The sequence below is a fragment of the Osmerus eperlanus genome, chromosome 13, assembly GCF_963692335.1.
Source record: "Osmerus eperlanus chromosome 13, fOsmEpe2.1, whole genome shotgun sequence".
Taxonomy (NCBI): Eukaryota; Metazoa; Chordata; class Actinopteri; order Osmeriformes; family Osmeridae; genus Osmerus; species Osmerus eperlanus.
In genome coordinates, this window is record NC_085030.1 from 16434028 (window position 1) to 16489968 (window position 55941).

At 42.2% G+C, this 55941-nt stretch overlaps 5 protein-coding genes across 10 annotated transcripts; 4 read left to right on the plus strand and 1 right to left on the minus strand.

Moving 5' to 3' along the window:
- The first annotated feature begins 19078 nt into the window (after positions 1 to 19078).
- aga (aspartylglucosaminidase) lies at positions 19079 to 23148 on the plus strand. Of its 2 annotated transcripts, XM_062476186.1 has the most exons (9): positions 19079 to 19398; positions 19811 to 19964; positions 20349 to 20461; positions 20656 to 20768; positions 21313 to 21421; positions 21615 to 21690; positions 22175 to 22282; positions 22664 to 22797; positions 22885 to 23148. In XM_062476186.1, exons 1-9 carry the CDS (start codon positions 19299 to 19301, stop codon positions 22983 to 22985), a joined length of 1008 nt encoding a protein of 335 aa, XP_062332170.1. In that variant the 5' UTR covers positions 19079 to 19298; the 3' UTR covers positions 22986 to 23148. The 2 variants fall into 2 exon arrangements, with proteins under 2 accessions (XP_062332170.1, XP_062332171.1); XM_062476187.1 differs by lacking the exon at positions 22175 to 22282.
- Positions 23149 to 23284: 136 nt separating this feature from the next.
- On the minus strand, positions 23285 to 27904 carry neil3 (nei-like DNA glycosylase 3). Of its 3 annotated transcripts, none has more exons than XM_062476184.1 (10): positions 27558 to 27904; positions 27328 to 27407; positions 26960 to 27094; positions 26432 to 26645; positions 25816 to 25890; positions 25543 to 25709; positions 24889 to 25058; positions 24317 to 24731; positions 23843 to 24017; positions 23285 to 23750 (listed from the first exon to the last, which is right to left on the minus strand). In XM_062476184.1, the coding sequence occupies exons 1-10, from the start codon at positions 27657 to 27659 to the stop codon at positions 23586 to 23588; spliced, it is 1698 nt and encodes a 565-aa protein (XP_062332168.1). In that variant the 5' UTR covers positions 27660 to 27904; the 3' UTR covers positions 23285 to 23585. The 3 variants fall into 3 exon arrangements, with proteins under 3 accessions (XP_062332168.1, XP_062332169.1, XP_062332167.1); XM_062476185.1 differs by having other exon boundaries at positions 23285 to 23646; positions 27328 to 27437; positions 27558 to 27902; XM_062476183.1 differs by having other exon boundaries at positions 27328 to 27437; positions 27558 to 27897.
- Positions 27905 to 28320: 416 nt separating this feature from the next.
- Positions 28321 to 33046, plus strand: asb5a (ankyrin repeat and SOCS box containing 5a). 2 transcript variants are annotated; one of them, XM_062476188.1, is made up of 7 exons: positions 28321 to 28585; positions 29566 to 29645; positions 29922 to 30029; positions 30473 to 30623; positions 31060 to 31194; positions 31472 to 31663; positions 31894 to 33046. In XM_062476188.1, exons 1-7 carry the CDS (start codon positions 28384 to 28386, stop codon positions 32019 to 32021), a joined length of 996 nt encoding a protein of 331 aa, XP_062332172.1. In that variant the 5' UTR covers positions 28321 to 28383; the 3' UTR covers positions 32022 to 33046. The 2 variants fall into 2 exon arrangements, with proteins under 2 accessions (XP_062332172.1, XP_062332173.1); XM_062476189.1 differs by lacking the exon at positions 28321 to 28585 and adding an exon at positions 28981 to 29196.
- spata4 (spermatogenesis associated 4) lies at positions 32358 to 36761 on the plus strand. 2 transcript variants are annotated; one of them, XM_062476193.1, is made up of 8 exons: positions 32358 to 32449; positions 33078 to 33169; positions 33349 to 33423; positions 33540 to 33669; positions 33795 to 33913; positions 34202 to 34422; positions 35148 to 35258; positions 35412 to 36761. In XM_062476193.1, exons 2-8 carry the CDS (start codon positions 33078 to 33080, stop codon positions 35501 to 35503), a joined length of 840 nt encoding a protein of 279 aa, XP_062332177.1. In that variant the 5' UTR covers positions 32358 to 32449; the 3' UTR covers positions 35504 to 36761. The 2 variants fall into 2 exon arrangements, with proteins under 2 accessions (XP_062332177.1, XP_062332178.1); XM_062476194.1 differs by lacking the exon at positions 32358 to 32449 and having other exon boundaries at positions 33078 to 33423; positions 35412 to 36760.
- A 4493-nt stretch (positions 36762 to 41254) lies between these two features.
- On the plus strand, positions 41255 to 55399 carry gpm6aa (glycoprotein M6Aa). Its single transcript, XM_062476243.1, has 7 exons — positions 41255 to 41686; positions 50183 to 50375; positions 50626 to 50782; positions 51030 to 51183; positions 51525 to 51601; positions 51856 to 51921; positions 53277 to 55399. The coding sequence occupies exons 1-7, from the start codon at positions 41650 to 41652 to the stop codon at positions 53427 to 53429; spliced, it is 837 nt and encodes a 278-aa protein (XP_062332227.1). The 5' UTR covers positions 41255 to 41649; the 3' UTR covers positions 53430 to 55399.
- The last annotated feature ends 542 nt before the right edge of the window (positions 55400 to 55941 follow it).

Below are 55941 nucleotides of genomic sequence, written 5' to 3' on the forward strand. Positions count from 1 at the left end.
GCCAGCTAATCCCTCTAAAAAGCCAACTGGAGGCTATGGGATCCATGCTCTCATCTTCTAAAAGAGGGAAGCAGTCCAACATTACCAAAAGCAGATCAGAAACTCTGAGCTGTGGTTTGCGGCCCTACAGCTCCATAGGGGCCCTGGCCACTGCAGCTCTGACTGGGCAGTTTCTTTCTTAATCCCCCTCCTGAATTTTCCCCACGTCCGACCGCATGCTGCGATGAAGTTATCACGGAGGACAGCTTCTCTCTCCTCAACCAGTCCCAGCCCTGGATCGGTATTATCCACACAGCACATCAAGAAGCAGCCTCCATCAAATGGCATTATCTACATGAAAGGGAACTGCCCAACAATCTATCTCCAACTCTGCCATTCAATCTTCATCCAAGGGCACACAAGAGAGAAGGAACATGGAAAAAGAGGAGGGGAGAGGAGAAGAGGGGTGGGGAGAGGAGAAGAGGGGAGAGGAGAAGAGAGGGGAGGAGAGGGGAGAGGAGAAGAGAGGGGAGAGGAGAAGAGGGGTGGGGAGAGGAGAAGAGAGGAGAGGGGAGAGGAGAAGAGAGGGGAGAGGAGAAGAGGGGTGGGGAGAGGAGTAGGGAGATCATTCTTCTTGGAGCTATTGTAGTGAGCAATCTACTATTTTAGCCTACTCTGAATTGCGATCGTGTTTTCTTTTCCCCCCACAACCCAACAAATTTACATGAAATGATGAAAGTGTTTATAGGTTTTCCAGGCAGGAGAATGTGTTGAAATTGATACCTGTTCTCCTGGAGAAGCTTCTTCAGCTCATATAATGTATGGAAACATCTTGTATTCAGTCTTCATATGAGGCAACGACCAACAACACAGGTAACCGGTCCTGATAAACTACTGTGCCTATATGAGATCCATTACTTAGACATATTTTAAGAGCATTACGGCAAATCTTTAATAAGCCCTTTAATACAGCTTTGGTTTGGCCCCATGCACGTTGCTGTAAACACATGCAGTCTACTGTGCCCTCTGTTGGACGAGTGCCCCTTCAACAGCTGCAGAAATAATCCAAGTGTGATAGCTGCAGCTTAATGTGTGGCACCTATAAATACTCTGTTATTCAACCACTAAGCAGGTGAATTGTTTTTTTGTTTTTTTCCTGAGTGGTAATACCGAAATGAGACATTGTCGGTTGGTGAAAGCCGTTCTGTAGGTGTGGGTAAACTTAGCTAGGAAGGTGTGCTGTATGCATATACAACTATATGAACCAGAAACTTCAACAATTTGAAGCCCAGGAGTATAGCAAACATTCAAGAATAAAGGGTTGCAGCTATATCTCCCAGGATCCATCTGTGATGCACTGTAGATATACTGAATCACAGGAGGACACAGCTTGTACAACATGAACCCTCCTGTGTTTTTTTTTCTTTTTGTGGACAGTATAAAGCAATGTTGACAAATTACACAGACGTTTTTTTGTCACACTGTATTTCATAGAGTGAATTTGCCACGGTGAAATCAAACCGGTGGTGCGGATAACATCATGTTCAGAGTAATGTCTTGTTTTGTCTGTTAAAGAGCAATATCAACAATGGCTATGAACTCCCATATATACAGTGCATTATCCAGACACTGTGCAGAATGTTGTCCTTTGTCAGTACAGTATTGTGCTCCGCAACTAAATGGAAGTGTATAAAAGGATTGGACAGAACCTCTCCTTTCATGTGGAAATGAATTCCGTCCAGAGAACAAAAAAAGCTTTCACCTTTGGTCACAGAGAGGGGATTTGAATTTGGCCCTGAGGAAGAATCCGTCCGAGTTACGTCACTGATGCTAGGATGTCGCACAACTCACAACACAGTTTTCTGAACCTAAAAATTGCTTCTTTTTTTTCCAGAGTTGCCTTTCAGAACAGCACACAGCAGTATGACAGACTACTGTCTGCACACATCTCAAGTCTCGTCTTCGCTAAATGTTAATCAAAAGCATTGTTACAACTTTGGTATGATCCTGTAACTAGTAAATAGTTATCTGCCTTCCTCGGACATTTACATTTTAGTCATTTAGCAGATGCTCTTATCCAGAGCGACTTACAGTAAGTACAGGGACATTCCCCAGAGGCAAGTAGGGTGAAGTGCCTTGCCCAAGGACACAACGTCATTGACACGGCCGGGAATCGACCCAGCAACCTTCTGATTAATAGCCCGATTCCCTAACCGCTCAGCCACCTGACTACATCTGATACATCTGGTGAGAGTGTGTGTGTCTGTGTGTGTGTATGTGTGTACGTGTGTCTATGTGTATGTGTGTCTGTGTGTGTGTGTGTGTGTGTGTACGTGTGTGTGTGTATGTATGTGTGTGTGTATGTGTGTCATAGATGGCAACTGCAAACCATGGCAGGCCTTAGGACTTACACTTGACCATCTGATGGGGTTCCAGGATACATGATACACAACATGGTGCTTTGTAGTGACGTTGAGTCAAATTAGAAAGAACATGATTTGAGTTAATTTAAGTTTATTGGAAAATGTACAATAAATCCTGACGTTTAATCTAAGAAATTAAAAATCCAGTCATGGTGCAAGCAATGCTTTTAGTGGTTTTAAAACCAAAGTGGTCTTAAAACTATTAATAACAATAGTTTAAGAATTTTAATCCTGGAAAAATGCAAACTTGAAATTATTATATATATATAAAATGTTGAACATGAACCTTTATTCAAATATGTACCTCTCCCCTGAGCCAAGATATGTTTTGTGTGTAAACCTTATCAGGACATGTGATTGGCACTGACCTCTCCATTTAAATGTGGATTCCAAGGGCTGAAACTCCACAATGACACTCTACTACTGTATAAATAATTAAACTGCAGTGAAAAGATGTACGATATAAAGAATAACACTGTACACCATGAAAGAAAAGCGTGAATTCACATTATTAAAATAACTGATTATTTTTTAGATGTCTTCAACGTCTTGGCCTCCTTGTTCGAAGACTGGAAACACTGTGAATGAGAAGGAGGCCAACAGGGAATTAAGCGAAAGAAACGATTCTTCGGATTTAGTGGTCCAATCCGTAATGGGGAAATCTGTCAATAAGTAAACGCATGGCTCAGTGAAAAGACCTTTGCATCGGCAAGAACGGTTGAACCGGAGTCTCGCAAGTACACGCCGCACGTGACTGCTAATAGAGCACGAGTAAAAAGGGAAGAAAAAATAAATAAATAAAAGATAGTGAGCTGTTCCGTACATTACGGCCAGAATGAACTGTACTCTTCTCCCACCACATAGCTAATGAAGAGATATGTCCTCCATTATGATCTTCTGTTCTTGCAGCCGCGATTAGAAAGTCTCCAGAGAAAGAGTATCTGAGGCGAACACCGAGTATAGCTAGACCTTCGCAAATCCTCATATCCTGCGCCACGTTTTCATAAATTGAAGTCTAATGAGCATGGTTGACATAACCATGATTTATTTTCTCGCAGGCTTACCAATTTTGCCATGGTGCTGGAAATTATAGATGTCAAGGGTGCAATAATATTTAAATATATTTGCAACACAAGCAATATCGTATTCCATGGTATAAACTGCATGGCTTATATGTCTTTAACCTTTTATAGCCAAGTGTACAGTACAGTCACATAATACTAACATACATAGCACTAACAAGCTCCCTGAGGTGAATGAAAACTGTAAACGCTAAACAATAGTGTTGTGTGTACAACTGCATTTCCATTCCATGGCAATTTATGTGTAATGTTACAACCTATGCTCAAGGAAACCGCCAGTGTTCAGGCAAAAGTTAATACATAAAAATGTAATGCTGTGGACATTCTCATCATATAGTTTCATGTGGATAATTATTAAGATATTTGCATCCAATCCCTGGCAGATCCAGGTAAGAAATAGACCTTCATGCAGACAAGCCAATTGGCCAATTAGCACCTCCCTGCCCATATTACCCATCTTGTTTTCCCACTGTTAAGTATTGGATAGCATTGGATGGTGCCCAGCCGACCTACAAAGAAGTACTGCTGTAAGGGCAAGGAAAGCATTGACAACAGCCTGCGCCCCCACTGTCATGATAGGGTTTCAGTCCGGGGCCATTGCGGCACTGAGCTACAATAAATTGAGACAGATGATCAGTCGATGACGATTTCCATAATCGTTATACCTCCCATAATTCATCAAGGTAATGATACTCGTGTCCCTAATGTCACATTTATTCCATTTTCTGCAGAGCTGTAAGAGCTCTGTGCCGTTTTCTCTCCCTCTGTCTCCCTCACTCTCTCCATCTCCCTTTCTCCCTCCCTCTCTCTCTCTCTCTCTCTCTCTCTCCCCCTCCCTCCCTCACTGCCTCACTCTCTCCATCTCCCTCTCCCTCCATCTTCTCCCTCTTTCTCTCTCTAAAGGATTGATTACACACCAACTGCTTTTTGCCTCTGCCTGTGAGTGCAGGAACAATCTGTTATTCGACCTAAAATAACAATGAAGGGATGGGAAATGCAATCTAATTCCACTCATAGAACTTCCTCTCTCCTGCTGACAGGAAAACAGGACGCCATTACAGCTGGGAACATGCACCATGGCTGAACCAGAGTACAGAAGGACAACTGTTCGTACTTTGGTTTTAGATCATTCGAAATCCCAGTTTTGTACGTTTGTAACAGTCTACTTAACATCGGTGAGGTTTGGTGGAGGTGTAAAGCAATTGTATATGCATTCAAATGAACATTTTGTACCAACAAACTCTGGGTCGAATCATCTTATTGGTAATTGTCCATGTGTAAATATATATGATAAAAATATATGAACATTTGAGATTAAATCGAGCAAGGAACAATTTCTACTGTCCGATGAATTCCGATTGTATGTGAACTGTTATTATTGTAAACAGTACACACACACACACACACACACACACACACACACACACACACACACACACACACACACACAGAGTACATACACGCTCACACACAGCCCTTCTACTTTATCTTCCTGTCCTGCCGTTTGAAGTATGTGACCTTTATCAGGTGTGAAGAGCTGTGGTCTATTAACACCCCAGATGATCACGTCTCCCTGACCCTCCCTGACCCATGCAGAGCAGAACCAGAGAGACCTTCAAGGGACTGACTACTAGACAGTAGGAACAAAGACACAACAGTGGAAGTTGAATAAGCGAAGAAGAAAATAATGTGCTTTGATTCTAGGTGTCATTCGATCTGAGTACACAGACATGAGAAGGCACTCTCTTATACACAGTGTGTGAAGATTTTACCTTAACCCTTGTGCTGCCTTCGGGTCACATGACCCAAAGGTTCATAACGAACCATCGTTGTGTTTACCCAATTTTACCCAATACAAAAACAAATAAAAATAATTATCTTTTAACCTTCGCAATGTGAAGGGTCTGAGACAGCCCAACGGTTAAAAGAAAATGCTTCACTTTGTTTTTGTATGCAGTAAAGTTGTCGAAATACGACGGTGGGTCACAATGACTGATGGGTCAGAATGACCCGAAGAGAACACAAGGGTTAAATAAAACAAACCTGAGGAAAGTGCAGTAAAATAACATCAGTGAATAATAGCATATGATAAAGTGGTCTATAATGCTAATAAATGTATAGTATTTATTCTTGTTATATCAGCTACGGCTTACCTTACCTTTATCATGGTGCTAAAATATCCAAGAAACAACCGTTGAAGTCTGTGTTGCAGGTAAACTCTGTATCATCAGTGTCATCACACGAAGAGCTCTTTCACATCCGTCCATCGCTGTCTCAAACGCATGGAGAGTTCACCAGCTTTGAATGGCACATGGTATTGACTTACTTCTCCAAACCTCAAGACATGTTGTCATTACGCTTGTATGTTTAATGTGACATCTGAGGCCACAGGCTGAGCCTTCTGGAATGACAGACAGGTGTCTCCAAATGACTGTCGCAGGCCGCCATGTTGAAGCCCCCATGCAAAACAACACTCCTCTGACTCCCCAATGGCGCCGTAGAAGTTTAAGTTTGCAATTAAGAACATAATTATCTGGATATCTTTTAAAGATGAGAGGATCTTCACATGGCGACTTGGTCGAACACTACAGAGGCAGAGCAGCAGGGAGTGGAGATAATTGAGTTTAAATTGGTCTCCCATGGCAGTAAAACTTTGTTCAATACAAGACAAGTTTCTCTGTGATTGGAGGACCGAGTTGAGCATTCCGACCATCTATTAGCTTTCCTGACATTATAGCGGGAATATTAATACATCATCCAGGCTTTGCAGGGGGGAAATGATGTGTAGATGTGACATTTCTCTTATGTGTGGATCTTCTCTCCTTTGAAACAGCCCTGTGATATGAAAGTAAACGTGTTTTTGATTTGGACATCTTCATTAAGTGGACACCTCACCCCACGGTTTAAGCCGTATACAATAGAAACGTCTTTAAAGTTCCATAAATGCGCCTGCAAACTCACCAGTCGTCTTTAATAAGCCCCCTCTTCCAGAGGAAATTACCCTCCACATGAAACTAACATTAAAATTGGGTGTTTTACAGTCCTGCAGATTTAGCACTTCGATGCTGCTTGAACAACATTGGTTAGATGGGAGCCAGAGTGAACACTGTTTCCAGCTGAGTTGAAACATTAAACATTATTGGTTACACATTAATACCTCTGTATAGATTTTTGGTTCTGTCCTAGTTTGGGCCCTATCGATGTGTTATGAAACATATTAAATTAATCGTGAATCGATATCCTTCATAATGGTGTAAATAAATGTACTTACGTCAGTTAGAAAATACCCAAGAATGCTAATCTAATTAAAACACTCCACAAGCAAGTTTGTATTCCGAAAATACTAACATATACTATGAAATTAAATAAAACATGACTGTGCTATTACACAACCACATGTCCAATGTGCTTATCACAGAGCATGATATTCATTAAATTAGCATTTCAGAGTTGATTAGATGTTTGGGAAGTTTTTCATGGATTTCTTGGATCAAAATCCACATGTTGTGGAGCAGAGGGGGGTCTGTTCCCAGAGGGGTGACCCCAGGGGGCCTGCATGTGGATCCAGAGATAGAAGCAGGGTGAAGGAGTGATTATTACACATCTAAATCCAGGAGCCGTAATCACCTTTTAAAAGCCAATCAGCCCTAACAAATGTGACCATAGAATTCCCTCTGACATTGTGATCCTCTTCTAGGCGTTCTTTTATCACCAAGAGCCTGAAGGCAGAGATATCTTGTATTTTGGCTCAACGGTATTTATGGTGGTGAAAAAGTATTATGTAGAAGCAGAACTAAAACAATTAGGATTAAAAACGACGCTATTATTAATACTAAGGATGAGAACCACTGCTAATAATACAAAAAAAAAATACTAAATAAGAAGCAAAGTTAGGCTGGTTTGTTGGACATAACGAACAAGTATCGGTGTAATCCTTGTAAACTTTGTGAGATTGTGTGTTGCATATTGTAGTCTCATGCTACAAAACTGATTTGGTTTGATCATTTCTTTTTACCACTAAAGTATCTGCAGAAGGTTAAGAGTCAAAGGAGTTCAGGCAGACCAGCTGTATTGTGGAGTCTGTAGAAAGGGGAATGAAGTTCCTCATGATAAATTCATAGAAGTGACAATGTTGAGTGGTTCTCTGGCTGTGGGTTAATTTGTCAAGAGGCCTTCAGCTTGTACACGCTGTGGCGGTATGACAAAGCAGAACATCATCCATTTCACTGTGGAAGGAGAGAAATAGGCCATAAAATGGCTGCCGCTATCGATGACCACGTACAGTATAACTTTTAAGTTATAACTTAAGTATAATTTTTCCATTTCAGCTGAATTCCATTTTCACACCTGAGTGTATGTGAGTGTGTGTGTGTTTGTGTGCGAGTTGTTTTCCGGGATCAAGGAAGCGAAACGTTTCGATGCAAACAACGGACAATCCTCATCACTAAAAAAGCACTTGACTGTGAAAGAAAACTTTTCGCCAACCACAGGCGTCAGGGAAAAGACCGAAAAACATGTCGGCACTCGGCCCAGCAATCAAAGGTAAACTAGAGGTTGAAGCTGGGACAGTGTCTCTCCGGTTATCTCACATCAAAGGAAGTCATGACGGGCCTGATTCCAATAAACTGCCATCACTGGAGTTCAGCAGAGATAGAGAGCAGAGGGGGTCAACCAAAAGGACCACGTTCAGGGAACATAAACAATGTCATTAGAATCATATGGGATCAGGTCACCATTTTATTCTCCATTGACAAATAGTACTGTAGCTTTAGTATTAATCGATTTGAATGTTGACGGGGTACACAGATTCTTAAGTGATTAATTACAACATAGTTGTGTACATTTAGTCATTTAGCAGACGCTCTTACCCAGAGCGACTTACAGTAAGTACAGGGACATTCCCACCGAGGCAAGTAGGGTGAAGTGCCTTGCCCAGGGACACAACATAATTTTGCACGGACGGGAATCGAACTGGCAACCTTCTGATTGGTAGCCCGATTCCCTAACCGCTCAGCCATCTGACCCTAATGTGTGTGTAGTTTGTTCTTTAAAACTACAGTATGCATCTAAGATTTAAAAGGCATGCCAATTGCTTTCAAACCAAAAATGTCTTATAACTCTTTTACAGTACTACTTACAGTACTACACTGAAATTTACCAACACTGTCGTCCAAAATAAAGATTGACATTGGTCTCTATATTCGTTTTGCCTCAGAGTTTTTGTTGTTTGTATTTGTTGAACTTCTACCTTCCATTGCATGTTTATTGCTGCATAAATGAACATGAATTTGGGTTCACATCAAATGGGTTGTATATTCCTCAACCATTTGAATGCACCTCGCGTCGCTGACATTTACCATTTCAAGACCATAATCGAGTTTAGCTTTGAGGATAATCCTGTTAACATATGCTCTCTTTTCTGAGATTAATATGCATTCATAGCTGTTGTTACGTACAATCATCACACGTCACTATATCAGTCTGTTTCAACTTTAGGCAAAAATAAACAGGCTCTCTTCCCAGAAGCTTCCTCCACCTCCACATTTGTGGTGATTATATTCTGATTACGTGTTTGGCATGCCATCCACGGAGTTGGGGGGAGCATTAAGGGGCTTGGTGGCTGAGGGACCCCCTGCAGAGATGAGAGGGAGGTAAGAGTCTGGTGGAGGGGGTGGAGAAGGGCTAACCAATCCGCTCCGTCATGGCTTCTGCTTGGGGCTCTCTCTCTCCCCCTCTGTCTCTCTCCCCCTTTCCACTATTTCTCTTTACTTCCTCTCTAACTTTTATGTCTCTCCTCCTCCTATTCCATTCCCTCTTTTTTATCACTCTTTCCCAGCTCCCTCTCTTTCCCTCTCTCCCCTACCTACCTACCTCCCTCCCTCCCTCTCTCTCTGACCTGCCCGATGAATCATGGGATTGTGCTTTCGCCCACCATCTCCAGAGCCGCCCCCTCCCTCCATCCAACCTCTCCCCTCAGCCCCCCCTCCCTCCCTTCAACCTCCACCCCCCACCAACCTCTACCCTCCAACCCCCCACCCCGCTCTCCCTCCTCTTGATATTCATCTATCTGCAGTCACTAAGGAGATGCACAGACCATCCATCACAATGCACAAATTCTCAGTGCACAGATTCGGTTGAGTCCTAATTAAAAACCCTTTCCAGTCGTTTTCTTGGGAGATAATTAGACTTTCATCTCACCAGGAAGCCCCTAACAAAGATCCATTCCTTTCTTCGAGGCTTGGAGAAAATACACGGGTCTTTAACCACTTTCCTTTAGGGCACCAGTCAATAATTAAAGATATCTTGGGTTACAAAAAAGTCAGCTTTGGTGGGGTGAAAAAAGACTAATATCTTTAATTCTGCAAGAAAATTCCTTAAATTGGTGAGGGATCACGAGAGAGATTTTCAAAGAGCAAGGTTGGTGCTTGGGCCTCTGAGCTGAGCCATTGATCTGTAATAATAAAACCACAGTACAGTGTCTGTCTATAGGTGTCTGTCCTACGCCTGATTAAAAACCAAGACCTAAATCTAAAAAAAGAGCTTGAAGAGTTATAGAGCTTCAGGCAGGCCTTATATGAGAGACAGCTGGAGGGGTTGAATAATTAAAGACTACAGTCCAGCTCTGAAACACAGGCCATATCCTAGCAGCTGTTCAACATGCCGAGACTGACACTTCAACACACGTCAGGTGTGCGCAGTTAAGTCTCCATCTGTTATTAGGGTAACGAACGCTGCCACAGTCATGGTACGATGAATCATCACCACCGCGATGTGATACACGTGATATATGAAGAAGCCACAGGAATGGTGACGAACTCGCATGGTCGTCGTTACCGCAGTGACGATCGCCACGGTGATGATCATGGTGATGATCATGGTGATGGTGTTGTTGATGAAATGGATGATTGTGGCATGAAAGACCGAACCACATGCAGTGAATATGTTCGCTCGTCGTCCTCATCACAAGTGTACAGGATGTGTTTGTGTACAGTGCCCATACTTGTCACAGCGTGTGTTCCTGCCTGCAGCACCAAGACATCCAGTCATGAATAATGCCAGTGTTGTAATGCTCAACTGTTCCCAATAAACGGATGTCAAATTCAAAACTCATTGTTTTAATGTAGAACAGGCGAGCGATGAAAGGCAATGACAGTGTAACTTCCAAAATCAATAGCGAAGCTGCCTTTCATTTCATAAGTGAAATTTGTATTCATCTCAGAGGTATATATTTATCCCACTTATAGCCTTGGCCTGCGTCCAAATTCATTTAGTAATGATTACCTGACTCAGGTAAAACCAATTTCAATTCACTTGTTACCCAAGTCAGAGATGAGGCCATGGTGAAAGGTCACTTTTCAGCAATTTTTGGATGAGAGCTGATGCCATGGTGTGTGTGTGTGTGTGTGTGTGTAACAAAGGGCCCTCACTTCCGTACTGACAGTCAGGTCTCACTGCCTGTGCTGCTGTACGCTGTTTTTAAGCAATAAGGTACGAGAGGCAGTACTTTACCGCCAATAAAGGGTTTGCCGGCCCTCCGCTGCGCGTCGGGCCTAACAACACCCTTGAACACGTACTTTATTGGCGATAAAGTACTGCCTCGAGTACCTTATTGCTTTTATAATACGGTTGCCAGCGAAATTATAAATAGTAAATAAATAGTAAGCTGCCTTTCAGCACAAAATAGTTATAGACAACAAACATTGTGTATCGCATTTCAGTAGCCGAGAGAAAATAGTCCCTGTAAACAGTGGCTGTTGCTATGCAACGGACAAACAGCATTGTGAACTTCACGTTTGTTAGCCTAGCTAGCTAGCTAGATCTCGCAATTGACTTTGCTCATTTCATAAAAGCTGCCTTTAAAATAACAACAATGACAATGGGACACTTTCAATAAAATAATATTTATTTTAAACATTATGTCTAAACATGTTACGGTTTGCTTATATTGATTTGGATATTTCCATTTATTTTGAAATGACAACAAAATGACAACGACAACCAAGTGACAACGAAAATTACCAATGACAACCAAAAATGTAACCGTTATTTTGAGTGCGCACTAATATGGAACGCTCCATTTTAAGGCAAATGTAAACAGGCGTACTGTAAACACCTGTACACCGTACAGTACTTTATGCTCAATAAAGCACACTCTCAACCAATCAGAATGCTTGATTTCAACCACCCGTATTATAAGTTGGGATAAACACCACCCGGTTTGGTCCACTTTACCATCGCCTTATCGCCCTTGTTCCCTTCATCACACATTCTAACAGTGTCTCTCTCTCTGTGTGTGGGTGCTTCCCACTCCCACAGCACCACCTCAGTCACTGTTATGGCACAACAAAGCAATACGCAATCTAAAATGTACTAATGGACAATTTAAGGATTGTTGAAGAAACACATTTAGTTCTGGTAGTACGATTAAAAATGTGTTAAAAATTATAACTTCATAGAAATAGATGATGATAAAGTTATTTAAGGAATGCGACAATAGTGTCACAAAGGTGTTCACGCCATGTCAATTGTTTTAAGCTACATTAAGTCATTTTTAGCTTCTTTTCTCTTTACTTTTCTTTTTCCAAGAAACTTATTTTCCTGTGATGTTCTTTAGGAGTCAGTGATGGCTCCACGGTATGGGCCCCAGGAAGCTTTTTGAACATGGGAATTTCTAATTTGAATTACTTACAATAATTTTGGAAGATTATGCTGAGAAGTACATGACCTTATTAAGCTGTCATTTTAATTTTATATATTTGTATATTTTTTTTTTTATTTAATATTTTTTTTACAAGTTCAAAATAAACTACTACTACTACTACTACTAATTCTCACCTCTCCAGGCTTGTTCCAGCATGAGACCAGGTGGCAGATGTCTTTGTCTGGGATGCACAGTACTTAAAAACCACAGAGCAAGACATCGCCTACAGTCTCGTTTATTCAACTTCCTCAACAGAAGAGTGGTTAAATGCTTTGTGACAAACTGCATTCCGGAGTAAAGTAATAGTCTGATAATGCAGCGTTTTGATGTCTAATATCAAAACAGCAGTTTATCTTGTTATGACAGTAAATTACAGTTTTTTAGAAGATTAACTTTATGTTTCTTCAAAAAGTAGTTATTTGCTCACCAAGGAGAGATGGTCCCATTATACTACACATCTGCACTGTACCACACACTCAATTATTCAAAATTGTTCGTTCAGTCAACTTATTGTTTATGTAAATGAACCCCTATCTCCTCTCCAGAGACATTGCTTGTGAGATGCAGTTCTCATTAGTAAAATTGTTAATACAGGCAGCATTTGCTTCTATTTAATCCTTGCAGCATTACTTCTGTGATATAATACCTCGTATCCTCTATGAAGGCAAACCCTTTAAATGTTGCCTTCGAAACGTATGCATCTTTGGTATAATTGTGTAGAATCAACTTACTATTCACACTTTTGGTGGCAGTTTTTTTTGTCTAACTTCTTATAGGAACACATGAACCTGTTTTCTATTGTTAATTAGTCACCTGGAGCAGAACATCTTTGTTGCTCAGCAGGGGGTGCAGAGAGGGTCAAACGATGCAGAAAGCAGCCATTTCCATTCAAGACAATCCAGAACAGCAACAACCAAAAAGCATTGCTTGAGTGTTTATCCACAAGAACCAGACCGCAGTTTGTGATAATACGAGGTTCTCTCCGTCAACACTTTTATGTGTGGTTATCATGTCAGAAATGTACCTAACAAGGCACTGCTATGAATAATGAAAAAAACTTTCTTTAGGAGAAGGACGCTGTAACGTGCCAGGCGTATTAGCCTTCGCTTTTGATTTCAACCTCCCTCCAGGGAAAGACTTTCAAAGCGTTGCTGTGCTGCAACGAGGCCTGTTTTCAAAGACCCCCTGTTGCTTGTGTCAGAGCGCGGAATCTCTCTGTGCTCCATAAATTAAATTTATCCAAATGGTCTCATGGAATACATTGTGGCTACATCCCCCTTATCTACAAGACACATTAATGAGGAGGTGACTGAAAGACAAACCCACTGCATCTTTATCAGAAAATTGCTAATTATACTTTTTTGTTTTTTGTAACACGAAAAAAATAAGAAAATACATTTTCTCTATGTATAATCAAAACGGTTTCTAAGAAATGCGTTTGGAAAGCTTGTCAAATTATCAAGTTACTTGCACACCTGTCAAGGCAGGACTTTAGTCATTAGGAATGTTAGTAATATACAAAAAAGTATACACTCTGTAATAGAGTAATTAAGTTGATAAACTTAAACGTTGGTTGTTAATTCAAAACATCTACTTCTGTCATGTAAATGTTTTGAAAGAAATGTGTAATGTTCACACAACCAGCTGTGAAACAAATGCTGAAATTAAATTAAACTTAATTGGAATATTGACAATAGACTTCTCTTGGGAATGTAGGCTACATATCCTCCTATTGACGATTAAGCCCCAGCGGGTGAAAGGATGCATAATACTGTCCAGTGGCCTCTCAACCTAATGAAAAAATTGGCTACAAAAGTAGGCTTCTGACAGGTAAAGTAACTCTACTGTTTAAATCAAATGTCATGACATCTTTGAGTTAATTATCCTTTGTCAGACGAGGAGACAAGTACACATTGTTTTCTACCTTTTGGGTAGGCCTGTATTATACGAGATGTTTTGGATAATTTGCACCCGAGGAAATCGACTTCTATTTTGGGGTGGATCAGTGCACTGACAAGCAATTATAACAAACAAAACATATTCTGTGCTTGATGAGACTGCATGGAAATGTTCAAAACATCTGTGTTTCCACAGCCAGTCTTGTCTGTCTGATATCGTATTCATTATTTAATTAATCTGAATTGAGTATTGGATGCCAGAGAGTTCGAGAAAATTATGCGCAACACATGTTTTATCGAGTAGCCTATCACAATACCGTTCACAGGTTTCTGGCGTGAAAAGAAATTAGCAAAGCTTGTTCTCGTTGTTGTGTTCGCAGGAGCCTATCGTCGAACAGTAACAGAGAGACAGATGTCATGGCACAGAAAGTTAGTCAATCACATTGATTTGTCTACATCTGTTAATCAAAGCGCTGCCGCTGATGACTTTGATGATGACGAACACGGGAGTAAACACGTTTCGGTTATTCGTTTCTGAAGTGGCGTTCGCTTGTGCGTTTCGACAAACAGGCCCATCGCCTCACAACAGCCTAATTTGGACCCAAGTCGATATCTCACTCCCTCAGCCACAAAGAAAAACAAATGATCAAAACAAAGAATACAAAGTTCCTCAAGACCTTTTCTGTTGCCAGGCACAAAATTACCCTTTAATTAATTGTGCTCCATAAAATCTTTACCTGGCAATTGAGTTCTCATTGTCTGTGGGAATCACAACTCAGAAGGGAAAAGAGTTGTCCAAGTCTGATGGAAACTATTTCCAACCAAACAATTTAATTGTAACGTTTGGATTGACGATCTAATTCAATCGCAGCAATAATTCCTCTTACATTTATTCCAATTAAAATCACATTAAGAAGTGGGTGTTGCTTCAAGCAAAAGCCTGTGTGGTAAGTTACTGGAAGACAAGGTATATTTCAGATTAATTAGCAGTTAATGTATTTATTAACTTACAATATCTCTGAAGAGAACAAAACAAATCCTGTTCTAATTTTGCAGTAAACCTAAACAAGAAACTTACTTATTTGACTAACTTTTGCAACTCTCCAAAGTATAATAATGCCCTTGTTTTTACATGTTCTTAAGTATGGTTTTATTGCTGTCATCAGTGAACATTTTCTTGATGAAGACCAAGGGAATTTTGTCAAATCGACAACCTTTTAAAGCAGTTTCAGAACACACAGTACAAGAAAAATTGCGCTCAGTGGAATTCAGACTGTTCTGGGAGGTCTCTGTGAGTTTTATTCTCATGAAAGTGTCAATTTTGAAAATTGTAGCTACAGTAAATGCCAGATAAAGAACCTTAAAGGTTATACTTTATAATGCACAGAGTACAAAGTTGAGATGAGCTCGTGAAATACGAGTTCAACTTGGCTAACAAGGTGTGGGGGATGAGGAGGTGAGACCAACATCCTAGAACTACTGTACAGAAGAACCGAGCAAAAACAAAACCGCAGCTACAGCACAGGTCACCAGATAACAAAGAGAAGCACCAACATGCTACATAATGTGAGACATATGGCAACAACACAACAATAAACATAAAAAGTGTGTTACACAGCAGACAAAGGCAGGAGGAACAGATGGGCTGAACAACACGCAGCTGAAGAAGAACCATCATGAGGCTTTCAAGACACAAACCAACGGCATTTAAAAAAAAAAAAACTTTGATGGTTTCTCACAGTTTCATATTTGTAAGATGTGTTGATTAGGCTTGTCTGTTGTTACGGAAACAAACGAATTGCCTCCCAAGAGCAAGAGCAGCCCATCTGGCTCATGGTGCAGCCTTAAGCAGAGTATTTTTAAATGATTTTGAATACTATGACCCCAGCCCTAAGTACAGTTGCTTGGGCTAAACGTTTTGGGTTTCAGAATGTTCAGTACCATTCGATAACTCTAATCAAATGCTTCACCTCACATTAGGGTAGCTCACATTTCTTTCTTCCCTCAATACAACCTGTCTCTCTAGGCAGTGGGTAAAGGAATAGGTTAAAGAAAACAAGCTTAAGATGGAGCCTCTTGTTGTTCTCTTGGAACTGTTTATTAAGGGCAATCAACGATACTTACATCAACAATTAAAATACCTTTTTAAGATGACACTTTTAAACTTCCTTGGAACAGATCATCTTTTTGTCAAATGCTGATCAAACAGCACAGCTGATGAAAGGGTTATAGTCTGAAAGGTTTGAGTTACGTAATATTATAATATTCAATTACAGCGAGAATTACACATTAGCCATCAGGTTTGAATGGGGTTTGAGACCATAGTAAACAGCTGTCACTTCAGCACCATCCACTGGATAGGTAAATCAATTACATTGTGGCTTAATTTAGCAGTCTTAGATGGTGAATTATGTTTGTAACCTTGTTCTGGGTGTCTTGATTGGATAATTAAGATGCTTGCAGTACTAAATTACCCCTGGAACAATATTCTAAATGTTTGCTGTGGTTGTAAATGCTTAAAATTAATTGATTAATTTGGGGTATCGTAAGGACGACTTAATAGGTCAGTTTTCACGTAAGGACAATTTGAATTCGCAATGTTGTTTTCCAAAAAGTGTGATGAGTGGGTGACAACAGCAGAACTTCACAGAATTACAAACTAACAAAAAAAAGGTGAATTACTGCCACCTAGCATGCCCTACCATACTAGCACTCTCAACTACCACAATAGCTAGCTAATACTTTTTCCAATTTATTAATATAATACATGTATTTATTAACACAATGTGAACTTGGACACAATGCGGACCTCAATCATGTTTACTCTGAATTTTTCTCTCAATTAAAATATACACATTTAAACTTTAGCTAACTGATTAAATATATTTCTAAGTAATATTATTTCAAACCAAAAGTAATTTATTAACTTAGTAGCATGACCCCGTTTCATTTCCAAAACAAAGACATTCCAGTTGGCCATTGGAAAGACACAAGGGGTGGCAATGCTGAACAAATGCTTTCAGCAATTAGCACAGCAATTATTATTTTACTGGCACTATTTAAAAAGTAAAAAAAAATGTTTTGTGCCTTCTGTCATTACTATTTCCCTTTTACACTGAAAATTGCAAAAATTAAATGTAGGGCAAAATAATTAACCAGAGTTTTCGTTTTTTGAAGCTAGATCTGGGCTTCCCTGTGCTTATTCCAATGCCAAATGTAAAGTAAGTATTTTCATCTTCAGGTCCGGCAGCTGCTATTGCTGGGTACCTAGCTGGCGTTTAGCGCCAAACGCTTCCTTTTAACCACTTCTGATCGTCTATCGGACCTCCTAAATCCTGCATGGACTCCTGTGTTTGTGATACAAACACTTGCATACAAAGCCAGGTCTACTGACACATCTCTCCACCATCTGTTTCGACCCAATGATATGACACTAAAAGGAACCCCCTGACTTTGATGCCGTTCAAAAAAATATTAATTAATAAGTCTCCTGAGCATAGTTATGTTCTATAAATTCCTTACTTTCATTTGTGAGGATACACACAGGTAGAAAATAACTAACTTATAACTGACCCTGTCCCAAACAACTACCTAACAAAAACGTATAGCCTGCACTTCTCTTCGGTGCCTCAAGAGGGAAGTCAACATATTAGTTGTACGTTGAGAGTGACAAGACAAATAGAGCAGAAACAACATGATTTACCAACACGATGTGTGCATTCCCAGTAGATACAGCAAGGTGAAGGTTAGCCCTATTTATTTTGCGCTGTGGTAGCACAATCTGATAAGGTAGCACAAAATGTCAGACCACCGGAAATATTTGTCAAAACGTTCACCCCAACTTTTTCTAAAATTATGAGATATTGATGTTGTTGTTGAAACGTTGAGCCATTTTCCAGACTTAAAACATATTTTTTTCTTCTCAGAATTAAGACATAACACCCTAACAAGGCCACTGTGCTGATGAAACTTAAAGTAATTATTTTGTGGTGAAGTTTCACTAATTTAACTAAACCGTAATATTTCATCCAAGAACATAAGTTCATTAACATATGTTCACATAAAGAAGACAAATATCTATTTAAACATTGCTGCTTCGTGCTCATAAGTGCAGTGCCATCGAGAAAGCTTAGGCGGACATCATGAAATTGCCTCAAAGGGCAACTGTGATTGATAAAGTTATTCTTTAAAGGGCAATTCCCTTTAGCAGGAGCTATTTAATTTCAATCAATAACAGGAAAAAGTCATAATTCTCCGTTGTCCTCCTACCTGATCTCCCACAGACGCCTTGTAACAACAGTACTGACTTACCTCGGTTACAGAAATATCAATGAATAAAATATGAAAGAAAATTGTTTTTTATATGAATAATGGAATAGTGGATATAGGCTATTAGAGTTCATTTCTCAAGGTTAGACTATATTGTGTTGTTACAGTCTACCTGGCCTGTGCTTTGTAGCGACGGGTTTGACAGAAATCAGAAGATACATTCATATCGACTGTTTTCTGTTCTCAAGAAACTGACTCCTCCTCAAGGCGATCTTTGAGGTTGAAAATAATGTTCCTTTCTCAGCACGCGCTGATTCACACCAAAGCTACAGAGCATGTGAGTCACTGCCAGACAACGTGAAAGTGTCACTGAATTAGATTAACTCACTGAAAGTACATAGTTTCACATAGTTTCACATGGAACTTTACTGGAAAATCCATATACTATTCAACAGTTAGTTACGTCTACATTTTGGTGGATTTAATTATGGACATCTGTGCAGCAAGTTGTTCATTGACAGTGATCGTTGTAATTGATTGATATCCAGTAATCAACAAAAACAAATTGATCAGCTACGCCATGTTTTTTTAAGCATGACATGTAATTAATTCCAATAAAAACTTGAAAAGCAAAGATCTGTTCCCCTATACCTCAACACCGAAAACTTAAGAGATCGGATTTATATTGAATGCACTGGCCCTTTAATGAAGATGATGATTTCATGTCATGTGACAAAACAAGGAAATAGAAATGGATAAACATGAAATGTACTCACAATTATAATATTTGATCGAGACAGACACTTAAAACGAAAATGTTTCATTATTAAAACTAAACTGCCGTGGACCAGCTTTGTCTTCTCAAGAAGAATAGATCTACCCTACCTTTTAGCCAGGTAGCACTTTCTCCTCCGAAATTTGCAAACTTAAACAAAACTTGAGGAAAATGACTACATTCTTGATTTATATTCTTATGTTGCCGTTTGGACATGCAACGTTACCTCTTGTCATTAACACGTGGCCCTTTCGAGATGCTACGTCCGCAGGTAATGCTAAACTTTCACATTATACACGTTAGTATAGGTTTCTATCTGTATAAAAACCTCTTCATGCGTTTTTATTTATAACCAACAATGAAAAGCAACTTTGGTGTCAAAACTCACAAAAGGATTGGGATTCAACTCTTCCCCCAAATTGTTCTGAAATTGTCTTGGCACTGATTTGCAAATTGCAAGCTGTTCAGCATGTCACCAGTTGGCTTTCTAATCCTCAAAGCAAGCAAACGGATCAGTGTCCAAATGGTGATATGGCACAGTCATTAATTTCCTACAGAATGAGAATCCCTTTAGGTCAAACTGAAGGTGCTGTTGTGTAAGGGCTTATGCAACACACTATATTAGGCCCTGCACACAAAGTTTGGACTGTACGAACTTTTGCTGTTGTTTCTGTCATCCGAAGCGTGGAGCGTCCTGCGAGCCGGAGGGTCGGTACTGGACGCGGTGGAGCAGGGCTGTAGCCGCTGCGAGGTGGACCAGTGTGACGGCAGTGTGGGCTTTGGGGGAAGTCCAGACGAGAACGGAGAGACCACCCTGGACGCCATGATCATGAACGGGTGAGCCGTGAGCGTCACCCGTTCATCTCATGCATCACTGAGAACATTGCCACAATCCAAATGGTTGTTGTCCTAAATCAAAGTTCAGCGAATGCCAGAGTAGGCTATACCCTAAAGTAGGATTTTTTTGGGGTGCTTGGATTTCAATCTCCTCGGTTGGAATTTAATTTGTGGGGTAAAGACAGAGTTCCTGCTGTAAAGAACAGTTTCAGCTGCTTTTGTTGTGTCCGACTCCTCCTGATTTACGGGGAATTGAAATGGAATTGATCCAAAACTCCACTGCGAGTCAATTACAGCCATATAATGGCCTTGGGATTGTAGATGTCTTCCTTTTCGCATGATAATCGTGTGCAGCCACCCGTGATGAACTGTCTTTCTCTGCAGGGACACGATGGAGGTTGGGGCTGTAGCGGACCTGAGGAGAATCAAGAACGCTATTGGAGTAGCCAGAGCGGTGATGCAACACACTGAACACACATTCCTAGTCGGAGAGTCAGGTATTGTAAAAGTTAGGGTGAACTAGTATTCGATGTGAAATTACATCTAGTACGTTGATTCGTAAACGAGTATTTGTTAATAATTAACATTCAAAATGAGTCCTCAGTGGCTATGTGGATGTACTGTATCAAATATAATATGTGGTGTGTTACTGACCTCTGTGAAGTCTGATCTCTGATTGTTTTATTTACAGCTTCGGTTTTTGCTGAGCATATGGGCTTCACAGCAGAAGACCTGACCACCAACAAATCTCTTAGTATTTTCACACAGTGGCTGAAGGACAACTGCCAACCCAATTATCGGAAGGTGTGCATTTCATAGCTTCAGCTTCATACAGTTTAAATAAAGTATTAGGTATAACTCTTAACACCTAATTTGAGATTCAGAATATCATGCAGGATGAATTTCAGTTATCCTCATTTCAATGTTTTGTAATACCGCCCAAACTGTCGAAAGAACGAAGCACCGTACATCCCTCAACAAAACCGTGCAATCTTGTCAGGGAAACAGTAAAGTACATCGCCTCCTATCTTTAAAATCTATGAATAACTCTGACTGCTGGATGAATTATGCATTGACGGCTGCCTGAAAGCGACGACTGTTGATCCCAACATGCTGTTAGCATTGGCACTATCAAAGCCCTGTAGAGATCTGACTCAGCCTCGTCCTCAGCTAGCCTGCATACATTACCACCAAGCTGGGTAGCAGGTCGGATACGTGAGTCACGTCCATGTATACGTTTGTTTTAGCATAACCGACTGCATCAAGTTAAAAACGGTGTGAGTTCAAACTTGTGGCAGACGGTACATTATACATGGTGTGTACATTATCTTCATTTTATATTCAACAGAGTGTTCTTCCAGATCCTTCGAAGAACTGTGGACCATACAAGCCAAGAGCCATGTCGAAGCAAAGACAGAGAGAACGCCAAATTGACATACATGCTCATGACACTATTGGTAAAATATATGATTGGTGTTGAAAACGTAGAAATTTGCTTTTGTATTGCTAAGACAGTATAGTGTTTTTGTGCCTTTTAATCCGATGTTAAATATTATGCATATTTTTAAGTTATTTTATGGTTACAAATAATACTGTCAGATTTAAAATACAATTATTTGTTGATAATTGTGTATATTTCATTCAAAATAGGAATGATTGCGATTGGTCAGGATGGTCATGTGGCAGCAGGAACATCCACCAATGGAGCAAACCACAAGATCCCAGGGTACATCAAAATATACATTTCATACATCCCATATGAGTCGCATGGTGATTGGATGGCCTTTACTACAGTAAATCAGATCCCTTGTTATGGTTATTGTTAGTACCCACACGGAACAAACTAGGACAGTAAACAAATGCAACTCAAATGTCACTCCTCAATACGGGCCATATCAAGATGATGAATCCTGACGAGACGTATTTACAAGAGACATTTGAAGTCAAGACCGTCTTTGTTGAACGCTGGCTAAGTGTAACATTTACACATGCATTTAGCAGACGCCTTTATCCAAAGCGACTTCCAAGAAAGAGCATAGGTCACTGATCATAACAACGAGATAGCCCCCAACATTGCGAGCAGCCAAAACATGAAGCATACATTGTGAAAAAACAAATAAGTGCCAAAGGGAAGAACCATAAGAGCATGCAGTTAAACAAGTTACAGTTAAACAACAGAATGTTCCGGTGTTGTGTGACACGCCCTGTAGTCGTGTTGGAGACTCGCCCGTAGCAGGAGCGGGCGCCTACGCCGACAGCACCGCAGGGGGCGCGGCCGCCACCGGAGATGGAGACGTCATGATGCGCTTCCTTCCCAGGTTGGGCCCGATCTGCTCCAACACCTCACTCATCCAGCACACACACACAGCATGGAAACAACACACCTAACAAAAAGGGAGTTGAGTTGGATGTACTTGAGTGCAGTAGATTGAGTTGGATGTACTTTAGTGATAGGAGACAATCATGGGCCAGAAGTGCAGTTTTAAAAGTGGCCTGAGGAGTGTGGACTAGCGCCAAGGAACTGTCTTATTTGCAAGACACAGCGCAACAGTAACATCTCTCTCGACCACAGCTAAGGCAGAACGGTCAACGCTGAACCAATGATGAGATTTGACAGGGCTGTGGCTACTTCTACCCCTGAGGTGTCGAAGGATATGAAAGCCCCAGTAACAGTCCTCTCTCTCTCTGACTGAGCCTAGTTTCCTTGCTGTGGAGCTGATGAGGACTGGAGCAGCCCCGTCCTCAGCCTGCAAGACAACCATCTCCAGGATCAAGAGGTATTACCCAGAATTCTTTGGGGCCGTCATCTGTGCCAACACAACTGGTCATTATGGTGAGTGGTGTTAGGACTAGCAGAAGTATGTGAGTTACAAAAATAGATGAACTGAGCTTGCTTCCCCCCCCCTCTCGTTTTCAAAAGGTGCTGCTTGCAACAAGCTTCCTGGATTCTCCAAATTCTCCTTCATGGTGTCTGACTCTCAATCTAACGTACCATTACTGAAATCTGTGGACTGTTTTTGATTCATTTTTTTTTATATGTTGGGTTTTATGCTACTTTCTACTATCAATTATGTTAATTGAAAGAATCATCAGACTTGATCTTTTGACAGATATCCTGAATGTTTTCTATGTAGAGATTTAGGAAAAAAAGTGATTAAAAGTTGTGATCAACAATTAAACTGAATACATCTTTTATAGTATTATGACATTTGAATGGACTCACAGCTCAAATGGTATACATTATTTCATAAGATGAAACACCTGAAATGTGGCCTTCCTTAACAGTGCAAGAAAGCCTGCATAACGAGATATTTCTCTCAATGTAAAATGAAATTTTATTCAAGACTGCTTGGCAAATATGCTGTACGGCACACCAGACATAACAAATGCAAAGACATGATCAATGCTACATGAATAAGCAAGCGAAAATATATTAATTGCATCGACCCATCAGCTCTTACCACAAGGAAACATAAGAACATTATAAAACTTGTAACCCTTCCGCTTGAATATTCTTAATCTCTTAAAGTTAGCTACTTGTTTCAGCAGCTTGGCCCATTTCATGCCCATTGGAAGTAGTCACACTGCTTGCCCACAGGAAGTAGTCACACTGCTTGCCAATCAGGAAGTAGTCACACTGCTTGCCCACAGGAAGTAGTCACACTGCTTGCCCATCAGGAAACTGCAGACGTAGAAGTTTCGTCCGTTATTAGGCCCCAGTTTGAGCACAGTTCTCCTGAGACAGCGTTTCCCATGGTTACAGAGGGGGAAATGTAAATCAGCCCACTGAAAGAACCAGAGAGACCGGAGGATTCCGTCACCATTTAGCTGTTAAATCATGTTCATTATATTCAGGGTGTATGTAGATTCTCTCTCACCTCAAAGAAGTTACAGCGTTTGTCTCTGGGGAGCGAGCAGTTGTAAAACTGACGGCCCTTGTTCTCTCCTTCCTTGTTGACCACGCGGAGGACACAGGGACACTGATGGGAAGTACAGCAGGGGATTGTGGGAACACCCTGTGTTTCCTCATTTGGTGCTTTGGTTTGGGAGGAGCTGATGGAGATACAAGGGTATAAGACATGTCTTCATTTCTGCAGCTTCCAGAACCTTCTGTTGGTATTTTCAACGAACCAATCAAGGAGACACCATGTGAACATCAGGATTTGTTGGAGATCGCCCCACACTACTGCATTCCCAGATGTGGCTATTCATCAATCGGCACTTTTATAACAATACCGCATTAAAAATTCCACTGTCGGATGCTTTTTTATCCCACTTACCTCCCCGAAGTCAAAAACTTGCCTTATTATAACTTTCTTACTCATGAATAGCTGAGTGCACCCATCACTCACCTTACACGGCGTGCTCCATTGTGAGCTTTGCTACCAGGAAAAGGACTGTGATCAATTCTCATTTTCTTAGATGGTTGACTGGAGGAGGCCAACGATTCCCTTTTGGAGAGCTCTGTGCTTTTATTCTGCCAGCCACCAGAGGCATAATTGGGACTTGTTGTCCCTTGGCAGACGTTGTGTTTATTTAAACCTCTCTCCCCCGCCAAGGAATTCAGATGACTGCTGGCTGGGGAAAAAGGAGAGTCCGCTTGGTTTGGCTTTTTGCACAAGTCGGTAAAAACAAGGGTGGTGCTTCCAAACGCAGCCTTGCGGTTGACTTTGAGCTCCTCTCGTGGTTTTGAAAAGGCATTGCAAGGGTACTTGATTAAATCTCTGGTGAAGAAAGCCTCCTCAACGCTGCGCTCGTCTGTAGGAACTGGGAGGGAGGAGGGGGCACTAACATCAATTTGTTTCATTCCACCGCCTCAGTGATCATCTTCCTAGTGTCTGAATATCACCTACGAAAGTGAATGGATTGTGTAAACGCTGTTTGAAGTGGGTGGTGCCCGCTGAGGACAAGGCTGACGGCTCACCCCGAGTCCTAGGAGTGAGGCAGGCCTCACAGGTCCTCACCGCTGGCTGGTTCACCAGGGTGCACAGCTCACAGGCCCACTCCTCCTCCTCTCTCTTGGCCACGGCATCGCTGGCTTCCACAGACGCCCGGTAAGCCCAGTCCAGTAAGCTGTTCCTTGCGGGAAGTTTGCTAGAAATGTAAAATCAGGAAGATTAACATGTGTCAGGGAGGATCTGGTGTATCGCACAAATATAATGAAATTTCTTGTGGAAAGAATGCATTTAGCATTAAGCACAGATAATGCTTGAAAACACGCAGAACATTGGAAAAAATTATGAGTTGGAATGGAGATACGGTCCACAAAAGGCTTTATCTGTGAGCTGTGCTGTAGAGCTTTACACTCAAACCCTCTTTAATGCCTTCCTCAAACAGACACCAGGAAGCTCAGAGTTTGCACCTGTCTGACAAGCACAGTCCACACTCGCTATGCACATTCAATCTCTCATCATCACCTCTTACTTCCCAGCAGGCTTATCCACCTACAGTGAATGATAAACTCCAATTACATCAGAGATGACGCAAGACTTCACCGTTTCCCCTCCCCCCATCCGCTCTGGTTGGCTCGCAAACCCTCTGATTAATATTCCCCACACATCTGATGTCACAGGTTCACCTCAGGTCGACCTCTCCCGGGTCGGCGCTCTGACAGCGCGAACAGAAGTACGTCATCCTGCCGTTGTCGCCAAGGCGACAGACTGTGATGGTGTTTCGGCACTGGCCACACTGAGGACGCTTGTAGACTTTGTAGTGTTTGTGGAGAGGAGAGCCCGATTTGCGGCACTTGAACAGAAATGAGAAGACAGGCAGACAAAGTGTTTAAGTGACTGAGTGGTTACGAGACTGGGCCTGCAGTTAGCGGTGAGGAGCAGGCCCGGGGGAGCCCTACCTTATAGAACAGGAGGGTGAAGTCACGTGTCATCTTCACTAGATGGTGGACCTGTTCATCCGTCAGCTGGTTGATCTAAAAAATAAAGGAACTCAGTCATAAATCAATAAAACATGGATCGTGCTATGATTGACAACAAGAGGGGTATGGCTCAGTGGTGGAGCATTTGACTGCAGGTCAAGAGGTTGCAGGTTCAAATTTCCCCTTCTCTACTGCATGTGACTTTGGATTAAAAAAAAAACATTTGCTAAATAAAATGTTACAAAAGTGAACACACAATATACTCTCCAAACGTTTGGGTCGATGTCTTCAGTCACTGTTACGGTGACACATCTGTCTCCGCTTTGAGTCCCTATCAAACCTAAAACTTGTTACATTTATATTTTTGCTTGTATCCAAAGCAACATACAAATAGTGCATATCAAAAGTACAGTAGATCACCAATCTGAAGCACATACTATAGTTCTAAACAGTATTTCAGTCTTCAGAGTCAATCAGCGGTCTGTATTTACCTGGCTGGTAAATGTGTAGTAACCACATCTCAGCAACCAGGCACAGTGAAAAAATAATACAACATTAAGAGTTCTACAGTGCAACAACGACGACAGTTGCGTACCTTTACCGCAGGGTTAAGGCCCGAGTCAAACAAGGCCTCGTTTTTAATGATGTTCCCCACCCCGGGCAGGACGGTCTGGTCCAGGAGCACATCACAGAGCATCCTGTCTCTCTGTCCTCGAACCACCTCCTCTGCACGGCAGGAACTGAACTGGGGTGAGCACACATCCAGGGTCTGCATGGCCCGGAGTCTGTGCTCACAGTCCTCTGTCAGCCTGCACACAAACATGCCTTTAGTGGACAAACCTAACAGCAAAATACAGTTACTCTCAGGTGTGGTGCTGTATTTAATTCACTGTGTTGTCATAACAAAGGTTTCACACAAAACACGACTAACTTTGGGGGGGGAGGGGAATGTGTTCTTAAAATGTATTAGTTTCGAAAGGTTGAAAAACAAATGATAAAAAAGGTTCAATTAAATAAAATCCTGGACAAGTACACAGTCCCAACAGTATCACTATGGTTATTGTCCAGAAACGAACTGCCTCAAGAGGACACGGTGGAACAAACCTTATGCCAATTAGCCTACCTGATTTCAGCTGTGGAGTCGAAGAGGAAGATTACGTCTCTGGTGAGGTGGATCTCCAGCATCGGACTAAGGCTTTTCCTGCCCTGAGTCTTGGCAGGGTTTATACGCATTGAACCATTCATACCAAAGTGAACTCTGTCAAAGACATGAGAGATACAGCTTTGTTTAAGCGGTAAATGATCAGTAGTCTATAGCCTAACATATTAGCGATACTGTTGGTGTAGATGGGTAATTTTGTGCTTTGTGTTTCATGCATTTGACTGCAACTTTAAGAGGCTTTATGTAAACGCGTCTGCTAAATGAATACTTTACATTTATTTCTTAAGTGCATAGCTCCATGATAAACGTAAGTTTAATGGACTTCATACCTCAACGCTCTTTGGCCGAAGTATAAGAACAGTTCCTTTCCCAGGGTAGCAACTCCAGTGTATTTACACCCAGTGAGGATCTGGAACGAGCCTTTATTTGGGTCATATCTCTGCAAATACGTCGTCGGTTGTTTTAGCAACACACATTTATCAGTTAATTCAGCTACTGTAGCCTGCATTACATCAGATAACGCTAGCTATTCTGTCACTTCTTTCATTAGTCTACACACCTGTTTCGTCGTCGGACTTCGGAATTCTTGAACTTTCTGTCCTTGCTGGACCCTCGAACGAATCTTCTCTCCGTTCAGCGTGCAACCCGGCCCCTCAACCATATTCAGAAAGGATTTGTTAGCCAAATGGGATATATAAAAGCTTGTTTCTCTCCTAGGTTTGATATGTTAACAACGAAACCAAACGACCCGCCACATTTCTAAATCCCGCGGGCTCACTGCTGACAGTCGTGGCGCCACGTATCACGTGACATTGTGGAAACTACCTTGATTAACCGTTTGCGTTTCTACGAAAATAATGATCATTGTGAAGATAAACAGCCTGTCAACACCACATCACAGTAAGTTTAATACACTGTATGAGACCATTTGTGTGTATTACTTTGACTACAACTAAATGTTGTGCTGCACTGCCCTCTGGCGGTTAAATAGGTTATTTAATGTTGTGCTTGAATACTACAATAAGTTTAGTTGGTATGACTAAACTCAACCCAATCACGGTTCTTTATCAAACCAACACGTATCCTATTAAACACCCACAAGCATTCATGAAAAAATGTGTACACGATTTAATAATTTTCTCCTTCCATTACTTCTACAGTAATATCCCTCCTGGTTATCACAAATTAAAGTTTAAACCACAGAATATTCAACCCCCTCTTTAGAAATAGGAGAATGCTAAAATATTTTCACACAGGCACAACGGCAGCTGCACTATTATACCAGCTTGTTCAATCAGGACCAGTAGGTGTCTGAGGGGAAACCAGACTGGGAGTCAGTGGCACATGATCCCCTGTGGTAGAGAGACCCTAACTAACAGAGGGCAATGCCAGAGCCAGCAGAGAGTACCGACAAGCCCTTTGTGGCCCAGTTGTCCAATGTTTACCTCAGCATCTTGGCACTGTTCTGCTTCAAACTCTTTGTGAAGATAAGCCTGAACTTGCTCACCTACTTCTACGTCATCCGTGGGAACAGAAAGGAGGCTGCCAGGATATCTGCAGAGTTCTATGACTATGGTCAACGACAGGGTGAGTACAACTGTGTCATGCCTCTGTAGTGTTTTAGAACCATACATATGAAGATAGATCTTGGCACTGGATAGTTCAGGCACTAGGAAGAGAATACATCAGAATGGAAAACACTTATTTTCTTGGTTTTCATACACTGTCACTAATCCCTTCCCCTCATGCCAACAGTAGTTGTTACTAAAGGAATAAGGATAATGTGTAAAAACAAAACATACAGCAGCAGTGGCTGGACATTTAGTCTCGTCCCCCAATGTATTAATAGAATACAGCCATGGGGTCCCACCCCTTGGCCTACTTACTGTTGGTACTCAGCCGGGGAGCTGGAGGGGAACTGGAGGGATTGAGCGACCAGCCCAAAAAGCACGCGCAGAACCAGTCTGTTAGCAAACATGCATGTTCTCTGTGGTGAAGAATGAACAGCTAGCATCAACCTAGATCACGGTTCTCAGATGACGTAGCTAGAGCAATACTGTTGGATAGGATGCAACTCTCCAGATAGTAATTTCTTTTTGGGAAAAGGTTTTAAGGTTATTTGAATGAAATGGAGGGAAATGGCGATGCTGATGATGCTGTCTGGAATGCTTGTGGAGTTATTTTGGATATTGATTCAGGTAGGTCAGTCTGTAAAGTGGAGTTAGCCTACAGTGCTGTTACATAATAGGATGTATCTAATATTTATCTGTAAATATCATTAACTTGGTGATCCATGTGGCTGATTTGACACAATATGTGAGTGAACTGTGCATGGTTAACGGCAGGCTGTAAAATAAATATTTTTTGTTGTTGTTGATAAAATGTTTCTGTTTGATGACAAATGTTTATGTTTGTATATTCACGAAACATCTCTATGGTTGTGTTCGTTTCAAAAGTGTAGCACTCCAGTCAATGACAACAGCTGACGTTCCTCCGCCTTAATTCTGTCAGTAATCAGAGTTAATACTTGTTGTTTGCAGTATTTGTTGATGTTATTCCTGTTTCAGGGTCCTGGGCCGACCGGTCTCCTCTACATGACGCAGCCAGCCAAGGCCGACTCCTTGTCCTCAGGAACCTCATTTTACAGGTCAGATACTCCCGTGAACTGTCAATGTGTGGGATTAATGCTTTCGATCTACTTCACTGAACTGTGAGTCGCTTCCGCCGAATATGTCACAGCTGTGTGTTGCTCTTAATCATTGGTGTTTGACATACGAAACACAAACTTGGTAAATACAGACCGTTCCTTGACTCTGATCCTTGATATTCTGCTGTACTTTCTACATGCGCTTATTGTCTTAAAGTGTCAAAATGTGAAAACAAAATGTGAATATACTTCCATCGTATTTACTTGAATCTACAGGGCCACAATGTTAACGTGCTTACCATAGACCATGTGAGCCCCCTTCATGATGCTTGTCTGGGCAACCATGTAGCCTGCGCCAGGCTCCTCATCGAATCAGGAGCCAATGTGAGTCACAACCCAGACACCAGCAGATGTGACCTACAGCATGTTCATGACACCGAGTAGATTCTCTCTTCATCGAATGGCGAAGAGCAAATCTAAAGAAATTCAGCTGTCTAACACCTGAGTGCTCTCTCCTCTCTGGATAGTCTCCGCATCACGCTTAACCCTTGTGCTGCCTTCGGGTCACATGACCCAAAGGTTCATAACGAACCACCGTTGTGTTTACCCAATTTTACCCAATACAAAAACAAATAAAAATAATTTTCTTTTAACCATTGCAATGTGGGGGGTCTGAGACAGCCCGACAGTTAAAAGAAAATGCTTCACTTTGTTTTTGTAGGAGGTAAATTTGTCGCAATACGACGGTGGGTCACAATGACTGATGGGTCAGAATGACCCGAAGATAACACAAGGGTTAAGTGAAGCTGACACCCCACTCTGTGCAGGTGAACGTCACCACCATAGACGGGAGGACGCCCCTGTTCAACGCGTGCTTCGTGGGCAGTGTGAGCTGCACAGACTTGCTCCTGGAGAGGGGGGCTAAGCCACAGGCTCCGCTGTTTCAGCCCTCGCCCATCCACGAAGCCACCAGCAGAGGTACGCTCCACAGGCAAAGCGACTGAACAGTGCATTTATTCAGTAAACCTAATGGAAATAGATGGCCAAAACAAAAGTACACAATGCACCCAACGAAGCACGGTCACATTTAAGCCCCTGCTTAAAAGAAAAGATGTCTCTATTATTTTACTTTTTAAGCTATTCTAACTAGACTATAACGGAAACAATGTAATGCATTAATTAACGCTTTCATCCATTGCTTCACATAGAAGGGGGATTTGAACCTGCAATCTTTCCATCAGCAGCCAAATGCTACACAGAGCTTTACCCAAACTGAATCTAATCATCTCATACTAAATCAAATCGTATTTGTGTAGCATCAAGAGCCATGTCCCAGAGGGCTTCACATATGTCCATAGAACTGCACCTAAACCCACCTAAATAGGATGTCCTAACTCCCCCTGTCCCTGTGCAGGCCACAGCAAGTGTGTGGAGGCTCTGGTGGCGTGGGGAGCGGATGTGGACATGGACATTCCTCACCTGGGCACGCCGCTCTACACCGCCTGCGTCTTTCAGGAGCTGGAGTGTTCCAGGATGCTTCTGAGGGAAGGTGAGGTCTGTCCCAGGTCGTCCTCCGTCTGCCTGGCATCATAAACGATTTAACTCAGCGCTGTCTGGCTCTGTCGCTGCAGAGCCGACACCCTGTGTGCCTTCGATCCAAAGCTTACCTATGATCTAATGATTTTTTTGGTCGATTAGCTGAATCAGGTTGGTTACAAATGGGGTTGAAGCAATGACAACAACAAAAAACGGCAGAAGTGTAGTTCTCCAGTGTGTGGGATTGAACGGCCCTGATTGGACAGCCCTGATGTGTCTCCTCACCACAGGAGCCCATGTCCAGAGAGGTAAGTACCTGGAGACGCCCCTACACGCTGCTGCCCAGAATGACTGCACAGCCATGGTGAAGATGCTGCTGGATTTTGGGGCTGACATCAATGCCAGGAACCTGGAGTTCCAGAGGCCGGTGGATGTATCTCCTCCTGGCAGCCACACAGAGAGGTTCCTGATGCTCTACGAGGGTCAGTAACCCAGAACTGCTGTTTTTTTTTTTTTTTAAGGAATCCTGTTCAATATGGTTGTTTTTTCGAAGTATAAGGAATAAAAACAGATTTTTATTTTAAATACCATCTCCAGTACTAGTTTGTCTTGACTGTATTTCAGAATAAAAAAAGTAAAAGGTTAAACTTATTTTACCAGTCGATGTTCTGCTGTTCTCCCACTTCTCAGTCATCCCTCTTTCTTCCCCCAGTCACGCCTCGCCTGCTCAGCCAGCTCTGCCGCCAGTGCATCCGAGAGAGTGTCGGCCGTGATCGGTTCCACCTGATCTGCCTACTGCCTCTGCCCAGTCCAGTCAAAAACTATCTGCAGTACAGATAACGCACCAGCACAGAAAAATAAGCATCGTTTTCTGTTTTCGACTGACGGACACTTGAATAAATAATTTGAGTTTTTGTGCAGTTGACCGAAACACTGTATTAGGGTTGGAATTAATTGTCTATATGCACACGACAGTGAAACGTATTTAAAGGGGGAAATAGGCCAGGTATAGAACTTCCAACGAAGTTAGAAACGTGACTTGTGCATGTTGCATAACCCGGGCCGACAATTTCCGGTAGCTAGCAGTTGCGTTAGTTCTTTCACACAAAATGGCGTTTGAGGAGTTTGGTTGATCTTCTCAAAATGACCGAGTTTGGTTGATCTTCTCAAAATGACCGATGTTCAAAGGATTCTATGTTGCTGCCCTTTTAGCAAGAGGGAAAAGGGGTTCAAATTGTACATTTTGAGCTACGTCGACAATTACAAAGGTAAGAATTAAGATATTTATTAACTCACACAGTAAAAGTAGCTAGCTAGCTATGTGATTTTAGCGGTAACATTAGAGCTAGCTAGGCTGGATAGTTAGCCATTTTTAGCTACATGATAATGGAATCAATTATCTGATTGTCAGCTTGCTTGCTAGTCATTAATGTTAACAGATAAATAATTGGTTGGTCATATGTATTCCCTATGGATAATGTAACATTTGGATTTCTAACAAAAATCTGGAAACGGGAGCGATCTCAATGTTGGAGAAGCCGCACAATCTGTAGGGTTCTAGACCTGCCTATTTATTTCCGGGGAATAAGTAGCTATCACTGTCGTGTGCATATAGCCAATTGCTTTCAGATAGGTGTTTTTATTAATAAGGCATAATGCAGTGCTGTGATGATATGTTTCTGCATTCTGGGACTGGCCATTAAGGACAGTATTTGATGAAATAGAGTGCAACAGTTAAATGGTTCATATGTTTATGTATGTGTACACATGCTTTCATAGACAACACACCACCGTTTTGAAAACTGCTGCACGGTGTGGTCACAACATAGGGTGTCCTGGATTTACCAGTAAACCGCTTAAGAACATGGCCATGTCTTGTCTTTATATACCCACTAGATGGCGACAATGCTTATTTTCGCTCTGACGCATTCACCGCGAAAGGTAGAAGAAGAGAGGCCGTTGTCATGGAGTTGTAAACACAAAAATGTCTACGTATCAAAAATGAAATTAGCTGGCTATCTAGCTTTATATCTAGTAAAGATGATTCATTAGTATTCGATTAGTTTACTTAGTTTATCTACAGCTCTTGCGTAGCAAGTAGTTATAGGAAAACGTTTCAACGCAAATATTGCAACTTTGTCATGGCATATCCACAAACTCCTAAAAGGACGGGGCTACCACGAGAAGTACTGAAGTGGATACAAAGCCTTGACTTGTCGTTTTCACCAAAGAATGTGCGCAGGTAGGCACATAATAGGTGATAACATATTCCAGTTTTATATAAAAATTGTCCAGTTACTTAGCTTTATTTAATGAAATATGATCTTTAAGAAAAAAAAAATTCTAATCTCTCCTCAGAGATTTTTCTAATGGCTATCTGGTGGCAGAAATATTTTCCTGGTATTATCCTGAGCACCTTACTATGCACTCGTATGACAATGGCACCTCTATTGCTACTAAACTGGGTAACTGGGCTCAAATAGAGAGGGTAAGTCCAGTGTGAAAGGACAAATAACACTACAATGTAAGACAGTGAACATGGTTGCAAAGCTATCATTTTTCGCTGATGCTCTAGTAGTCCCTATGTGATATAATCCATCTGTGCCTCTGCAGTTTCTACAGAAGGAGAACATACAGTTGCTGAAGGAAGCTATTGATGGCAGCATCCACTGTAAACCAGGAGCTGCTGAGCTTCTGGTGCAAGAGATTTACACAGTATTGACCAACAGGAGGTAAATCTGCCAAGTTAACTGGAGAACAGTATTGCTGGCATGGTCAAACCTGTGATCTCTTATTCTGCAGTCAAATGCCCTTACCCCCCCATTCCCATAATTTAACATTTGCTGCTTAACCCCCCCCCCCCTCTCTCTCTCTCTCTCTCTCTCTCTCTCTCTCTCTCTCTCTCTCTCTCTCTCTCTCTCTCTCTCTCTCTGTCTCTCTCTCTGTCTGTCTCTCTCTCTCTCTCTCTGTCTCTCTGTCTGTCTGTCTCTCTCTCTCTCTGTCTGTCTCTCTCTCTCTAGGATCAGAAGCTTCCAGACGGACAAGCTTGACTTCTCTGACCGAGGGTACCAGGAGCTGCTGCCCATGGTGGCTCGCTCCACAGCCTCCAAGGCCATCAAGACCAACCTGCGACTGAGTGAGCTCATCGCTGAGCCCAGCATCACCACCAACCAGAGGAAGGTGCAGGCCATCATCCACATGCACCTGGAGCAGAGGGCAGCAGAGAGGGAACAGAATCCCAGTGAGTCTGCATGTAGATCTCTGAATCCCAGTGAGTCTGGATGCATATCTCTGAATCCTAGTGAGTCTGAATCCTAGTTAGTCTGGATGTAGATCTCTGAATCCTAGTGAGTCTGGATGTAGATCTCTGAATCCTAGTGAGTCTGGATGTAGATCTCTGAATCCTAGTGAGTCTGGATGTAGATCTCTGAATCTGAATCCTAGTGAGTCTGGATGTAGATCTCTGAATCCTAGTGAGTCTGGATGCATATCTCTGAATCTTAGTGAGTCTGGATGCAGATCTCTGAATCTGAATCCTAGTGAGTCTGGATGTAAATCTCTGAATCTGAATCCTAATGAGTCTGGATGTAGATCTCTGAATCTGAATCCTAGTGAGTCTGTATGTAGATCTCTGAATCTGAATCCCAGTGAGTCTGGATGCATATATCTGAATCCTAGTGAGTCTGGATGTAAATCTCTGAATCTGAATCCTAGTGAGTCTGGATGTAGATCTCTGAATCTGAATCCCAGTGAGTCTGGATGCATATATCTGAATCCTAGTGAGTCTGGATGTAAATCTCTGAATCTGAATCCTAGTGAGTCTGGATGTCTTTTTAGTCAAGTCAGTCACTGATGAAGGTTTCTTTTTCCCCCGTAGATCTTTTAATACGAGCGTGTGAAATGATTAGGAAAATGTCAGCCAGGCTGGGGACACATTACTTAGTAGATACTGTACACTGTGTGCAGAGCGTTTCAACAGGAAGCCCACCTTAGAAGCACTGGTGGCTCGACTGCCGCCATCACGTCGCCACGGAAACACGGACCTGGAGACCAGCGCATCAGTCAGCAGTGGGACCAGTACGTATGTAGGAGCTCAATGTACACAGCCTGGTTTAACTCATTTATACAATTATCTTTTTATGTCTTGTAAACATTTAAAGAGTTATTTCTTTTCTTTTGAGAGTAAAAATATATTTTGTGAGACGATGATTTTCCATTTCCTGTTTTCAGAGTCTTGTCCCTCGTCTGTCAGAAGCAAGCCCCACGTCTATTTCAAGGAGATTGAAGTGCACCAACCAAACAGGCGCTCCTTGTCCAATTAAAAAAAAACACTGAGATTTTACTCCATAAATATCTGGATATGTTACTATAGGTTCACATTGAAGTCCTCTAAAGATTATATAGATATGGTGAAATAATAGACAGTAGTAATTCAACAAAGCCTTCATGTATTATCAACCTAAGTAGTTTACTTTTGTGTGCAGGTTTTTAGACTGGATTTTCAGGCTTTCCGAACATTGTAGATGAATTTAACTGAGGATACAAGATCAAATATAAGATAATATAGAATAAGATAATATAGAATACAATATATTTTATATAAATCAGGTTAAGCTATAGCAGTATGGTGTGTGTCACCAGTCACATACCACAGTTGGAAACAAAAGGATTCTCTCCTCACGACGTTGTACACCGTTCTACCAGTAGGTAGCAGTGCTCTGTCTGGTTTAAATCAAGGGTGTAGCAATCAAAATCGAAGGAAGCATCAGCAATAGATTTGATAAAATGTACATAACTGAATGGCTCTGTTTTTCACATAAAAGATGTGGAGGGATGTTGGTGTCTCTGCATGTAGAAACAGTGCAGATATATATTCTCACATTCTTTTTCTAGTTCAACCGACACTAATTTCACTTGCATGTCAATGTTGTGTCTGATACTGTTGATTACAGCTGGAAGATTGACATCTGTGCTTTGTTTGAAAAGTTGTCAATGGACTTTATTTCAATTTTTCCAACAGGAACAATAAATACTTTGTGGACATTACCTTTATTTAGATTGTCAAGGTCTCCGGTGTACCTGCTATAGCATGCAGGCTATACACATGTGAACACAGACATTCTTGACTGTTGACATCGTAGTCCACTGGCAGCATGTCTCAGACAGTGCCCAGGGATAAGGATAAACCAGGCTTAGATTATCAGGCGAAAAGCCTCTTGTCACAAATGTTTACCTGATCTTTTAACTGCCACAGCTGTCGTGACAAAACCATTTTAGATATGCCCATTTCCCAGACAGCCGTTTCCAAGCCAAATGATTCATCGTGGCGGTAGCTTGCATCATGTTTTAGAGGCATGGGCCATGGGCTGATATCAACTTTAATTAGTGGTAATGACATCTGTTATGTCAATGTTGTGACTGTTTATGTAGGCCTAGCCGGGTCATTAGTACTTGCCACAGAGTGCAATTAACTGTCACATAAACACATTCCGTGCATAGCTTTCATATTTAATTCTGTAGGTTATACTTTTTTGTTTTTTATCACATATCCAATAATATGACAGTCTATTTACACCCATATACGGTAAAAGTTCTAACCTCTTCATATAATGTTAACCCTTGTGTTATCTTCGGGTCATTCTGACCCATCAGTCATTGTGACCCACTGTCGTATTGCGACAAATTTACCTCATACAAAAACAAAGTGAAGCATTTTCTTTTAACTGTCGGGCTGTCTCAGACCCCCCACATTGCAATGGTTAAAAGAAAATTATTTTTATTTGTTTTTGTATTGGGTGAAATTGGGTAAACACAACGATGGTTCGTTGTGAACCTTTGGGTCATGTGACCCGAAGGCAGCACGAGGGTTAAAAACTATACTAAACCTCTCCTATAACCCTCTTAACCCTCGTGCTGCCTTCGGGTCACATGACCCAAAGGTTCATAACGAACCATCGTTGTGTTTACCCAATTTTACCCAATACAAAACCAAATAAAAATAATTTTCTTTTAACCTTCGCAATGTGGGGGGTCTGAGACAGCCCAACGGTTAAAAGAAAATGCTTCACTTTGTTTTTGTATGCGGTAAAGTTGTCGCAATACGACGGTGGGTCACAATGACTGATGGGTCAGAACGACCCGAAGATAACACAAGGGTTAACACAGCTGAAGCACCACACCACAGTTCTATTAAAAATACACGTTTCACCTATAACTCGTTTATAGGTCCTTATCCAAATAAAGCTGATTGATTTTTTCCAGCTGGGCTGAAGGTTTTTAGACTGATGTTTCTCTTGCTGTGTACCTGGGATAGGAGTAGTCCGATTACCGCTAACTGAAAGCATGCCCACTTCTACTGGAAGAGCTCCACAGCTCATCCTGTAAATCTCTCGCCACCCTGTGGTTCTCAATTTACAATTGAGCTGTAAATGTACTGTAAAAACATGACAAGATGATAAGTGTTGTTGGCTGCTGGCCCAGCAGCCCATGTGGTGTAAGAGGTTTAACCTGTAACAATGATGTGTTGATATGATCTATACCAGACTCACCTGACACTGATAATTATCATTTTATCGGGAACACTTTGTTTGAAGTAGCCCCTTGTGAAGTTCAATGGTGCTGTATATCCCAAATCCTCTGTCAGTCAAAGCAAAGGACATTATGGACTTTGGAATTTTTAAAGTCACTATTGAAAATGAATTACTTTAGGCCTACTCTCGATATAAATACAATCTGCAGTAGGCTACTAGGCTATCTATTTAGAAAAAAATGTATTTATACTTCATATTGGCTAAACCTTCATGCCCTGTTTCAAATTTGCGGTTGCCGTATTAACCACTGTGTAGCCATACCATAGCCTATCATTCTCAGTTCCCCTGGTTAAAAACCCACCAGATCCACAAACTACCGTAAGCATTTGTGAAATATTTTATTTTTTAAGTGCTATGCATTTTAATAGATATGCAACGTGACTCGTGTATAGCCCATCTTACCCCCCCCATCCCGGTGTTTTTGATAAGTATCTTTCACTTTCAAACTTGAGCTAAAATAAATCTCCGTTAGACCAAGTCTTGTTGCCATGGTTGTCAAAGGGAACTGCAGTCTTAAGCAGTTAGCTTCTCTCGCTAGTGGGCTGTAAATGTTGACCTCCTGAATCTTCCAGTGTCTGGCTCGTTCGTTGGACGGGAACACACTTTTAGCTCCCAAACACTTCTCTTTATGGTTGCCTAGTTATCACTGTTGGAATTTTATTTATTTATTTTGGGGGGTTGAGTTTAACATTACATTAGCCAATAGCTTAGACCATTGTATGTAACTGCACAATTGTTCAAGAAACCATGCAGTAGGCTAGGCCTATATTAGGCAACATGAGAAGAGCATTTTTCTTCAACAATTCAATGTTGTTAAAAATGAATTCCCTAAACACTAAATAGCCGAACCAATATAATCCCATCTTATTAAATTCGATTTAATAGGAAGATAGGCTAACGTTCTAAATAAAACCAAATTATAGACGATAAAGCTTCTCTATCTCATGTTTTGTTTGTTTCATGTGTAGAGTGAAAAAAGGGAGTGTCCGGGGTTAGAGGGCTGATGTTTTTATTTATTACATATCTGTCCGCCTTTTTCTATTGAACAATATCTGGGGGTCGGTTGCTATGGCAACTAGCGAGTCGAACATACTGGGGAACGAGGAGGAGACGGTAATAAGCTTACTGTGAGCTTCTTTGGCTCCTTCTGTTGATGAGCACAAGCGCTGGCAATATCATTTTACGTACACACAAACACACACAACACTTAGGCCTACAGTAATGAGCACTCACGCGCGCACGACAGAATGTAGTCATGTACCCTTCTCCTGTACGTACACCTATTACGAATTAGAGACGCACATTCACGCTTGATTACACACAAACGCACTAACACAGAGATCATTCCATACGTCTGAGATGCCAGCTAGCTGATGAGAGATGCACTCTACCTAGATGCCCTCACTCTCTGTTTGGCCATCTGGCACCTCTTTCCCTCCGCGGTGCTAGCCAGCGTGCTTAACACAGCAGCAGTCGAGGGAGGGGCGGGCTGGGGGCGCGAGAAGGGGGGGGAGGGGGGCGCGTGAGGGGGGGTCAGAGTTTTATTGAAAGCATAGACAGGAACAAGACTAGCCATGGGGTATTCTGAGGCTTGTGGGCTAAAGGATTCCCCAGAAGAAGAAAAAATCCCCAACCCCCAACAGCAAATCTCCCACCCCCGTTAACAAAGCCACACAAGCCTGTGTGAGGCAGCATTATCCAGGCCACGGGTGGGGCGCTTTGTGTCACTGCATGTGTGTGTGTGCCTGTGTTCTGTGTATGTGTTCTTTGTATGTGTTCACTGTGTGTGTGTGTGTGTGTGTGTGTGTGTGCTGTAGCATCTTTCACAACAGATGCTGCTGTATTTGCTTACAAATAACTGATGAACAGCTCCTGTGCATTTGCATATTTTATTAAATTTTTATTTATTACATTTGGTGAAACAGAGACATACTGTGTTAGTTGGTAGTTACAAGGTGCTCTTAAGCACTCTGAATCTACAGAAGCTTCAGATTTTGGAAATGTTGCAGTCTCACTTGGGATAGTAATAAACAGCAGAATATTGCAGGGATTTGAAGGTTGAGTTATCCTTTTTTATAAAGATTTTCATTTTTTATTTTTTTTTTGGAACGCATGGATTGTTCCATTCATGCTGTAAATGACTGCAAATCTAACATGTGTAGATTGCACAGACCTCCTTTATTAAATCAAATTTCATCAAACCAAAAAATCACCATAAACAACACGACAAATGAATTTGGAAGGAAATGGTCTTATATCAAAATGTTGACAGACAAAAGACAGCTGAACTTGGGCCTGTGGATGAGGAGACCTCCGTGTGACAGTGGCCACACTTATTCTCTCAATAGCAAAGTTATATATAGCCAAGCATTGTGAGGAGCTGGCGAGAGTAGGCCTTCCCTTGCGTGCGTTCTCACTGCATACCCTGCTGTATAAAGGAATTTAGGATTTGTTTACTTGAATTTGTTTACCTTTTTCTCAGTCACCTGTCAGCCTAGTAACAAGGATCAGATGATCTCAGATTTCCGTTTTTGTCTATGATGTAACGTCATGTTACCAAATGCTCTGCATAATTAATAGTTAGTATGTGATCCTTCTACCTTTCGTCACTTGTAATCCATTTTGGTTTCACTTAGTAACAGCAGAGCACGCTACAGGTTCTCACCTTCATGCCTGAATGTCAGCTTGTTGCAACACCTGTACGTCTTTCCATATTATGGCATTTCCTTTAAGACAGGTCAACCTCACCAATCTTTCTCATATTTCAAGAATTGTTAAGTTTTTTTTCTAGCATTTATCCATCCATCCATCTGCTATCCATCTATCCATTCACACATCCACCCTTCCATTCACATATCCATCCTTTCATTCACTCATCCATCCAACTTGTTTTGGGGGGATTCTGTTTCTCTTGTGTTAAGGCAGGGAGAGCCAGAACACAAGTATTTCATTATGTTTTTAATACACAACGATAAAGTTGAAACTTAACTATAACTGTCTATCCATCCTGACATCCCTTCTTCAGAGTAGTGCTGTAATGCACAGTGCTACGTACACTTTATATATACTCAAACTACATCCATCCATCCACACAGACATCCATACATACATGCATACATAAATACATACATGCAAAAACATGATAAGAATCCCATGACAATGTCTTTGTCATGATGTAATTGAATCTGTATGACTAACAAGATTAGGAGAATCCCTTTTCTGATTTCGTAAAATCTTTATTTTTTCCAATGAAGGAGAGGTTCGGTTAATGCAGCAGAACATAGCCAGGGGGGCTGACGGACTTAACCATTTTCTCAGAAGAAGAGGGGTTGTCAGGGTGGGCTGGGTATGGACGGGTGGGAGACGTCTCCAGAGAAACACCCCTCTCTTCTCTGGTCAGAGTGTGAGGATCTGTTTTGATAGACTGTGTTCTAGTCCAGATTCTCTGCTTTTTGTTTGTCTATTTTTTCCCCTCTGAGCACCTGCGCTGGCAACAGTCTCCACCCCCCTCCCCTCACACTCTTCCTGCCCACCACTGAGACCACCCTTCGCACCCCCCCCCCCCTCCCGCTCTCTCCGCTCCTCCTCTCCCTTCCTCCAGTCTCTGCTAGAGACAAGCTTTTAAGCACTCGCCACAGTGGCTCGCGATGGACAGCGTTAGGCAGGCTCAGTGACCCCTCTCACAGTATAGCGACTTGACTGAAATCAGTGCTGACAAACGCTCTCGCCACCGCGTAGAGGGAGAGTGAGAGACAGAAAGAGCGCCCTGTGGACTATTCGTCAGCTAATATCAGAATTTTAAATTACAGGGTTCGAACCTGCAAAGCGAGGAGCTTTCTTGACACATCTCCAGTCGCTCCACATCTAGAATAGCCACGATGGAAGAGGATATGGAGGAGGGGCAGAACCAGAAGGGTAAGAGAGAATGAGCCGATATTTGTAATAACGTGGACGGAAATGCCATTTCAGTAACATGTTTGTGGGGTTTGTCTTTGTGTGTGATTCGTCTCAACATTAACTGCTTCTGGCTGAACAAAACATTGGTTGAATTCTTGAAATATGAAAAGCTGTTTTTTGGGGTGATTCCTTTGTCCATTGAGTGTATGCTTATCGGAGGTGTATGTGTGTGTGTGTGTGTGTGTTACTGCTGTCGAGGCAGTCAGAGGGGTGTGAACAGTCCCTGTGAGGCTTGGCTGTGAATTCTCAGTGAGTGTTGTCTTTGTGCACTGGATAAGGCTGCCATGCCTTCAGATCAGGGACATCAAAGAATAGGGACCTCACTTCAGCCTCTGTACTAATAACCCCCATTGTCTAAAAGTGTATAAAGAAGCTGCTCTGAAATAAGTGGATTTGCATTGTCAATAGAAAATGACGCATGACCGAGGTCTGTTTCACGTTCATCTTGTGAAGCCTGTTTGCAGGCTTTGTGTTGGAGAGATGCTGCTATTTATAATGCAAACCCCAGCCCCCACCTTGGTGCCAGAGTGTTTGTTATGCATTTAGGCAGAAATAGGAGTGTTTTCATATATTAATGTTTGCCAGTGCTTAGGTTTGAATATCTGCATTCTTTTAAATGGCCATATTAGCTCAAATGGTTTGTTGCATGAAGAAAAAAATACATATCTATATCTATACATGCATCTTCCCCTCTCTCCCTCTCTCCCTCCTCCCTCCCTTTCTCCTCTCTCCCTCCTCCCTTTCTCCCTCCATTCTCTCCTCCCCAGGTTTGGTGCATGTGACAGAGCTTCATATGTCTGTGCTTGTCTCCCCCTCTTCCCTCCCCCTCCTCCCCTCCTTCCCTCCCTCTCATCAGTGCTTCACACCGCCCGGCATGGGAGAGAGCTGAAACAGTTGCCATGGCGCTGTCAAAGTCTAGTCATTATCCCTGCAGCTACTCTCCGTCTGCCCGTTTCTGCACATGACATTTTGGTATCCTGGGCACCGTGTAGTGTGTGCATGTGTGTGTCTGTGTGTGTGTTTGCATGTGTGTGTTTGTGTGTGTGTGTGTGGGGGGGGGTTTGTGTTTGCATGTGTGTCTGTGTGTGTGTGTGTGTTTGCACGTGTGTCTGTGTTTGTGTTTGCATGTGTGTGTGTGTGTGTGTGTGTGTGTGTGTGTGTGTGTGTGTGTGTGTGTGTGTGTGTGTGTGTGTGTGCAAATGAGCTGAGAATGCTGGGCGTTTCTCACTTATTGATGCAAACTGCCGCCTGTGTTTTCTACTGAGGTAATGATGTCATTGACATCATCAGATCTTTTTGTTGGCCGTCTCCATGTTTATGGTCCTGTCACAATAGTGTCCTCAAACATAACACAACATGAGAAACAGTCACAGATGACTGTCACATCTTGGATTTAATACCGCTCAGTCTCCCTTTAAAGGATAGGCTGTGCATTCCCACAAACCGTGTCAGCGCTAGCCTTAAATCCATTCTGCCACCGTGGGTCACTTTCCTTCCAAGAATGTTTAACCAACTGAAAGAGGCTATCACGCAAGCTGGCCCTGCCTGCCTGTCTGTCTGTCACCTGCCTGTGAGGAAAATGGCTAACTATCTATAATTACTTAGCTGAACCCTTCTGCGGTGCTAGCAGTGGCCTCCCATGGCCCAAATGTGGCAAAGTGGCACATCCCTCCATCGAACCTGGAGATGGATTCATAAAACATGCAGATGGAGCAGCAGTCTGCTTCGGGCTGAGGGGGCAACGTTAACGTTACTCTCTGCTTCCTCTCTGTGTGGACTCTCTGAAGTGTTCTGGAGTCAGGATTCAAGAGCACAGAACTTGAAGTGATTCAACACTTTATTAAGATAACACTTTATTAATCGCCAGGAGGGGATATTTGGGGAACATACCGTCATCGATGAGGATGGTGGCGGTTGTGTGTTTGTGATGAGAGATGTTTGATTAGATGAAGTCTGCAAGGAGAGTTATTGAATTATCTAACCAAGTACAACAGTCTTTCGAAGTCCAGTGGATGACATGTGGAATCACTGAACACTGTGTTAGGGAAGAGACTATTTATGTAAGTTCTAGGACAGCGTTCATACAGTGCATCTTGTCCACAAGAGCAAATATTTAAAACCTTGTTCGGGGGTTGGTATTTGCAGTTGGGTGCACCCATCCAAACCCAACCACACAAACAAGAAACATTCATCTTGACATAAAATCAAGGAGGGAAACACTGCACGTTACATAAAAAGAAACATTTTCCACCACACCTTGTGTGAACTGCTTTAGCTGTTGGCTTACAGTTGGCTGTTTTTGCTTGAGCGAGCCTCTCTTTCACATCTCCATGGTGAAGCTGACAGATCAGGAGCTGGTGAGATAGGAGACACAGGACAAGATGTTACTATGGAGGGATGTTACCGTTACTATGGAGAGTTGCTTTAACTTTAGAATACACAAGAGATTTAACACCATCCTTTTTGTTTGAACAACAAACGAATGCTTTAGTTTGTCAGGCAAACAAATCAGGCTTTTTTTATACTCCATCCTGAAGGTGTTGTATGTCTTTGGGTTATATCATTAAAACAAATTTGGTTTCGATTTTTCTAATAGTTTACAGGATAAATTCATGCTTATTCACCCCTTTAATGTAATTTACAACAGAGAATCTACCGCGGCCCTGAATGACATGACATAATTACAAAGACAAGACGATTTAGGAGCACTTTCTGTGGGTCGTCCCACCAGGACAGAACCCTGCTACCTCACAGGGTCGTCTGGGGCTCTTTTCCCTGCCAGGTATAAACGAATCAGTAACCAAGCAACCCAACAGTAAAATACCAGTTTAATAGTATTGTCCACTTCCTTGTGTCCTTAAAACTTGTTTTCTGATTTAATACATTTACCAAAAGACCAGACTTAAAAAGGACACCAAAATAGTCAATATGTTGATATTTATTAATCAGCTTAAGAACAAAAATTAATTGTGTGATGAAAAAAGACATGTAGGTGTCCGTGGTAACACACACACACACAGTTTGCTAAGGCCTTCACTTCATCCTCCTCTGAGGCTGCAAATCTCAGATTATGAGTCAGATGCACCAGGTGGGATCTGCTCAGTTCAGCTGTTAGCCAAATGTAGCGCTGCATGCTACGTGCCGAGCTAGTACCTAGCAACAGGGGACAAACCAACACCCTGATAGACAACAAAACCTCCTTTACAGACGTTTTCTAAACAGAAATGTCATCTGACTTGTGTCAATGGTTGTAGTTATCTCTTAATTATCAAGGCAGAATCTGGATGGACCACAAGGTTTATTTAATCGGCGTTTTAGGGCCATTTCCGTTCTGATCTGACTCAGATCCGAATGGAAAAATTGTGAGAGGCACACCTGTTAGCATTGGCCGAGCCAAGAATCCTCTCTGCGAGGGATTGGTTCCCCTTCTGTTTGATCAGTTAGATAAAGCTCAAGGATGTGATGCTTTGATAACTCGCAGCACAATCCAAAGCAAACACAGGCAATATTTTGATTGAAAAACAGGATGTTGAGAAGAAAAGAAAAATTCCTATTTCACATGCACATCTGAACATCCAAGAGCTCCGATTTTGTGTTTTACATTTACATGTAGTCATTTAGCAGACGCTCTTATCCAGAGCGACTTACAGTAAGTACAGGGACATTCCCCCGAGGCAAGTAGGTTGAAGTGCCTTGCCCAAGGACACAACGTCATTTGACACGGCCGGGAATCTAACTGGCAACCTTCTGATTGGTAGCCCGATTCCCTAACCGCTCATTCATCTGCCCCCTTGGAGGCGTTGGTGAGGTACACGTTGAGAATGAGGGTGTAAATGTGGGGTAACTAGTCCCACACTGTGATCTCAGACCAACAGTCTCCTTCCCTGACCCACTCTCCCATGTCCTTAGCTCCTGACCCCCAGCCCAGTTGAGGTCAAGGGAGTTCCACCAATTGTTCCCTCGCTTGTCCTGGATAGCGCTGTCCGGCTTCTGAAGGCTGTCTCATTGTTATGAACAAGATTAGTCACCACTGCAAGTTTAGATTAGATATAGGGGAACAGCAGGCTCTCACAAAACCGGATAATATCTTGAAGGGCTTTTGCAGTCGACACTCAATCGACATTTTGGACCTTGTAGTTAAACTGTGGAGATGTACACTAGTAGAGCTTAACAGTCTCTGAAGACTTCAAAAAGAATTCAGACAAACGCAACGCTAGCCTGATAGTACATTTATCTCTAACACACATTATCTCTAACCCTCGCTCCACGAGGTACATCAGTGCAGACAAAAGGCCCGTCCATGTTAAGTAATCATGGATTGCTTAAACCCTTGAAAAAAGAGAGAAAAAAACCTGAATCAAATCTGTGCCTGCTCCCAGCTCTCAGGCCCCGGCTGTCCTGCCATTCAGCCCAGAGGGCTAATCTGTGTGATGGGTCTCATTCACTATTGTCCCACTGAATTTGTTGACATACAGTAAGTGGGTCATGGCTCTGAAGTGCCCGGCCTATTCTCTAGATTTTGCGCTGCGGTTGACATGGCAACCATACTGGTTGATTAAACATGCTCACAGGAGTGGGGGGGTGGGGGGGTGGGGGGGTGGGCTGTGAACCGAGCTGAGGAGGGGTCACACAGCCCATCCCTGAGACGCACACACACACACACACACGCACACACACACACACACACACACACACACACTGCACACACACACACACACACACAACCTGCTCCAGCCCACGCACAGCTCTCCCCCCCCCCCCTCCACGGAAGTCTCCGGGCCCTAGGATCTAATGATCATCATTATATGCTAGAGTCTGTCTTGCATGCACACACCGCTAGACACCCAACCAAACGCCCCTCCACCTCCTCCCCCCACCCCCACCACCTTTTCATGTCTGCCTCTCCTTTTCCCTCCCTGGTGGTGTGCTGAATCTAACTGCACCCTGCTTCTCCAGCTTTCCCTTGAGTGCTAATTTGGGTGTCTGACTCTGAGTCCTTTGTCTTCTGAGTTACTTGCATTCCTGCTGTCTTCAGGACGGTTCGGCGGAGATTCTTATTACGAGGGGTGACTGACCGTTACGTAATAGTAACCTCCATCTTTCGGAGAGTACGTGGGATAGAAAATATTGAACAAATTAATGAGTGTGTTTGTGTTTGCGTTTGTGTGTGTGTCTTGCCTGTCGGACATGACACTGACAGATGGGAGAGAGGTGGGAGTTGGGAGGGGGGCTGAGAAGGGGGTGTCCTTTCTCTTTGTATTAGAGAGACGCCTTCTGTTGATTGGTGGTGGTGGTGGTGGGGGGGGTATTTGGGGTCATGGTGAAATTATAGAATTCACTTTTTAAAGAGGGGTTTGTGTGCATGTGTGTGTGAGGGGGGGTTATATTCATTCATCTTTTATTCGTGGACTAAAATTAATCCTTATGATCGGTGATTTTAATTACATGTATTCAATGATTCCCCTCAGTTGAAAATGTATTGAAAAACAGAACAAAGAAAACTACAGGACTTGTGTTTCGATCGTACCTTACACTGAGGTATTCATCTCCCCATTCCTCAACGAAGTTTAAGATAATTGGTATTTATGATGGCAACATGAATTATAATATAAAATAGTCACAATGGCTAAAGCGGGCGTGTCAGTCATTTCCAACATTAATAACTGACTCGATATCTACCAAAGTATGTTTGCCTCTGCATCATAGTGTAATTGTAAACAGTGGCTACAGTTTATGTAGCATACCTCTTTGTTTTAAATCATCCTTGATGTAATAAGGTGTCAGAGGGCACAATCTCCAACTATTCAAAAACACCACAAAGGAGCAAATGCAGTCTCCCTCGTAAACCAATCTGGCTAAAGCTGAAACTGAAATCAGTTTCACGTTCAGTTTTCACTTATCAATGCAATCAAATCCCCACGGTGGCTAGGCCTTGCTTCCAATGGGTCTCCTGCGTCTCAACCCATAGTTCAGACCGTGAGCGGTATTTGCATGGCACCGACTGCTCATTAAGCAGCCGTCTTCCACGTCCTAGGTAATGTAACACTAATGCAGCGAGCGTAAATAATGCATGAAAATGTTTGGCGCTGTGCTGTGCTGGCGCTAAATAATGGATCAAGCATTCTGCAGCTCCTCTCAGTCAATTTACACACTGGTTGTCATTTTCAGCGGCTCACATCCCACAGGGTGAGTCAGGATCAATGGAGAGCTGAGAATTGGATGACGGTTTAGCTATGCAGGGAGGAGCTATCCGTTTGTCTGGGTCTAAGACTCAACGTTTCATCTTTCAAACGTCTGCCTTTTGGTGCCAACATCAGATATTGTGATATTGCTATACCTAGCTGTAATTACCCATGTTTAACAAAGAAACAAACAAAAAAGGCTGACGGAAGAGTTTTATTTAGCTATTAGTCTGAGTTTTATTGTTCTCAAACAGCCAAAAGCACGTTCTCATTCGAGAAACTATGTGGGAAACGGTGTGACCAGTCCAATAGTCGTCTTCCGTCAAATTAGCACCACACAATCAATAAAACCTAATTCTCTTTAAATCAACTCCTTATTCCTCCCAGTGCTAGCTTCACATCCATATCCGTTTCCATGGTAACGACATCCAATTTTCTTAGTCTTCCGCCAGGAATCAGGATTTATGGATAGTCAACTAGCTAGATTACTTGTGGTAGTTAGGTGAGCCAGAAGTTACACTAGTGTCTTGCTCTGTGTTACTAACAGATATTGCATTTCGTTATAGATCCCAACAGCTTTCTTTATATTAGCACAAACAAAATAATCGTTCATCACACTGGAACAACGAGGGCCAACGACTCAACATTGTAGCCCAATGAATCGCTCGTGTAGCATAGATGCAACATAATAATCCACACGACAAATTCAAGTTATAAGTAGGAAATCAAGGTTTTAACCAGAGATTAGGCCACTCGGCCGTTCATCCTCTGAAATTGATTTATATTTATATAAATGATATATATCCCCTTTAATCGCCCATTCAAGGGACACTAGTTTGAATAATGCTCAGGTAATAAAACTTTGAATAGGGACATGACACAAATCATTCACTTCAAGGAATAGTTCAATTACACCCGCTCTCCTAATGGGACCCCCCCCCCTCCACACACACACACACACACACACACACACCGTTGCAGCCCTAGGTAGATAGCTGTATTCGACGATCCTTTTCATCGCTTTTTCCCGCTAAAACCGATAAGAGCTCGTATAATCAAGATATCACTGCACTGAAGCGATGGAGATACTTGTGTCGATAACGGCACAATCGAATGCAGGATTACATCTGCGAGGACACATAATCTTCCTGGCTGGATTGGCTTGTTGCTCAGCAAGTCTAGCGGGCTCGAGCTGCTTGGTATTCAGTGCAGGTTCCGCTCAGAGACAGAAGCTGCGCAAGTTGGAGGGCTCGCTCGTGCTTATGCTTTCGCCCGGCAGAGCTAGAGCAGATCGCATGACGACGGTGGGTGAGAGGCGGGGAGGGAAGGCGGGTATGACCGCAATCACTGTAACACGTAATTTATCGACGTCCTCTTGAATGACAATAACATTCCATTGCGCGGTTGCAGATTCTTGAATGAAAAACTAAGAGGAAAACGGAGCAAAACGTGACCAGAGATGCAGATGAAAGATAATTTAATAATTTAATCATGGGTTCTAATAATGATGTAAATGCTCCTGAGGATTCTTCCATGAGCATGAAATTACATTTGCGCATTTCATTAACTGTGCACAGTAATTTTGACAGACCACATTAGAGTGTTACATGCAGTTAAGAAGAAAAAAGAACCTCATTTAACGTTCATTTCTAGATTGGAATTCAAACTGGGATCCACATGAGCCAAAATTGGCTTGGTGTGATATACATACACAGATACCGATTGTCTGTCTCCACAATACACACAACTCAGACACAACACACACAGACACCCCGCGTCCACAGTGAGCAGTGTGACAGTAAGCAGAACAGTGATGACTCACCCTGCAGACGCGTCCTGCTAGATGACGATAGGTTCGGCGGAGGGTTCAGGTCAGAGGTCAGAGGTGACTGGTCAGAAGATGTTCTGCGTCAAACTAAGACACTCATGACCGTCTGTTGTTTAGCCAGCCTTCTCCTCAGATCTGTTCCAGAACACTCAGATCTGTTATAGAAAAAATTGAATTTTGCTGTCTGTCTACCTGCCTCAGGCTTGCATTACTTGCTTTTTGTGTCTAAACATGCACTTCTTACTTGAGTTCTCTATTGACTGACAGCTAAATCTTCTCGTTTTCTCTCTCTCTCTCTCTCTCTCTCTCTCTCTCTCTCTCTCTCTCTCTCTCTCTCTCTCTCTCTCTCTCTCTCTCTCTCTCTCTCTCTCTCTCTCTCTCTCTCTCTCTCTCTCTCTCTCTCTCTCTCTCTCTCTGTGTATGTCTGTATCTGTGTGTGTTCAGGATGCCTGGAGTGCTGCATCAAATGCCTGGGCGGGATCCCCTACCCGTCTCTCATCGCCACCATCCTGCTGTACGCCGGGGTGGCCCTGTTCTGCGGCTGTGGGCACGAGGCCTTGTCGGGCACCGTCACCATCCTGCAAAACTACTTTGAGGTGGTGAGGAGCCCCATGGACTCTCTGGACGTCTTCACCATGTAAGCACAGCGCCCACTAGACCCACACCAGGGGCCTTTAGGTCTAAACACAGACGTTACTGTGAATGTCTAAGGACATACAGTGTTCGATGTCTAAGGACAAATGTTAAATATGTATTTAAGGTCTAAAGGACAAGTATCAAAGCTCTAAAGGACAGCGGTCACACTAATGATGTGACCACTAAGTATGAGACACACTTGGGAAAAGACACTGTGTTGTTTAACTCTGCTTGTCCCCCCGCCCCCTCAGGATTGACATCATCAAGTACGTCATCTACGGCATCGCCTCGGCCTTCTTCGTGTACGGCATCCTGCTGATGGTGGAGGGCTTCTTCACCAGCGGGGCCATCAAGGACCTGTATGGAGACTTCAAGATCACCACTTGTGGACGCTGTGTCAGCGCCTGGGTGAGGAGACAACCACACACATCCCCACGCAAAAACTAGAGGAGCTTTTAATACAGTTGGGAGGGGAAACTAAGGAGTTGAATTGATTCTAGTTGTTCATGAAAGGATAATTATGTTGCTGCTGTCCTGGGTGAGAGAAAAAGGCGCCAAAATATAGAGTTGCTGTTTTTTAAGTACTGCTAGCTTAGGCCAGGAAACCTTTACACAACATTGAATGTGACTTGTTGTCCTATGTGTGTCGTCCTAGTTCATCATGCTGACGTATATCTTCATGCTGGCCTGGCTGGGGGTGACGGCGTTCACCTCCCTTCCGGTCTTCATGTACTTTAACATCTGGACCATTTGCCAAAACACAACCATGCTGGAGGGGGTTACCCTATGTTTGGACCCGCGCCAGTATGGTAAGCAAGGAGACAGATCTCTCTGTCACTCTCTCTTTAGTTTTTTTTTATCTCCCTTTTCTCCTGGTCTCTCTCTTTGTCTCTTTCTTTTCTTCCTCTCTGGCACATTTTGTCTCTCTATCTCTCTCTCTCTCTCTGTCTCTTTGTTTCTATATCTCTCTTTCTCTCTTTCTTAAATCACCCACCTGGCACAGGTCAAGTACATTCATGCCACTGGTGGAAGAATACACTTCCCTCATAAATCTCTTACAGGGTAATTGTCCACAGGTCACACGTCACAAAACATGTGCACAGATATACTTTCTGTTCCAGTGCTGACCATGGCATGTCTTTCTTTTCAGGGATCGTGCCAATTGCTGAGGCCAAAACAGTGTGTACTAAATCTGAGAAGTTTTACAAGATGTGTGAATCGAACGAGGTGGGTACTTATGTGTCAGACCTAATATGAGGCCACAAAACAAATTTATTTCCCTGTATTTGGAAGGTAGATAAAGTAAAACAAAGAATCTATCATACTGAAAAACACTGCACTTCTGGTCCTAGATTATCAGCTGTATTTTCTATAGGATCTATTGTATGTCGCTTTGGATGAAAGCGTCTGCTAAATGACTAAAATATGAACGTGTATGTTAGTTGCTGTAGCCTCACCCTCCTCTCCTGTATGTGTTCCAGCTGGATATGACCTTCCACCTGTTCATCTGTGCTCTGGCTGGGGCGGGAGCTGCAGTTATTGCTATGGTGAGAGACTTTTAAATTATTTAAACATAAACATACAGTCCTCTACTGCTCAACTCCACCATAATAGATTCTACTGATATTGTTGAGTCGCTTCTGTGGGAGAGTGATGTCTCATTGAATGAACAGTGAAATCAGAACTTGACTGTGTTTGTGTATGTAATCTCTGTAGAATTCATCTGACATTACTTGAGTGAGAAAGTTTGAAAGTTTGAATTCAGTAGATTTTATGAACTTTTACCCAACTGTTAGTCCCAAAAAGAATACATTAACAAGGCTGTGATTTGATATGATTCCTGTCACTATTGACCATAATAGATAAGAAATAAATTGAATTATGTGAAAACACGAAAGATAACAGTTGTTATAGTGTGTGCCACTGGGGTGCGTTGGTGGTACCTGTGTTTGCCTGTGGGAATGGCTGGAAGGGAGGTAGTTTGGCGCAGTGGATATATGCTTTCCCTCTCTCTTTCTCGCTCTCTCTCTGTACGAGACGCTGGCCATGTCACCGTGTTGTCATGGAAACTGAGAGAAGAAAGGGCCGGTGCTTGTTGGAAACATCACTTAGTAATTTGTGGAGGAGCCATTTTCTAAGAAAGAGAATGGACTCGTTAGTCAAGGATGATGGTGCAAATTGAGAGACACGGCCTGGTGGTTTTTTTTTCTCCGTCTAAACAAATGTCCGGGAAAATTAAACATTTATCCACTGAAGCACAGACAGTCACCAGCAGGGGTACGTCCCTAGACACAGACTGGAGATGGGTTTTTTTTACCTACTGAAAAAATCCTTCATTTTAGATCAGATAATAACTTAAGTGCTAATTAGCCAATAAAATCCACATGATGAATAAAGAAGTGTATTGTCTGGGATGGATAGTAGGGATCCAGACTCACTTCAAATCAAATCAATCCACCTGGTTGGTCATTGTCCATACGTGATGATGACGAGGAAGATGGGAATCGTAGTTGTAAATTATTCCTTGTGAAAGGAGTGGCAGGATTTACACAATGCATTCACAATGGTAGGGTGTCTCCATGGAGCCTCTGCTGTCATGGAAACACTGGGGCCCAGCTCACAGAAACTACTGCTCTGCCACCTGGTGGCAGAGTAAAGAATTACAGCTTCCCTAGCACCTCTGTAACACAAAGCCCGTGAGGTTAGGAAACAGGCCAGATACTGTCAACAAACTGAAGAACTGCCACAGCATGTCCGACCTGACTGATTGACTGTCTGACTTAATGACTGAATGATGGAATAGCTGTCTGTCTGTCTGTCTGTCTCACTGACTGAATGACTGACTGACTGTCTGAATGACTCACTGACTGAATAACGGCCCGGTTTGCGCCCCCTGTCCCAGATCCACTACCTGATGGTGCTCTCAGCCAACTGGGCGTACGTGAAGGACGCCTGCAGGATGCAGAAGTACGAAGACATCAAGTCCAAGGAGGAACAGGAGCTCCACGACATCCACTCCACCCGCTCCAAGGAGCGTCTCAACGCCTACACATAAGACCAGGGAGAGGCCTGTCGCTGCCACTCCACCCCTCCCCCCCCCTCTCTCTCTATCTCTCCACCATCCCCTCCTGAGGGGGGCGCTCAGGGCCCCCGCCACTGCTGATGTCACTGGTGCGTCATGTGACATAGTGGTCCGGGGACCCTTCACCCCCCCCTGCCCCCACAAACAGCATTTCAAACGACATCAGCCCCATTCACCTCTGTCATGGACTGTCATGTTATTATTAGTATTATAATTACGTATCGGTTGGGTTATTGTTGTTGATAGTGTGTAGGGTAGTTTTACTATTGTAGACGGTAGTGTAGAGTTGGAGTAAAGTTTAAAAGTAGCAGTTTATTTTTGTATTTTCTTTGTAGGAGATTTTTTACATCCAGTATTAGAATTTCTTTTTTTTTTATTGGTTTTCTTTTATTTTTACTGATAGAAAAAAATATTTTATCTTTATTTTGTTTTTATTTACTATTTATTTTTTTCATTTATGAGGTGGTCTGTTGGGGCTTAAAAAGGGTTTCAAGCACATTTCTCATGTTTGTGTATTTTAAAAAAAGTTTCATTTTCAAGAACTGTATTTACATTGATGAACGGGGGTAATCTGTTTTGAAGACTAAAAATATTTTCAATCTCACAGGGCAACTATAAAAAGCATCTCTAGCCTTTTAGATAATGTAGCAGTACTGTACTGCCATGAACTGGGATGAAAATAACTTGAAGTGAAAGGAATTCGAATCTTACAATTGTTTTTTGTAATTGCAGTTTCACAATAGCATGCCAATTAAGGATAGATACCAAAATGTTACACGAGAACAGATATTATTTGCTAGCTGTGCCAAGCCTGTTAAACAGGAAACTTTGACCTAGGTCAGTATCAAAGACAGGATTCGTCATTAAAATGATAAACTATGGACTATTTTATGATAATAGGAAAAGCTATTTTAGGACAGAATGGTTCCATTGTCTTTAATCCAGCCACATAAGCACATGCAAACATCTTTTCATAACCCCTTTTTTAATTTCTTAAAAGTGAACTTTATAAATACTAGAATGAAACAAGTTTTTGCAGATATCTGCAGTGTATATATTGATATATAAATGCATACCTATATGTTGAGCACTTCAATATCAGGACGATTCATACAAGAATGAAAAGAGATCACTGTGGTTAAATCCACAACTCATCTATCAGTCTTACTCAAATCTTGACGATAAAAAAAATTAAGTTGTTGGTGTTGTGGCACTTTTTGGATGGGCTGTAAGAAAAATGTGTCACAGTAAGTAATTTTGTTCATGACAGTAAAAGTCTGATTGTCTTGCTTACACGTCATCATGCCATAGGACAACAAACATGGCCTATCATTTCATTGCCTGGCAATATTTGTTTTGTCAGTACTTCTAAGAGCTAGTTTCGTGCACTCATTTGACCATTTCTGTGCTCTCTCTAGGTGTAAGCGCATTGGTGTTCAACTCTGAGTTGGATAACTGTACTGTTAGGTAAAGACTGTGAATTTAGATGTTTTTTGTGGCATGGACATGCATTAATGGTATAGTATTATTGACTCAAATGTCATTTTATTTCACTTTTTTACACTTATACTGTCTTGCTGGGTCAACCCCTTGTTTATATGTGCAGTACTAAAACTCCCACGCTTACCGCATTATGCTGATGATATTAGACTGTAGTGTTTGAGTCGTCTCTCTTTAGTTGTGTGATGGGCTTTAAATCCACGTCTTAACCTGATCAGGACCAGCGTGGCTTCTTCTGTTACGACCTGACAAGACAAACGCTTTCTGCTTCTTCCTTGTATTAGTCTTTTGTACTTTCACCAAGAATGCTTAGTAGCAGGCTTATAATTGATTCAGTTTTTTTTGTACATACATGTGCCAACAGCTTGAAGTGGCTTTCCTGACCTGTAGGATCAAATTTGCTTGCATAAATAAAAATTCACTTGTGTACTTGTTAATAAATACACGCCAGGTCTTGCGTCTTTTTTCGTGTGCCAATTAGTTTTCAGTCGTTCTATTCTACTATTCTACTATTTTTACATTAACATTTAGTAATTTAGCAGACACTCTTATCCAGAGCGACTTACAGTAAGTGCAAGGACAGTTCGTCTGAGGCAAGTATGGTGAACTGTCTTGCCCAAGGACACAATGTCATTTTTTGCACACCCGAGAATCGAACCAGCAACCTTCTGATTACTAGCCCGATTCCCGAACCGCTCAGCCACACGACTCCCCGTGAAGGCAGATAACAGTAAGCTGGAGCGCGCTCTGCTTCGCCAGGGAAATAATTCACCCCAAAATACAGACTGCCTAAGATGATGTAAAAGAGCTATACAAATAAATTTTATTTTGATTTGATGTAGGCTACATTATTTTCTCTAAGACACAGTGACACGCTATGCAGTACATTCTATCTACCACCAGATGTCCCTCTTTCTCCTAGACAAGTCCATGCAGGTTTCAACAACAAACCATGATGTGTTGTAAATAGAAGGTGGCCTCAGCT

Coding starts and splice junctions, on each gene's coding strand:
- aga (XM_062476186.1), top strand. CDS start 19,299: ATGACTACATTCTTGATTTATATTCTTATGTTGCCGTTTGGACATGCA. Junction 22,283..22,663: donor ATGATGCGCTTCCTTCCCAG/GTTGGGCCCGAT, acceptor GACTGAGCCTAG/TTTCCTTGCTGTGGAGCTGA. Junction 22,798..22,884: donor CAACACAACTGGTCATTATG/GTGAGTGGTGTT, acceptor CGTTTTCAAAAG/GTGCTGCTTGCAACAAGCTT.
- neil3 (XM_062476183.1), bottom strand. CDS start 27,659: ATGGTTGAGGGGCCGGGTTGCACGCTGAACGGAGAGAAGATTCGTTCG. Junction 25,059..25,542: donor CCGGGAGAGGTCGACCTGAG/GTGAACCTGTGA, acceptor TTACATTTCTAG/CAAACTTCCCGCAAGGAACA. Junction 24,018..24,316: donor AATGGAGCACGCCGTGTAAG/GTGAGTGATGGG, acceptor TATCTCCATCAG/CTCCTCCCAAACCAAAGCAC.
- asb5a (XM_062476188.1), top strand. CDS start 28,384: ATGCCAGAGCCAGCAGAGAGTACCGACAAGCCCTTTGTGGCCCAGTTG. Junction 29,646..29,921: donor TCAGGAACCTCATTTTACAG/GTCAGATACTCC, acceptor TTGAATCTACAG/GGCCACAATGTTAACGTGCT. Junction 31,664..31,893: donor GTTCCTGATGCTCTACGAGG/GTCAGTAACCCA, acceptor TTCTTCCCCCAG/TCACGCCTCGCCTGCTCAGC.
- spata4 (XM_062476193.1), top strand. CDS start 33,078: ATGGCGACAATGCTTATTTTCGCTCTGACGCATTCACCGCGAAAGGTA. Junction 33,424..33,539: donor TCACCAAAGAATGTGCGCAG/GTAGGCACATAA, acceptor ATCTCTCCTCAG/AGATTTTTCTAATGGCTATC. Junction 35,259..35,411: donor ATCAGTCAGCAGTGGGACCA/GTACGTATGTAG, acceptor TCCTGTTTTCAG/AGTCTTGTCCCTCGTCTGTC.
- gpm6aa (XM_062476243.1), top strand. CDS start 41,650: ATGGAAGAGGATATGGAGGAGGGGCAGAACCAGAAGG. Junction 51,184..51,524: donor TTTGGACCCGCGCCAGTATG/GTAAGCAAGGAG, acceptor CTTTCTTTTCAG/GGATCGTGCCAATTGCTGAG. Junction 51,922..53,276: donor GAGCTGCAGTTATTGCTATG/GTGAGAGACTTT, acceptor CCCCTGTCCCAG/ATCCACTACCTGATGGTGCT.